Genomic DNA, 71,861 nt, shown 5'->3' on the forward strand with positions numbered 1-71,861 from the left:
CATTCTGAGGCAGTGTGGGTTAGGACTTCAACATATGAATGGGGGGTTGTGGGGGAGACTCCAATACATAACAAGCATCTGTAGTATCTACAGCAGAAGCATTGGTTGTTTTTATCACCAGAGTCCTTGTGAGCTTTGACATGCTGCCCCAGGCCATCTTGAGTTGCTGTGGTTCTGATTTTCTGCAAAGGGGACAGCAGAGTCTTTCTCGCCTGAGCTGCCACCGTGACATTCCTGTCTGTCTCCCAAGGCTCTATCCCAGAGGGCTGGAAGTGCCCACAGTCTCTGGAGTGCTGGCCAGCCTCTACCCCACAGGGCCACACCTGTTTAGGTCCTCCTCTGTCCCGACAGTGAGAGTTTGACAATTCTATTATATTCGTTTATTTAGCAATCACTTCTATTATGCTTACTATGTGCCAGGCATCTTACAAACATGAACTCGTTTAATCCTCCTAACAACCCTACGAGGCAGGTGCTGTTATTCTTCCTAGATGAGGAAACCAAGGCACCAAGAAGTTGAAGAACTTGTCTGAGATTTCATGACTAGCAAGTAGTAGAGCTGGGATTTGAACCCAGACAGAGCTTTGTTTTGAGCAACTGCACTATGAGGGGGAAGTAATGTGGGAGGGACACAGGCTTTGGAGTCAGAGGAACGTGGATTCCAGCTAATGAGCAGAACTAGAAATTTCCAGCACAGTCTACTCCACCGATCACTTTCCCAAGGAGAACAGGTGCATCCCCAGTTCTCTTGATTGTATTCCAGCACATTCTCCCTCTCCACCTGAGATGACATCTTTGCTGAGCTCTCTTGTCCCTTGCCACCCTTGTCCTGTTTCCCTCTCCCCCTTTCTATTAAGGGATTGCTTTAATACGTCACTTGCCCAAGAATCCCCAACTCAAGGGCAAGATGGGTTTCCAAGGAACAAAGACAAATGACCTTGACTCTTAACCAATGCTCCCTTTGAGACTCCATAGGATTTGGTCTCGTGTTTCCCATCCTAGGGTTCTGAGTAATCTATCTCCTTACCGGCATGCCCTCTTTGATTGAGTTAGCTTGAGGTCTTTCTGTTTCTTGCAGCTCAGCATGTCCAAATTGTGTGAACCGAGTCAACTTACTCAACCATTCTCAGTTCCACTCCATCTGGAAAATGGTGCTCACTGCTCTCCTAACCTCAGTGCTCGCTTCAGTGACTTAATCAGAGATTGCCTGTGACAGTGTCTAGCATTGTGATTGGCGTAGAGCGGGCACTCTCTTAATGACTTCTAGTATCTTTTACAGAATTCCCTTCCCCCCTGGCTCACGTCAGTTCAGGCTGGGGAAGCAGAAAGAGAGAATGTATGAGAGGGCTGTGTGACTTTCAAAGGGCCACGGAAATGGGGGCATTCAAAGAGACCTGAGTTTAGAGTCCCAGAGATCCAAGTTCACCTCTCTAGCTCATCACTTCTCAAATTGAATGATCGTATATCTTACCTGGGGATCTTGTTAACATGCAGACTCTGATTCGGGAGGCCCGGGTGGAGCCCAAGATGCTGCCTTTGCAGCAAAGCCCCAGGCGCGCTGTCTTCTGCTGGTCCTCCGAGCAGCCGAATTTGCAGTCGCAAAGCTCCAGTCTGTCTTTTGTTCCAGAGCGGTTTTTCCCTCCCCCAACAGCCCACCTGAACGGAAGGCTCTTCCCTTTCTGTTTCGTTTTCCACATCCAGCAAGGCAGGGATCCTGCTAATAAGGAGATCAGGGAAGCCGTAGTAGAAAAGCGTGTGGCATAAGTAGTGCTAATTGGAGGAGATATGGGCAGCTGGCGTGGGCACTGGCTCCTGCAGAGGAAGTCAGGGAAGGCTCCTTGGAGGAGATGGGCTGTCAGTCTGTTGCTCTGCATGGATGTCTCCTGATTCCTAACCCCCTGCTCCTTGTAGCGAGGCCCACACACTGGAACCCCAGGATTGCTGTGCCATCTCCTGTTCTCTGGACTCTGGTCTGGCTGGGGCCCTCGCTTCTGGACCAAACTGTCCACACCAGAGCCCACCATGTTCCTTTGGCCATGGCCTTGGGCCTCCCAGCTCCCTATCTATTAGAGGCCCCAGCCTACCTCTCCCTGATCCAGGGCCTGTTTTGACAGTAACTATAAAGGGAAATTCAGGTCGTTCCAGATAGGGGGGGAAAAAACCTGACTGTGGTCTTTCCATAACATTCAGTGCATTTTCTCCTTTAATTATACCCCTGGCCAAGCCCTCATAGACAGTCTCCTCTCCAAACTGAGGCTGGTTTTCCTTATTCTCAGCTGCCAGTGGCTGGGCTGGGTTTCCTCCATCTGCTTGTTTTCTCCTTTGCTCTTCGCCTTCTTTGTCCCTTTCCTTCCCCTGGGGCTCACGGAGTGGAGGCATTACCCCAGAAAGGGCTCCTGCTCATTGCCGAACCCTCCTCTGTTGTCACGTCTAGGAGTTTGCATGTGCAGCTTGGAAGTAAGTGGACAGAGATCAGGCCCGTGATTGGTTGATTTGTCCTTCCCTTCACCAGTGCTGAGAATCCAGGTGTGCCAGGTGTGCCAGGTTGTATCCAGGTTCCTGGATGCAACAGTGAACAAACGTGGTTCCTAGCCAGTCCAGCTGGGTGTGTTGCACTTTCCTTGTCAATGGGGCACCTGCCACACACACACACACATTCTGCGCTTCAACCTCCTGAGTGACCCAGCCTCACTGTCTTCAGGGGAATGTTCTTTATCACAAGCCTAGGGAAACCTACAAGAAATTCCTAAGAACATACCTCACACCTGTTAGAATGTCTTTTTATCAAAAAGAAGAAATAACAGGTGTTGACAAGGATGTGGAAAAAATGGGAATCCTTGTGTGCTGTTGGTGGGAATGTAAATTAGTGCAACCATTATGGAAAAAAGTGTGGAGGCTCCTCAAAAAGTTAAAAAAAATTAAGGATAGAACTACCATATGATCCAGCAATTCTACTTCTGCCACAGATGCCACGGCACTGAAATCAGGATCGGGAGGGGAGAGCTGCACTCCCAGGCTTGTGGTGTCATTATTCCCAAGAGCCAGGACATGGAAATGACCTATGTGTGTGTCCGCGGGTGAATGGATGAAGAAGGTGTGGTGTGTACATACAATGGAATATTATTCAGCCTTGAAAAAGAAGGCAGTCCTGCCATTGATAACAACAGGGATGAACCTGCAGGACATTATGCTAAGTGAAATAAGCCAGGCAGAGAAAGGCAGCTACTGCATGATCTCACTTATATGTGGAATCTGAAATAGCTAAACTCAGAAGCTACACTCAGAGTAGAGTGGCGGTTGCCGAGGGCTAGGTTGGGGGGAAATGGCGAGACAGCCAAAGGGTGCAAAGTTTCGCTATGCAAGATGACCGAGTTCTGGAGAGCTGGTACTATATACCAATATGACCGTAGCTAGCAATACTGTATTGTATACTTGACTTTTGTTTAGCGGGTAGGTAAGTGTTCTCACTACAAAAAAGAAAAAAGAAGAAAATGTGAGGTATGGACATGTTAATTAGCTTGATGTGGTGATCATCTCACACTGTACACATATATCAAGACATCAAGTTGTACACCTTAAATGTATATACCTCAATAAAACTGTTAAAAAATTAGAGCTAACATACTTTAGTCATTTTTATTACTAAACAGAGGCAAATGGAATGGGAAGCACAGGAAAGGTTTAGTGCCATTGACCAAAACCCCCCAGGATGCTGGGGACTTGTTTGATAAGGAAGAGGGGACAAGTGTCCTCTGGAGGGTCTGGCCCCTCAAGGGAGGAGGGCCACCCTTGATCGGTGACGCTAATGACATATCCGGGCAGTGCACGCTTAGAGGCAGAACTCCACGGAGCGAGAGGAGGCGCTTACCTGGAGACTGATGGCACAGACCGACAGAGCTGCAGTCCCTGTGGGAAACGACTGCAGTGGCTCCCCAAACTCCCGGTCTCCATATTTATATCTGCCGTTACCCAGTGAGTACCTGATTAAGGCATGCAGCTGCCAGATGAATGCATTTGTCGCTCACCAAATAGCTCCACAAAGCCAGCGATGACGGGGCTTATTAACAACCTCCTTTCACTCAGTGAGAAATCCCCCACGTGTCCCAGCTAGTCTCAGTATCACAGCTAATGAAATGGGTAACCAATACGCAAAGAGATGTATTCAAGAACAAATTAACTGCCGCAAGAATATGCATCATAAAGATTGCAGCATGGAAAATAAATAGACAGTGTATTGGGCAAATTGGCCTCGTGTTTTAAGTGTTGATGAGTTGGAAATAATCGGTTTAGCTTCTTGAGAGAAGCAGGCAGTAGGGTCCGTGGAAGGCAGACATCAGCAATGAAAAATCAATGCGAGGACCCTCTCTTTTGCTAGAACTGAGAATGGGGTGAGAAGGAGTGAGAAAACATTTACTGAGCCATTCCTAAGTGCCAGGCCCGGTGCCAGCCTTGTATGGATGTTGCCACTGAGTCCTTCCATCACCCAAAGAGGTCAGACCTCTATATTTTTGGCCTTACCTACTGGTGAGCACATAACGAGATTACACAAAGATTTTTGTTTGTTTGTCTGTCTGAACTTTTAGTGCACAGCTCATAGCAGTTTCTTTAAAAACAATGAACGTCTCTTAAACAGCCCCAGGATGTTTCTGAGCCCTTGAACCATTGCCCTGGAACTCAAAACAAAACAAAAACCAAAACCAACCATTTCTCTTTGTTTCTTCTGCTTCAAATTTTTGTCACGCTGTCTCGCTCTCTACCTGCCTTTACTGTTCTCTGCGCACCTTCCAGACCGAAGGGAGGCAGCATGCTGCTGGGTGAACAGCCATCCCTGCTGTGGCTCCTTCTCTGAGACCCAAGCTGTGGTCTTCACGCTCTCCCCTCCTGGTTCCAGGCTGTAGACACATGCACACACGTACAGCTTGAGGTGCTGGCAATAGTGATGGGTTCTAGCCACGTGGATTTGGGACATGTGGTCTCGGACAGGTTACTTAACTCTCCGGAGTCCCAGCTGCCCTCTGGGAGAGTGAAGATGATATTGTCTCCCTCACCGGCCAGCCAAGGAGGAATTGATAAAGTAATGTGCAGAAGGTTTCTGGAATGAAGATTCCCAAGCACCAGTCCCTCCTGGGTCCTGATCTGTTCCATGGTTTTCATAGGCCTCCCTTCTTTCGAAAAGATCCAGTGAAGGGGCTCATTGCGAGGCACTGGGGCGGTGGGCCCGGCCCTCTGCAGAGGGACTGCATGAGAGGGCGCCACGTGCAGCAAGACCGCAGCAGACAAAAAGCAGCAGCCCCCGTGCCGGAACACACCCCCGCTGCCCTCGCTCAGGCAGTGTTTTCACGGTCATGTTTGTTGTTCCATGAATTCCCTATTTTATATGAATATGTTCGATGTAATAGAATCGTTCTGTTTCATCTCAGTCTGATTATGAGAGCGATTATTTTTAAAGGAAAACTGATGCATTGTTTGGGCTTATCCCCCAACCCATTCCAGGACAGTTGATGGTAAATTTCCATTTGAAGTAAACAGACTCCGAAGGACTCTAAGGGCTGTGCACCCCGTTTATTTATGGGTGCATGCCTCAGACTGGGCTCCCTCAGAGGCAGACGAGGGTGTGAACGCCAGTGGTTTCCCTGGGAGGCAATCTGAGGGAGTAATGGTAGGGGAGGGGGGCCAGGGAGGGGAAAGTTGAGGGTGCCTTATTGAGCAGGTTATTGCTTTTGGTCCCTGGGCAGCTTCTGGTAGGCCGCGTAGAACAAGCATCATGGCTACCCCTCCTGAGAGAGAGGGAAAGGGGGAATATATCCACCAATTTTGGTTAGTTGTTGGTTGAAGCCTGGGGACATTTACACCCTAGCGTTTCTAGCCTGCACACAGGGACACTCCAGTGAGAGCGGTGGGCGCTGAGAGTAGGAAGCCAACACCTTGCACAGGAATGATGAGCGCCAAGGGGATGTGAGTCAGGCACAGACAGTATCCACACAAATTTAGAACCCTGGGATCTACAGAATATCCCACGTTTGCAATGATGTGCTTCCGCACTTGTCTTTCTCTGCAGACTAGGTGCGCTCTGAGGGCAGGACCATGTGCAGCACAAATCTGGACAGAACAACCTCTCAGCAAACACCTGCTGATGGACTGACCAGACAACAGAGGGAATAAGTGATTGAAGATGTGAAAATGCGCAGGACAGAGATTGCAAACTCAAATGCCTGCAAGAGCCAGGGGGAGGGTAAAGTGAGTAACATGGTTCAGAAAGAAGAAAAATAGGGGGGTGGAGGTTGTGGGGACCTGGAGGACACATGTCCCATCTACGTGGACAGCCGCTTAGTCCTGAATGACTGTCCTCTTGTAGGAATTGGACCGTGATGGCTGGACCTCTTGACTTTTTTTAAAAGAAAAGCCAGGATTCCAGATTTTTACATAAAATTCGTTGATTTTTAAATGTGGCAAGGGCATAAAATATTTTTGAAAACACGAGACAAGGCCCTCAGACCCATGTGAGTGGTGTAACTCATTGCCAGGCCCAAGCGGTCATCTAGTCACTTGGAGCAGGACACAGCACAGAGTGCTTCTAGGGAGGCAGGGGCTTCCTAGGACGCTGGAGATGCCCACAGGGATGTGTCCTTGAATGCTCATGGGTTAGGAACATGTAGTCTGGTAGGGTCAAGTTGTTCCTTAGGCAGGAGACGTGGGTCCTAGTGCTGGTTGAGTGTGTGTGTGGGGAAATCCCTCTATTTCCCTATCTGTGAAGTAGGTGCATAAGGCCTGACCTCTTTTGTGTCAAGGGTTAATACATTGAATGAGACAGTCCGAGCAGGCGCGGTGCCCTTCCCAGAACTCTCCCTGTTCCGACTGGAGGCTGTTTCCTTGGCTTAGGGTTCTTCTAGGTTCTCTTTCCTTCCCTACGCTAAGCCCGCTGGTTCTGCTGTGGTGGTCAGACTCCTGTCTGGTGGCCTTTGTCATGATCTGCCTGTCTTTGCCAGGTGCCTGGCACCTTGGTGAGTCGATGCTCAGTTGTGACCTCTACATCTGGCATACCGCCTCTGGACCACTCACCCTGGGTTTGCAGCTTGAAGTTTGTGAGTCTGAGAAGCAAATGTGAAGTCAGTTCCCACTTTTGAGGCGCTTACCACCTCAGGGAGGCAGACCCTGCTCCATGACAACATGACAAATGCTAAGTGTCAGTGGCCTTCCTTTGTTTGCCAAGCCCTATTCCTTTTTTTTCTTTCAGGGCATGCAGCTAAGACTACATTTCCCAGACCCCCTTGCGGTTAGGTGAGATCACATGACTGAGTTCTGAACAATCGAATGTGGGCAGAAGCAATGTAGACCAATTATCATATCTAGCAAGACCCGTCTAAAACTCCCGTGCAATTCTCAACACTCTCTCTTTCACCATCCACTGGAGAAAAGGACAGAACTCCGGACACTGAGATAGGGGATAGACCTTGGGTCTCTGAATGACTGCAGAGAGTAGAAGTTTCCACATGTCCAGTGACCTCTGTTGGACTGTGATGTGAAAAACAATATTCCACAGCTGGGGTTTTGGGGTTGTTTCTTAAATCAGTTCACCTACTCTGTCTGACCCAGTGCCCTAAGGAGAAGCGTCCTGCAGAACACCTTGGGAGCCCCTGGGCCTCCGCAGAGGAAGGCTCTGCAGGGAGAAGGGCTGGACTCTGACTCAGAGCTCAGTAGGAAGTGGTAGGCTGTCTACCAGGGCAAGGCGAGTGTGGAGCTGGGGATTTGGGCAGGTCTGCTTCCACATATGTTACATTAAATGCAGTTAAATGGATTCTGCAATGCCCCCTGGGATGGATAGAAAGAACTTCAGGCAAGAATAATTGTCTCAAGTTGTGGGTGAGAGTTCCTCTTTTCGTCCTCCAGGAATTCTCAGTGTGGTCCATCTCAGTAGTGCGGGTGACTCTACTCCTTCAGGGATAGCTAAGGACCGGGAGTTGCTCTTGGCAAATGGTTTACTTCTGAGAGTTACTTTTCTTGCTCACTGTGTGAGCAGTTGACAGTAGGGCTGAACGTCACAAGGCAGGCAGAGATCCCTGGAGCCTGAAGCTCCACTAGCAACTTCCATCCTGCCCGTAGGGACCTGGGTTAGAGCGTGTGTATCCTCCACTCGGTGTACATCTGCTGCAGGAGAAAAGGGAAAGTAGTTTGGCCCCACATCACTTGAGACAAATGTGTTTAAGGAGCCAGCCTTTTTGCTGGATGTTTATACCGTCTGCATGTTCCCCAAGGATTGGATTACCAGGCCCAGAAACCAGCTCCGGCTCTGGGAGCCCTCCAAACAGAGCACAGCTGGAGAACAGGGTGCAAGAACCAAGGTAGCTCCTGAGGGTAGGAAGAGGAACAGTAGGCAGGAAGTGGGAGGGGACGGACCACCCCGTCCCCCATTTTGGCAGTTTCTGTGTCCCTCTGTTCAAGACTTAACTTTGAGTGAGGGAAGCCAATAATACAAATCATGAGACACTGCAGGGCATTCCCGAAGAGATACAGGTTTAGACACTCCAGTTTTGCTGATGCCACTGCTGGACGAGAGAAGCCAGCCTTTGTCATTCTCTTTGGGGTTGTTATTCTCTCTGGGTGCCCCTTTCCCCCAACTGTTCTGGACGCTCTGTCAACTAACCAGTAAAATACAGCTGCATTGCCCTGCTGTGCAGGGACTGTGACCCTGGGAAGACTCAGAGGTGAATTTCTAGATGTAGCATCACCCGGCAGGTCCAGGCCTCAAAGCTGCCTGAGGTCTGTTCCTGGGGTGGGAGTTGACTTAGTCCTGTTTGCTTCTTTCTTCCCCCTACCCCCCACCCCCCCATCCATCAGGGCGATTTTGTTACAGATTGTGACAACTCCTTGGCCAGGTGCCTCAGTGTCTCTTAAAATTAACAAGTCATCCCAAGGCAGTGTTTGAGCCTAGATGTGCGAGAGTGGTGTGGGCCACGATTGCTCCCGCTCGTGCTGGGAAGAGGGGGTGTTTACAGGAAAACGGGTGACCAGATGGTTCTGAGAGGGAGCCCCATTTCTGAGATCTTCAGGTACGGTAGTTCCACCCTTATCTGTGGTTTTGCTTTCTGTGGTTTCATGTACCCATGGACAACTGTGGTCTGAAAATAGGAAATGGAAAATTTCAGAAACAATTAAGTTTTAAAGGGTGTGCCATTCTGAGGAGCGTGATGAAGTCTGGAGTTGTCCCACTCCGTCCTGTCCAGGACGTGCAGCACCCCTTTGTCCAGCATCTCCACACTGCGCATGCTCCCTGCCCACTGGTCACTCCGTAGGCATCTCAGTTATCAGATCAACTGTCAGGGTATCACGGGTCTTGTGTTCAAGTGACCCTTATTTTACTCATTAATGGCCCCACAGCACCAGAGGAGTGATGCTGGCATTTTGGATATGATAAAGAAAAGCATTAAAGTGCTTCCTTTAAGTGGAAAGGTATGTATGCCTAGGAAGAAACATAGTGTATCTAGGTCCTTGGTACTATCCATGGTTTCGGGCATTTGCTGGGGGTCTTGGAATGCATCGCCTGTAGATGAAGGGGGAATACTGTAAAGAAAACAATTTCAGAAGAGCCGCATAAAACAAATTCTCTGGACAAACAGGCACTGGATTAGCATGTTGAGTGCATCAAAAACCAAACTCTCCAGACCTTAATGTTTCATCAGGGCAGATAACACGCCACCCTTTGTTCTCCTGGGCTGTGGCTTCGGGAGGCAGGTGCCTCTCTGTAAACACACTAATTTCTGCGTTTGGGTAAGAATGGATCTTTCAGAAGACAGAAAATCAAATCAGAACAAAGATCATCCTAGGAGGGAGAAGGAGAAGGTTCTTAAAAGGGCATCCTTGGTAATGTTTTATTCCCTCTTTAAATGTTCATTAGGGTGATATCCAGTGGTTTTGTTTATCTCTGAAGGCATTTGTAGAGGTTTTTCAATGTGTGAGGCACTGGGAGGGACGAATGCAAATACCAATAAGGTATGAGCCCTGCTCTCAAAGGAGTTACAAACTAGGGATAATGATAATAGGTCATATTTACAGGGTGTTTACCGGTTTGCAAGGCACCTTTTGTGAATATCACAATGCTTTTGATCACGATGTTACTCATTCGGTACTGTTTTTGTGGCATGTCCTGAGTGCATCAGGAAATGGAAGCTCAGAGAGGTTAAGTAACTCGTTCAAGTTTACACAGCTTGTCAGCGAAGAGACTAAACTTGAAGTTGGATCTTCTGTCTAAACTTCTTGCTTACATGCCAGGGAGACAGATACATAACATATGTAAGAGACATGACGGGTTGTAGGAATATGAGAGCAGAGAAAGGAGGAGGATACTAGTTGTGAACTAACCACGGAGCACTGAGAATAAGGTGTGAAGAGAGTGCACTCCTTTACCTCTCCATCCTTCCTCTAATCCTTCACACTGTTGCAGAAATTAGCTTATTACAATATAAATCTGATTGGATCACTTCCAAGCTTCAAGTCCTCCACTGGTTTCTCTTTGCCTCCGTGGTAAAGTTGGGGTCGGACACTGAAGATTTCCATGCTGTTGCTGTGTGGTTTTGTCCATCAGTGTTTCCCCAGTGACAGCCTGGAGGAGGAGGATGGTTGATTCATTCAGGGTTGGGCGATGGCCAATAGGTGTGGCAGCAAGATGGAGGGGCGGGGCCTATAGTGATGATAGATCATAGGATCCAAGTGACAAAGGGAGGAGGGGGAAGGCAGTAAGAGAAGCGGTGGAGGGACTGGCTCCTGAGGTTGCATAATGGCTGCAGTGGACCCTTGGGCATGCACGCTGGCTGGAGAGGAGGTTGCAGGGAAAAAGTGCTGATTAGTGGTTTTCCAACAGGCAGGTTCAGCTGCTACTCAGGCTCAGGGAGTGACTCTCTCAGTGGGCGACTGGTAGAATAATGACTCCTCCCCCAAAGATGTCCATGTTCTAATCCTTCGACCTTGGCAGGGAGAGAGGGAGAACGAACACATTGCTGCTTTGAAAATGGAGAAAGGGGCCATAAGCCAAGGAATGCTGGTAACTTCCAGAAGCTAGAAAAGGGAAGGAAACAGATTCTTTCCTAGAGCCCCCAGAAGGAACAGAGCCACTCTGGACCTCTGACCTCTAGCACTGTAGAACAACATTTGTGTCACTTTATAAGTCACTAAATTTGTTTCAGCAGCAGTTGGAAACTAACAAAGTGACTGAGAGAATGGAGAAAGAAGCATTTGGATGACTGTTCACTTCTTGGGTTCTCTGTTTCCTTGTAAATCCTCACCAATGCCCACTGGAGTTTCCAGAAGTAGGACTTGAGTTTTTCCAGCCAGTTCACTCCTCCACCATCCACAGCAACTACTCAAAGCTCTCCTCCCTCTCATCACAACTCTTACCTCTTCCTCCTACCTGGCTATCAGCAGTTGACCTGCCTCCTGAAGTCATTCAGGATGAAGTCAGTAGCTGGGACTGAAGACTTCATTGAATGAGGCATAGTTTCCAGGAGGTTACAAAAAGATGGAGAGGGGAAGGTATAATTTGTCTGCATCTCAAAGATGCAGGAGATTTTTGGTTTTTAGAGAGAGGGGAAGGGAGAGAGAAATAGAGGGAGAGAAACAGATGTGAGAGAGAAACATGGACCGGCTGCCTTCCGCACATGCCCTGACTGGGAATCGAACACACAACCTTTCAGCTCACAGGATGATGCCCAACCAACTGAGCCACACTGGTCAGCACAAGATGCAGGAGATTTTAAAGACAGATTGGGATCCTTGTGCAATGAAAAAATGATGGCTAAGCTGCTCTATGTTGGAAGATGAGAAACATTATTTTTTGGATCTTTGAGGAGGAAAAGAACAGGCAGGAAGAGAAGGCAGAGGAGGAGGAGGAGGAGAGAAGAGCCTTCAAGATGGCGGAAGGCTGGGGACAAATTGGGGTGAGAGGGTGGCTGAAATGATCTTAAGAGCAGCTATGCTGACATGCAGTTTAAAATCACTTGTCATTTTGTAACATATGTCTTCAGGCCATGGCTTTCCAACATCTTTGGTAAAATGTTCTGTATTATTTTTTTCCATACATTTGCTTTTATTGGTGGGTTTTTGGAAACCAGAGATGGGATTGGTTTTTGCCGGGGATCAACTTGGTGTGGAACAAAGATGGAATGTATGGAGGCAGGAGTCCAGAGGCTGAGGTGGACATCTGTCCATCCATCCATCCATCCATCCATCCATCCATCCATCCATCCATTATCCATGTAGCATCCATTATTCATTTATTCACTCGTTCACTCATCTACCCATTCGCTAATTTATTCACTCAACGAGTATTCATTGAGCATCTGTCAGGTTCTTGGCTCGGTTCTGGGTCCTGGGGATATTGCAATCCACCTTGCAGACAGAGACCCTGCTTTCAGAAACATCCAGTCGGTGTGAAAGGGAGAACCTAGTACAGTAACTGAATAGATTACCGAGGTAATTTCAGACTGTGATAAACACTCTGAAGGCAGTAGAGAGCAGTGGCTCCCCAAGTGTTCCTGTATGGGTAGCATTGGTACAGCCTGGGAACAGATGAGAAATCTTAATTCTCAGGATCACCTAGGCCTATCGAATTAGAAACTTGGGTGGGGCCCAGCGATCTGTATTTTAAGCCTGCCAGGTAAACCTGATGCACATTCAACTTGAGATCCACTGTTGTGGGGAGTGACAGTTTGGTTAACTGAGGTAGTCAGAGAAGGCCTCTCAGAGGAGGTGACATTTGAGTTTAAATCTCAGTGGTAAGAGAAATCTAGCTGTGTAAGCATAGAGATGTGTGTTGCAGGCAGAGGGCATAGCGAGGGAAAAGGCCCTGAGATAGGAACAAAGTTGGGGACTTCAGGGACTGAAAGTAAGAGGCCAGTGTGGCTGGAGTGTGGTATACAATTGTGCAAATTAATGATAGAAGACAGTGCTGGGAACCTTCCAGTTGATCTTCAGACATTCATTCTCATTATAGGGATGCAGTCTTTGCCCAATGGCACTGAAAAATGTATATTGGGATTCTTTCTAAAAGTGAAATAATTAAATTAATTTAAATCATAAAAGTGATATATACAAGTTTTTCTTCTAAATGGATTTCTTGGCCTCTTAGGAGGCCACTTGCTGTCTTGGAAAGAACACTGGGCTAGGGGGCAAGAACTAATCCCATCATGGACTTGGGAACTAATCCCATCATGGTGTGGTCACTGCTCCTCTCTGGTGTCACCTCCCCCTCTGTAAGGTTAGAAAGGGGAGGGCGTGGGAGGACTCAGCTGAACTGTCCCGAGTACTTGAGGGGCAGTCTAGTTCCTCTTCCCCTGCCCTTGCTTCCTTTCCCTCTTCCTGATTCCACCTTGGACAGACATGTCTGGGGCAAGGCAGGAGGAAAGAGGCAAATGGGTTCCCTTGGAATCACCACCTATGGCAAATGGTGTTTTGGAAATCTGCTTTGAATATACGGTGATGCTGGGAGCTAAGTCCATGCTCTTAATGGCAGTTTTCTTTATAGTTATTGCCCTGCTGCTGTGCCCAACAGTTTTATTTCTTACAAATGAACGGCTTATGAAAAGAACAGTAAACAGAGCTGCAAAACCATGAGCATGGCATTTGGACTTGACTCTGCAGGGTTGGGGAAGAGGGTGGAGACCAAACCTGGACCTTCTCCTTCAACTTGGGCATGTTGTCAGGCCCCTCTGAACCCCCATTTCCTCATCTGCAAAATGGGACTGACACCCCTGACACTGCATTAAATAAGATGATGGCGCCAAGTGTCTGGCACACAGTAGGGACTCAGCGTTTCATCCCTCCCCTGGGATGGAGAGATGGCTCTTCTTCCTAGGCAGCGGGCAAGCCCCTCTGCCTACTACTCTACTACTCGCTAGGTTTGTTTACTTGTGTAGTAATTAGGCACCAGCAGCTGAGAGTATTCAACCCACAATGTTATCTTTTTCCCAAGCTGCTTCAGTTGATAGAGGGTTGGGTGGTAGATGACAGCTTGTTTATCCAGGGAGGCTGTAAAATATTCTGTCGAGCAAACACACAGAAAAGCTCATTTGTCTTCTCTTTTGTCTCCACAACCACAGAGTTCAGAAGGGATGCTCTCCTCCCATCTTACTGACTTCTCGCTCCTCTGAGTGTTGCTTGCAGACCCCCCTCTACCCACCCCTCACCCCTGACCCCAAGAATGCTGGGGCTGCCCCAGGCCCTCCCTCTCTCCAGGCTCCCCTCAGCAGGAGCATCCGCCATGAAGGCACTATTGACCACTCTCAACTTGACCTGCTCCCCCAAGCTTCACACTGGATACCACCTCCTGGATGTCCACAGGCCCTGCCTGCTCAGCCTGTCTAAGATGGCACCCACCCCCTTCCCTCACTTGCTCCTTCTTTTCTCTGGGTCTCAGCCTGCAGCACCCACTCCCCAAGCCTGAAACCGGGGAGTCCATCGCGGGTCTTGCTCTTCTCCACTTCCACATCCCAACATCCATCAGGTCCTGTCCGTGTTCCCTCTCAAGTCTCTCTCCGGACTGTCCTTCAACTCAGGCCCTGCCTCCACCACCCTGGGAAGGCTCCCCTCCTCCCATGTTGCTGCAGCCAGGGGGACAGTTCTAGAACGTATGTTGGACTGTGCCAGTCTCTGCTCCCAGGCCTGCCACCCCAGAGGCCGAGGTGGGGGTGGGGTGGGGCAGGGCAGGATATGAGCCCAGGTTTTTGAGAAAAACAAATAAAACAAAACACTTGGCCTTCAGTTTTGGTACCACCATGGATGAGCTAGCTGTGTGGCTTCTGACAGGACTTCAAATCTCTTTGGAGCCCAGTTTCTTCATTTCTGGAAAGGAGACGACAGTTCTCACCTCAAACAGTTGCCCAGAAGTTTAGATGAAACTGTACACATGGTAGGTGGTATAAGCTTGATCAGGGTCAGGCTCTTCTCCTTCTCCTTTGCTTTGGAACAGGACTTCGTAGCTCCGAGAACCTTTCTTAGAGCATTTGCACTGACCCATTCACCCCACACGTTTATCACGTGCCTCCCGGGAACTGGGTGTGGAGCATCGCTGGGTGCCGGGCTGGGGTGGAGAGCAAGTCAGACTCAGTCCCAGCACCCACCCCCCCGCCCCGGTTTATGTTTTGGTGGGGGGAGACAGCCAAAAAGCAGGCAACAAGCAAATAATATCATATCCAGGCCCATGAGGCTCCGTGACAGAAAATCAAGCAAGATAGTCAGGGTAGTGACAGAGAAATCCCTGGAGCTTAGACGTCAGCGGCAAAGAGAGTCAATAAAGACGCCAAAGAATAATTAAAAGAATTTACTGATGGTGGTAAGTGATGTGAAGGAAGTAAGCATGGTTATGGGAAACCACAGGCAGGCTGAGAGTTAAATATTAAATGTGTGGGGTGTATCTTATGTGAGGACAAGTGACAGGACCCCCATGGCCCATTCTTTGCCCCAATAGCCCTCTTTCCTGTATCTTTGATTTCTTCCTCTAGTGGGTTCTTCCTGCAGGCATTTACACACGTTCACGTCCCCGTCTGCTTGGGACACACCTCTCTGCCCCAAACCCCCTGCCTTCCTCCACCTGTGACCCTACTTGATCCCCTAGTAATAAAACGTTTCTATAGAATTGTCTGCCCTTCTGATCTCCACTTCCACTCCCCCAGTTCACTCTTCTACTCATTTCAGTTTTATTTCTGCCCCCAGAAAAGTCCCAGAAACTGCTTTCACCAGTGACCTTCACAGTCGGTCACTGAATCCTTCAATGAGTGCTCACATCCTGTCCCTTGGCCACACTCCCCGCCATTCTCTCTCGAATTTCCAACACGCCACCTCTCTGAGTTTGTTTTCCCCACCTGTCTGCCTACTCCTTCTCAGTCCCCTTTGCTGTCTTCTCTTCTGTTGGTTCCCACTGGTGAGCGTCCCAAGATTCCATCCTGGGTCCCCTTCTCTTCTCTCTCTATACATTACCCCTGGGAAATGCCTCAAGTCTCCCTAATTTATATACCCAGCCCGGTTTGCTCACCTGAACTCCTGGCCCCTGTTTTCACTTCATTCTCATCATCTTAAACTCAACAGGTGCAGGCTGCCATCCACCGTCCTCCTCCCCCACCACCCCGTGTGTCCGCGTCTTCCCTTCTCAGTCAGTGCTGTTACTGTGCACCTGTTGCACAAGCCAGAGCTTGGAATTCGCCAGTTCTCCTCGGCTCTCCCTCCCCACCCCTCCCCACCTGCTGGTCATCCACTCCTCTCGACACTCTGGTTGCTCTTAGATTTGCCTGTCTCTCGTCAACTCCTCTGCCCCTCCCTAGTCAAGGCCCGTAACATATTTTTGCCTGGACAATTGCCCAGCCTCCTTCCTGTGTCTCCCTTTGTCTCCATCCCTCTGATCCATCCTGCACCCAGGATTCGGACAGATCATCCTAAAATGCAAATCTGACGGTGTCCACTCTGCTGTTTAAACACTTCCGGGCCCTTCATTGCTGACAGGATAAAAGCCAGACTCCTTTCCGCTGTACCCGGGCCCTGCAGGCTTCATCATGACCTATTTGCCTGCCCCCCTCACCCGTCTGTCACACTAGGCTCAGGCCAGGTCCCTAGACCTGCCAAGCTCTCTCTTGCCTGGGACCTCTCCAATGCCCTTCCTCCCGACGGGTGCTCGCTTCTCATCCTCTTCCCAGATGGCTGAACCGAGGGGTGTGAGCTGCTCCAATGCCTTCTCTTGCAGTTGAGCACCCTAAAGTCCAGAGAGAAAGGGTGACCTGTCGATGGTCCCCCAGCAAGTCCTGTGTGCTTGCCGCCAAACCATTTCCTCAGCCATGATGGGAAGGAAAGGTGGCATCAGCTTGGACCTGTCCCCAAAGATTTGGGCTCTTTTTTGTGCTGAAATCAGAAAATAAGCCAATGGTTAAGTTTTGCCAGGAAAATCTGGAGATAACACAGGTCCCTTTGTTTTAGCCTTGGGTTTCCGAGGCTGAGGCCCTGGTGACACCCCGGCTTGTCCCACCCCTTCTGCAGCCCCCTCACAGTTCTGCCTCAGCTTTTCCCCACCCCACTTCTAACACAGACTGCTGACACTCCTGTCTGCTCCCTCTCACCTGAAATAGCCTGAGCCTATAGCTATTGGCACAACCTGGTGGGGAACAGGTCTGTCTCACACTTGAGAATGGGAGTGCTCAGGCAGGGTGTCAGGTTCTGGTACCCTGAGCTGGGGCTGGTGCCAGGCCAGGATCGGTCAGTGAGCCCTTGGCCACAGGCTGGGCTGTAAACCAGGTCACAGAGCAGCCCCAGGCTGTGCCCTGACTGTGGACTAGACCTGCAGTTGTGGGCTCATGAGCCGACTCAGGGCAAGCCTATCCTCTCAGGGGGGATGGGAGGGCCCGGAATGTATCTTCCTGGGAAAAACAGAACAGGATCAGCCTCTGGTTTTGTGACACTCATGGATTTTGAGAGTCATAGGCTGCAAAAGGGCCAGGCTAAAGGACTGCAGTGAAGTCACGTCCGGCAGAGCTTCCCGGCCTGCTTAGCTCCCAAATCATGGAGAGATTATTCCTGCTGATATCCATCAAGCTGAGACTGAGAGCATTTCAATGAGAAGGTGCTTTAACGACTCTTCAAGGATTTGGGGCCTAATGACGCACACATGAGAGGACGATTTAATCTTTCCCTCCTGAAGCCCTCGCAACAAGGAGCTCAACTTCAGAATTCAAATTCCTCCTGACATAAAAATGTGAGCTGGAGACGGTCCCACATGCCTGGTAACGGTCTGGAGCTAATTGCTGTGGTCCCAGGAGGGCTTAGGAGGAGTTAAAGGACGGTGGGTATGGCAGTTGGCATCCAAGGCCATGTTGGGCTGTCCTCTGTGAGGGCCCTGGAAGGAGCTGACGGTAGTGATGTGGGAGGATAAGACAGAATAAGGTTAAGTGGTGGGGTTGGGGGGAAGTCCTGCTTCCTGTGGCTGGCCCTTTCATCCCTTGCAAAGTGGACCTCCTCCCCAGATCCTTCTCCAAGTGGACCTAGCGGTCAGAGGGTGTCCCAGAGCCACTTGCCTAATGGTGAGCCCTGGAGGTGCCAGGAAGCCCCTGCTGCCAAGCCATAGCTGTAACGATGAGAACCTATGAGAGCCGCCCTGGAGAAAACCAGAAGGAGGCTGCGTCAGAGACGACCCAGGCACGTGAGGGATGGGGCACCGTCCTTAGACCTGGCTCTGCAGCGTGCGGGGGCGGGAGCGGGGCTCCCATCGCAGGCTCCCCTTCGTCCCTTCCACACCTCGCTGCTCGCCGGGGTCTCACACATCTGCAGGCCCAGCCCACCACGAGAGCCCCATCAAATTCCTCTCTCAAACACTGAATCTTGCCCATGTCTTCTGTTGCAAAGATTTTCTTTGGTTGCACAAAGTGATTGATGACATTGGTGGGGGGGTGGGAGGGTGCAGAATTATGGGCTTTGACTTGAACAAATAGAGCCAGTAATTTCAGAAGGTAACATATTTTGTAATAATTAGATGGCAAGAAACTGGAAATGAAGAGAAGAAAACTCAATCAAGCTCTGGTCGGTGTATAATATAATCGTTTATACTGAATTTATGTCCATAATACACTGTGCAGTCCGGGAAGGTAAGCGATAAAGTAATGGGACCCTCTTCCCATTTTTTCTTTCTGTTAAAAGAAGACGACATTCTTCAATAAGACACAGAAGGCTTAAAGAAAAAATCAACATATTTTACTATAGAAAAAAGTTTTTAAAAACTTAAAAAATTTCTATACAGTGTAACACAGGGCCGAAATTAAAGGAAAGCAGAAACTGGGAGGAAATACTGGCAGCCTATACGACAAAGAGCCACGGTACCAAATATCTGAAGAGCTTCTGCAGATCTGTGACAAAAAGACAAAGATGCAGTGGAAGAGCAGGCGAAGGTCATGGCCAGGTGACTTGTAGAAGAGGAAGCGCTGAACCATAGTGGTGGCCGCGGAGATGCATCACTCACGTCTCCCTTCACGGGAGCCTCCTGTGGGGAGAAGAGCTGATCGATAGCCTAAATGAAGCTGGAGCATCTCTGGACCCACCGTGGTGGCCACGCCAGGCCATGCTTCCCCTTGGCTGTCAGTTCCTAGTCAATGACTGAGCACAGTGGGGCCCTTGAACCAGGCCACCCTGGAAACTGCCCGCTGGTCGGGCGGAGGCTTTCTCAGAAACGTGCTGTGGACATAAAACCTATTCAAGCCTTACTCATAACTAAAGAAGTGCAAATTAAAATGTGGCACTATTTACCACACATCAAACCAACAAAGCTTTTTAAAAGGTTATTACTATCTGGCTTAGTGAAGGGGTACAAAATGAATCTGTCCCCCATATTGTGCCGATGTCAAGAGTATAAAATGCACATATTCATTCACGCAGCATTTCACTTCCAGGAATCTCTTCTATAGAAGGTGCCCGTGTCTGCACAAATGTGTGTGATGTTCAAGGTGCCGTTATTCGTATGAGTAAGGGAAATAACCTAAATGTGCATTATTATAGGGAGCATTCACATCGACCATGGAGCACCCACACAATGTGATTGGCAGCTGTTTACATGAAAAAAGGCCAAGCTATATGACATGAAAAGATGTTCGTGATGCGAAGTTCAGTTTAAAAAAAAAGTGAAACTGTAGACTGTATTGTATCATGCCCTCTTTTAAATTATTTTTTAAATATATTTATTGATTATGCTATTACAGTTGTCTCATTTCCCACCCCCACTCCACTCCATCCTGCCCACCCCCTCCCTCCCACATTCCCCCCCTATAGTTCATGTCCATGGGTCATACTTGTAAGTTCTTTGGCTTCTACATTTCCTACACTATTCTTATCCTCCCCCTGTCTATTTTCCACCTATCATCTATGCTACTTATTCTCTGTACCTTTCCCCCCCTCTCCCCCTGCCACTCCCCTGTTGACAACCCTCCATGTGATCTCCATCTCTGTGGTTCTGTTCCTGTTCTAGTTGTTTGCCTAGTTTGCTCTTGTTTTTGTTTTAGGTGTGGTCGTTAATAACTGAGTTTGCTGTCATTTTTACTGTTCCTATTTTTTTATCTTCTTTTTCTTAGGTTAAGTCCTTTTAACATTTCATATAATAAGGGCTTGGTGATGATGAACTTCTTTAACTTGACCTTATCTGAGAAGCACTTTATCTTCCCTTCCATTCTAAATGATAGCTTTGCTGGATACAGTAATCTTGGATGTAGGTCCTTGCGTTTAATCTTGGGTAATGTAATTATGATGTGCCTTGGTGTGTTCCTCCTTGGGTCCAGCTTCTTTGGGACTCTCTGAGCTTCCTGAACTTCCTGGACATCTATTTCTTTTGCCAGATTAGGGAAGTTCTCCTTCATTATTTGTTCAAATAAGTTTTCAATTTTTTGTTCTTCCTCTTCTCCTTCTGGCACCCCTATAATTCGGATGTTGGAACATTTCAAGATGTCCTGGAGGTTCCTAAGCCTCTCCTCATTTTTCCAAGTTCTTGTTTCTTCATTCTTTTCTGGTTGGATGTTTCTTTCTTCCTTCTGGTCCACCCCATTGATTTGAGTCCCAGTTTCCTTCGCATCACTATTGGTTCCCTGTACATTTTCCTTTGTTTCTCTTAGCATAGGCTTCATTTTTTCATGTGGTTTTCGAACAGATTCAACCAATTCTGTGAGCATCTTGATAACCAGTGTTTTGAACTGTGCATCCGATAGGTTGGCTATCTCTTCGTCGCTTAGTTGTATTTTTTCTGGAGCTTTGAAGTGTTCTGTCATTTGGGCCATTTTTTTTTTTTAAGTCTTGGTGTGTCTGTTACTTTAAGGGGTGGAGCCTTAGGTGTTCACAGGGGCGGGGTATCGCTGGTGGCTGCACTGTGACACTGTACGTGGGGGAGGGGCCGAGAGGGAGCAATGGCGCCCACTCTACTCTCCACCAGATTTCAGTCTTTCACTCCGCTACCCACAATCAAACTGGGCCCCTCTGGTGCTGGTTCCCGAGTGGGTGGGCCTGTGCACACCCCATGCCCCTGTGGGTCTCTCCAACGACCTCTCCTGTGAGGCTGGGAGTCTCTCCTGCTGCCGCCCCAACCCCCACGGGCGTTTTCAATCAGAGGTTTGAGGCTTTATTTCCCCGAGCTGGAGCCCTGGGTTGCGCAGTCTACTTCGCTCCCCACCGTTCACCCGGTTTATCTGTGGGCGAATGTGGTGCGCAGGGTGCTACCCGCCACTCTGCCTGCCCCCTTCTCCACCACTCTGAGTCCGGCCCTCTGGGTTTATCTGTGCAAATGTGGGGCCGCAGGGTCTGCTAGTGGTCAGACCGCCTGCCCCGTTTGTCCCACACTCCGCCAGTCTCAGTCCCGCCACGGTCACGCGAGTCCTCTCCACCCCGGCTGCCCGTCTCCGCCCCTCCTACCGGTCTGGATGAATGTCTATTTTTTATTTCCTTGGTGTTGGACTTCCTTGCCATTTGATATTCTGTCAGTTCTGGTTGTGCGAGGAGGCGCAGTGTGTCTACCTACGCCGCCATTTTGGTTCTCTCTTGTATGATGCCCTTCCAGTAGGAAAACCCTTCACTAATGCACTTCCATGCATACAAATGGGTGAGCGAGTGTGAACCTCTAGAAGGACGGGAGCTGAGTTGCTCAGATTGTCCTCTGGGAGAAGAGTGAGACTGAGGGCAGCTGTTCAAGGGAGCCCTCAGTTTTTGCTTAATTTCTTCGTTTATTATGGGGATGATTCGCAGTGAGCATGGATTATAATTTTTAGTTAAAATGAGCAATACATAAGAAGAAAGAAAAGACTCTGGGACATAACCGCCAAAATAACTGTTGACCCCTTCAGGAGGTCGTGTCCACAGCCCAGTCAGTCTGTCCGCAGTGTTCGGACTCCTTGGCAATGGCCTTCAGTGGCAGTTAATAGCATGAGAAACTGGCTCTCACTCTTGTCTTTACCCTGTGGAGTTACTTTGACAAAAATGTTAACAGGAAGTGGCATTGCCCACCTTGGTCCTCACCTAATTAATTGTATCTGACTCTAAGTATCTTCATTATTTCAAAAACTCACCCCCGTGCCAATCCCCTGTCCCGAAGGCCAACATGCTGTCACTGAAGGTAGTGTAGGGACACATCAAGCTCTTTGGCCTCAGTTTCCTCTCATGTGTGGGAAGGGGTAGCATGAAATGGCCTTGATGTCTGGTAGATGGTTTAGGGTTCCGAGGCCGCTGGCATACAGCTGCCATTCTCAGCACATCTGCACAGCTGAGGCCTCAGAGAAACCGAAACCCACCCACGGTCCTCCGCCTGGCCTTCAGCTGGGTCTTCCTGCTCTCCCTCCAGTACCCCGTGGTCCATGCGAGTCCCTAAGCTGGGTGAATGTGACCCTGTGTCTATGCCCTCTCCCACCTGTGGGCCCACCCAGCCCTAGCTTTCAGCTTCCATACTGAGTCTTTCCTGATCTCTTCTGATTAACTAGTTTGGGTTCCCTTTGCGTTTTCTCTACCGATTGTATGGTTTGTAGAAGCCAAGTGGCCACTTTACCTGGCTTCCAATATGATCAAGGACTTCACAGACCACCTCAGGGGAAAAAAAGAACACAGAACTGATATAGCTATGGACTCATAAACCCTGCGACCGACCCAAAGTAGCAGGGTCCCCATAATAATAAGTCCTGGAATATTTCCCTTAACTCTAGGCTGCCTAACCAAGACAGTCTTATCCCTGGTCCTTGTAGTGATGGTCTCTGAAGATACCTTTGTGAATATGATAAGCACGTGAGAAAGCTGCTGTTTTCATGCCATGAACAGATTAATGTAAACTCCGAGCTCTTGGTAACTTCGCAATTGTTTTTCTTTAAATAATTGCTGTGTTTTGCATTTGGTGAGCTAATCCTTCGGAAATCTGACACCCTTGCACTCTTTGCAAGTGAAATTTTCTTTTCCTTTCTAAATACTTCTGTTTCCTAGTCTGCCTTTGACAGATGGGATCACTTAATACTAATTTGTGTTGTGTTCTCTCATTCCCTGTTCTCAGGTAAGAGCATTTGTCTAAGGGGAGACATGTTGTGGGAGAAAGATAAGCCGTCTGAAGAGGGATCTCCTTGCTGGATTTGTTTTTGTGAAAACCTAGGTTCACTGGGTGTGGGGGGAGTATTGCAAAGTGGGGGAGAGAGGGGAGGTGGTGGGGGGAGGAGAGAGAGAGAGAGAGAAAGAGAATGAATGAATTCACAACAACCAGGAGGGACATGCTGATGGAGTTCCATCAGGAGAAGGGAATTTCTGGAGGTATCAGGGCCCAGAGACAACTACGAGGGATTCTAAGGAGGCTGTGTGTCCAGCGTTGGGGCTCCCAGTTTGGGCAGTTTCCTGAGCCCACCTTGGCATGGAGGCAGCATTGCCATCTGCCAGCAAGGATCCCCAAGGGCTTTAAAAAGGCAGCCAGTGTGGACCTACAGCCACTGGACATCCACAAATTGTCTCTATGTAAGACATTTAGGACCTTCACTGGATCCTGGGGGACAAGAAGGGACCCCAAGTGTGAATTGCCTGCTAGCTCAGTAAGCTGAGCCTGGGATAAATTCATAGGAAATGAAATTATTGTGACAATTCTTGCCTTTCTGAGCTTAACACTCACTACGATTTCTTCCGGTATTTAGCACCATCTGTCTTATATTGCCCCCTGACCTGTGCTCTGCCCTCCCTCACCCTCCTGCCCTCTTCACACCCTGCCACCCTTCAAGACACACTTATATGTGTTTGTCTGTCCTTCTCTTGATGGTAACACCCATCTTCATATTCCAGTTGTCTACCACACTGCCTTGTACCCCATAGGTGCTTTAAAAGTGTTGGTTGAAGTGAACTTAGCTGGCACTGAACTGGAACCCACCCGCAGGCCCCCAGTCCTAGCACCATGCTCTGTGTCCGGTTGAATTCAATACACGTTTGCAGATGGAGGAAGGTGAGTGGCATATTCCAAGGCGACCACTTGGAGGAGACAAGACGAACCTGAAAGCGAAAGTTCAGGGGTGTCTGTTCGAAAACACATTAGTGACCTGGTTTAATCACAGGAGACTGGCGAGCAGGGGGCCTGTGCATCTGCGAAACTAGCCATTTTATGCCAACATTCGCATAGGAGCCGGTGCTGCTTGATCAATTAACCCCACGCCCTTGTCTTCCATCTGCGCTTGGATCAAGATGCGTGGCTCTGCTGTGAGCGCAGAAGGTAATATCCATCCTTCGAATGGGCCTCATGCGCACGGGTAATTGATGGGTTCCTGGGATCGCAGAGAGAGAGATCCGAAATCAATCGCTCGCTGTCTGCACACTGCGGCCGACCCTCCCCAAGGCTTGGGAGGACCGGAGGCGTCAGCTGCAGCCTCTCGCTAGGGTCACCAGCCGGCCAGACCGATTGGGGCTGCCAAGGGCTGTTGGGAGGGCTTGTCCTCTATCCTCAGCCATGTCTCTCCCTCCTGGCAAAGAAATAAGTCCTGATTTGTGCCTGGGGCCACCAGGACACCTGTCGAGTGGTAAAAACAAGCTGTTTTAAAAGATGATATCTGGCCAGTGTGAGTATGCTAGCTTCCAACTGAATTATTTTTTAAACTTGTTTTCAAAGTAAATGAGGCTATTGGCTACTCGAGTCTGTCTACCAGGACATTTCACCAGGCAGCATTAAGGGCAGGCTCTGGGCTCACACAGGCCGGGTTCAAACCCTGGCTTCTCCACTTGTCAACTGTGAGCTCTCGGGCTTACTTAGCTTTTCTGGGACTCGGTTTTTCCATATGTAAGCTGGGAGATATATTACTACTCAACTCATAGACCCTGGTGGAGGGTTAACTGAGATCGTTTTGGGGATGATGCTCAGCCCTGCCTGGATGCTCTGGTACAGCTGCGGTGGGAGTGTCAGTGTGTTGGATGGCTGGGTGTGCAGGTGCTTGGTCTGACTGTTTCGAGTCTGTCTCCTTTGCCGGGCTAACCGCTCTGTGTCGGCTGTGGCTGTGTTGTTCACTGCTGGGCCCTCCGAATTTGGCACTGGGCTGGGCTCAGAGAAGGCGCACAATAAGTATCTGTTCCAGGAAGAAGAGAGGAAAGGCGATGTGGGCCTGAGCCAGGGGCCCAGAGAGGGCTGGGGCAGCGCTGGAGGTTTGGGGTGGTAGGAATTAGGTCAAGGTGTCCAGCCAGGGCCACACTGGAGTGAAACCTCAGAGCAGGGGCCCAAGGGGCCCATCACAGACACTGTGTATGGGCAGCGGCCCCAGGCCAGCGGCCCCAGGCCAGCTCAGCATGAGCATCTCTTTGGCTGGGTCAGAGTGTCCGCATGGCTGGACATCACTGTGGGCAGCTGGGCATGTCTGTGGCAAGCAGGGAGCAGCATCAGCTACAGGACGAACCAACTACTAAGATGACCAGCAAGGGCGTCTGGGAGCTCACACCAGCTCCAGAGTCACATATAGGGGTACAGACCCCATTCTGTCCCTTGTGACCTAAGTAAATTATTTAACTCCTAGACCCGGTCTCCCCATCTATAAAAGGGGAACTGTAACACCAACCTCGCAAGATGTGTGATCGAACTGACACATTTACATAAATATCTAGCGCAGTACATAGTAGATGCTTAATAAACACTGCTTCTCTACTACCCTCCCTTTGGCAATCATTGAAAAGGCAATAACTCATTTTTCTTTGTTCTACTTGAAAGAAGCAAAGTACTTTGCAGATGGCTTTATTAGGGTGTGGTGAGTGATCGACACGCAAATCACAGTGGGGAGCCAGTGATTATTGTGGAATATGTGGGGTGTTTAGGTTTCTGTAGCTTCCTCAGGTAGGAAGTGAAGACAGCACCGGCCCTGACAGTCCCCGTAATTACCTTTCAGTGAATCAAGCTGAGATTTGTCTTTGTGCCCAAGGTTGGTGTGGGCTGCGCTGCCCCTCACCCTCCACACTCACATTTGAAGGTAGCAGCTAATTATGATTTACGGCGCTGTCTGGTGGAAGCTGGACGGCGTGCTTGAGGTAGGGCAGTGTAGGAGGCCCCGTCTCTGTCAGATAGCAGATGGGGATTTAAGGATGGCATGGCCCCCTCGATCAAAGGGCCTAGAAGCTTTATTATTAAAAATAAGCAAAGTCTAGGGATACGCACTAATGCTGGGCAGCTGACAGCCTATAATTCTCATGGCAGAGGCAAGATGTATTTTTCTTTTAGAGTTTTGTTAAAAGTGATTTTCAAGGGGTGCGTGCTGTGTATTAATGATGTCCTTTCTACTCTGTGGTCAGAGGAAGGAGCCCAGGCATGTTCTACGACTGATGGGGCTGTATGTGTACTGAGGTTGTTAACCCAACCAACCGGGGGTTCTAAATATCAACTCTCTGACCTCCGAGAGAGTCCGTCCGTCCATCCATCCATCCATCCATCCATCCATCCATCCATCCACTCATCCATCCATTGATCCATCTATCCATCTATCCATCCATTCATTGATCCATCTGTCCTTCTATCCATCCATCCACCCATTCATCCATCCATCCATCCATCCATCCATCCTCCATGATTCCAACAAGTATTTATCAGACACCTTTCTCAAGACTCTGGAGCTAGTAACAACAACAGCAGCAATGATGACAAAAACCTCAGAGCTAATGCATACAGAGGTGGATAATAATTACACCTACTATAGGTTCTGGGTTAAGCACTTTACACACTTCATTTGATCCTCACAACAACTCTGAGTTAGGAACTATTACTATTTCATCCTCATTTTGCAGATGAGGAAATAGAGGCTCATAGAGGTTAAGTGACTTACCTGACATTTCAGTCTGATGTGGCAGATGCAGGAGTTGAATCGAGTCAAGTTTATTTCAGAGCCCATGCTCTTACCCCCAAACTCCACCACCTTCTAGTTCACCTGGCCCAGGTGCTCAGCGAATGTATTGAATGAATAAATTTAAACATGAAACCCATCCTCAAAAAGTTAAATATAGAATTGTCATGTGACTCAGAAATTCTATTTCTGTGTATATACCCAAAAGAATTGAAAGCAGGGTCTCAAAGAGATATTTGCCTGGGGAAGGCATGTTGTCTGGGCCTCAGGTGAAACAGAGGAGAAGGTCAAGTGTGGGAGTCAAACCAACAGAATGGACTGTGGTGAACTTTTCCACCACCTTCAAGCTGATGGCGAGTGATGACTCTCACACAGCAGGGAGAGCTAAAGGAATGGAGATTGCCAAGCCTGATCAAGAGAAGACTTGGAGGGGAGTATTCGAAGGGCAGGGGGGCCATCTGAAGAGGGGGCCATGGAAGGGGAGTATGGGGTCAGGGTCACAGTGGGCACTTGGGAAGCTCACAGACATGGATTTAACCTCTGGCCCCGCCACTGAGTACCTGCCACATCTTGGGCATTTTTACCTCTCTGAGTATCAATTTCCCCTTTGGTGAAATGGAGGTCATTACAGACTTGTAGGGTTATTGAAAGAATCAAATAATCTGTAAAATATATGTGATTCCCCTCTTCTATGTGCTTGCTGAAGGCAAAGCTGTCACTGTCCATTTATAAGGTATTTGTTAAATCCATATGGAAAGACAGGCCTTTGTTAGACACAGGGCGGCCATATGGAAGAAGATGGAGAGAACCACCTATTTGACGCGGCAGATGGATGAGTGACTACGACACAAGGTGAGACTTGCTGCTTTGTTGGGCGCATTAAAAGGGACTAAGAGGCCACTGAGAAAGCCGTGGATGGCCCTGGAAATCAAAGGGACATTCTCTCTCAGTAGATCACTCCCGCTCAGTCCTTTAAGGGTGAATAAGAGTTCAAAGGGGAAGGGAAGCACAAATATTGTGGGGGAGAGACTAGCACAGAGGCGTGAAAACAGTGCTTTTAGGGGATGGCCGGTGGTTTGGAGAGGTGGAAAACTGGGGCCAGTAGTGGTGGGAAATAGGGTTGGGAGGTGAGTCAGATTAGATAGGAAAGAGGCTCAAGTGTTAGGCCTGGGAGCATGGCCTTTACCTCTCTTGGGAAAGTCTTAAAAGACTTTCTGGGAATAAGAGTTGGCAGAACTCTGGGGACCATGATGAAGGAAGTGGCAGTGGAGGCCCGGAAACCAAATCGGAGGCTACTTCGCAGTCAGGGGACAAGAGGAGACTGGGTTCATGGTGGACATACTTACGGAACCCAACAGGGGGGCTTGGAGAAGGCTCAGGACAGATGTGTGGGACACGGACGTGCCAAGGATGGCTTTTCCAGGAACCGCCAGGTTGATGATGAGAGAGGTGGGACCGGACCCTTGGAGCTCCCTCTCCTGAATGGAAGAGTGGGGTCAGAGAGACTCGGGTCTAAATCGCAGCCCCGGCACTGGCCACTGGCCGGCGACTCGGGGCGGGCCTCTCCTCCTCTCTGAGCCCAGCTTCCTTATTCCCAAAGCATGAATGATACTATCCACTCCGTCGAATGAAGGTTGACTAAGACGCTTCAATGCAGAATTTGCAAACTGGAGCCTGCTTGTCTGTTAGCATCCGTGTGACATTTAGCTTTTGGGAAGATTTTTGAACACTGTTCTAGGTGTCGTGGGTATATCTGAGACCAAAACAGACAAAAAAATCTCGAAGTGTTTCAAAACTGAATTGCCAATTTTTAAAAACCAGCTTTCACCAAAAGTCTGAATGTCTGGTTTTTTAAAACATTTTCTCTAAAGAACTGAAAGCTCTGGCCTTTCTGAGTCGACTGTTCCCGTGGGAATCAGTGGGCTGTGGGTGAGTCGTGACTGTTCCCTTTACTCAGAGCACTTGCTTTCCACTTCGCCACAGTCCTCACTGCTCCCTGCTTCTTCACACGTTTACGTCGTGCGGGCACCTGAGTTTGTGACGCCTGGTTTGGTCCAAATGTCGGTGCGTGGTACAGTGCTGGGTTTCAGAGGCTGGCCGCATGGACACCTAATGGGCTATCATTCAATAACCCAAGGGCGTGGCCTCAGGTTGAGTCCCTGGGGATGAAGAGAAAAGGATACATAAGAGGGAGTTACCAATCATGAAAAGTCATCATCAGGAAACCAGATGGACCCAAGGGATAACAGGATGAGTCCAGAATCATCTCCGCTTTCCATCCTGGAGAGGGAGAGTGATGGGGTGGCAGTGCGGCAGGCATCAGGCATCGGAAGGCAGGGAAACGGAAGGATGTGAGAAACCATGGCGTCGGGGCCCAATCCTAACCCCTTACCCGCCCCTAAGAAAACCCCCTCCAAGGCCGCCTTAGCTTTGTTCATTTCCCAGAGCTGTGCAGACATGCTCAAGAGAATTCCTTTGCATTCTCCTCAGATGTCCCAGACCTCTGCAACCGCTCTGGTTGCCCGGGGCGATGCCAGGAATCTGGGACTTTTCCATAGCGTCGATTGTCCTGTTGTGACTGCAGACAAGCCAGTGCCTTTTGCATTTCTTCTCTGCCATGTCCTCCTGGGCAGATGCCAAGGGGCTCGGGCAAGGCCTGGGGGCTGAGTTCTGGCACCTGTCCTGGGCACCAGCCACTGCGGTTTTCCTGCCAGCACTTCACTCACCATCCTCAGGAGCTGGGCCCCTCCCTGCTCACAGTTGAGGGAATTTTCCTTTTGTTATTTCCTTCATTATTGCTTCTCCTCCATCTGTTCTGTTCAGTCCTTCTAGAACTCCAAATGGGAGCTTGCTGAGCCTCCAGGATGGGCCTCCATTGCCCCTCTCCCATCCCACTGTATTCATCCTTCCTCCCTTTCCTCTGAGTTTGGGGAAACTGCTCAAACAGAACTTCCCAGTGACTCTTTGGGGTTTTGGCGATTCAGTCCGTTGTTCGGCCTCTGCCACGTTAGACATTTTCAGGATCACTTCTGCTTTTCTTACTGAAAGCGTTTTCTGCTTTCAGAGCTTCTCTTGTGTAGATGCAATGTTCATTTGGTTTTGTTTAGTCTCGCCCTGTTTTTTATGTTTAGCGTGGAACAATAGAATAGATATTACAGGGAGTTCCCATAACCTCCTTCCCGACTGCCCAGTGTCCGCCACTGGCAGGGCGTTTTTGGGCCTTGTTGCAGGTACGGAGGGGAGACTTCCCGGGGTGGGGGGTCTCACCTGTAGGTGCGGGAACACGTCTGCAGGGACTCTGCTGCACGGGCTCTGTTGTTGCTGCCAAGCCTTCTCTTCCGGTAGGCCATTTTGGTTTAATTTTTTATTCTTTTAGAGATCATGTTTGCCTAAGACTGAGATGGGGTGTGCCCAATATTGTAAGGGTCTCTCCCCAGCATTCCCCAAAGAGAGAGGAAGAGAGTCTAGTTGTGTGTGTGTTTTAGGGTAGGGGCGTTTAGAGGGGGCCCTCCATGTGGGTGGACCCTTTCCCATGTTCATAGTAGTTCGACTTTAGCTGAGACAGCAGCTGCCATCCCTTATGGGTTCTGTGGCCCACTCTAGGACCCCACTGTGGCAATGACCCCACTTTATCAGACCCACCACCCACACCTTCAGAAGGTCTGGGGTTAACTCCCTGTTTGAGTTTGAGTTTCCGCAGATCCCGAGCTGAAAGTAGTTTATCTGAGAGGGCATGGCAGGGCCCACGTGACGTGGGGAGTGAGGAAGTGAGGTGGGGAACACAGGCATCCAGGACAGGTGCATCATCAAGCTGGTTACCACAAGGGACACCCGGAGCTCATCCCAACCGAGGGCCTCTGGGAACCAGTGGAGTGCTCACCAGAGAGGCGAGGGAGCGGATGCATTTACATGCCTGCATCCGGGGCCTGGTACTTCCTGTTTACCTCACACAGACGGAGCTAGCTCTGGGGTCAGAGAGAGGCCTTAGGCGAAATGTTGTAGGTGCTGGCAGTTGGAAGTCAGGCCGGCAAGCAGGGACATAAGTAAGTGCTGAGATGACATGGGTGGGGCCCTGCCAGCACCCGTGTCCAGTGTCCTGTGCTTCCTCTACACTTGTGGCTGCCTCCACACCTCTACGGGGCTAACGTCTGCCCTTTGCCAAGCGTATCCCCCATCTCCTCCTTTTCTCCAACGCCTGACACTCTTAGCCGGTCTCCTTTAGGCTTGGGGAAAAGGCAGGGACTCGGGTCCCGCCAGAGACCTACCGTGCCTACTTTCAGGACGGGCATTTTTGTCTCCTTATTTAGGATTGTGAGTGGGCTGGCATTCCCCTCCGTCTGGTGCCACCTCCCTCCTGGACGCCCACAAGGACTCTTCCACCGAGAGCGCCCACCCTCATCTTCTAACATGGAGACAGATTGTTCCCTTTTATCAATTTCAGATTTCTCTGTTTACTTCTATTGGTAGGTCTGAGGAAAGGGATTTTACTGTCTCAAAATGCAAATATGACTTATTCCCCCAAAGGGATTCTCAATGTATCACCTCGGGGGAGGGGGGCATTTGAACTCATGTGTATTTAATTTAATAACAGTTATTAAAAATAGCAGGAAGAAGCAGCTGCATTATTCACTCAGTTCAAAGATCATTTGTGTTTCCCCAACATTAACTTCCTGCACTTAAACTGACAAACCCTGGATAAGTGCAATCATTTCTTCACATTTCACCAGTGATGAGCTCTTTACTTCTAACAGCAGCGATTGTATTTCTCATTAACTTGTCCACTGCTGATCCTGGGAGTGTTTGGATCTGAGAGGAAATTTTGGAAGGAACTGTCACGGCTCCGGTAAGAGACAGAAGAATAAAGAAACAAGCTATTGTACTTTCCTCCTGGAGGTAAGGATGCTGCTTGGGCCTCGAGCCAGAATCACATCATTTCTTCCTCCTCTGCTGTGGGTGGTGAACCTCGCGTGTGCTGTTTGTGGTTGGGGCCGCTGGGCCACGTGATGGGTGGCGTCGGGGAGGCTTTCGTGGGAAGCTTAAGAGAAGTTCGGGGGGCTTCAGCAGGCTACAGTGCAAAGAGGGAAGCGGGGATTTTAAACCAAGAGTTCTTAACTGACTTCGTGTGACTTTAGCATCACTGGCTGAGTTAAGGTCAGAGGGAGATCCCCCCGTGTTACCCTAGTTTCATCGTGGAAAGTTGCAGCTTCTTGAAAATCACAGACAGTGTCGGGCTCTTCGAAAGAAGGGCGCATAGCTGGATTGCGTTTCCCATGCTCGCTGTGAGGTGTGGTTATGTAGCTCGATCTAGCCTACGGCATGTGAGTAAAGTGATGGGTACTGCTTCTGAGACAGACCCATACAAGCCTCCCATCCGTGTCCTCCATACTCATTGCATCTATTCCAGGGAGGTCTTGGAAGCTTCACGGTACGACAGCTTCTATCCACAAGAGAAAAGGGGCCTGGGTCCCTGAATCACCACCTGGAGGAGAGCTATCTGCTGATCCCAAACACCTCTTTCACTTTATGTGAAGAGAAGTAAATTTATAGTGGGTTTGAAATACAATGTATAAATCTCATATGCCAGCTAATATTATCTTGACTAGCATACCCAGGGTCCGGTGGCAGACCAGAAAGCATCAGCATTGGAGCCTACACGCTTATCTCTACCTCAGAGCCGGCTTCTCGAGGCTCCCGGACTGGAGCAGTTGGTACGAGGAGTGGGCTGGGGAAGCAGGTGCTAAGATGGGAGTTTGGAGGTGGATCATTTGCTACCTGGCTGGCAAGGGGTCACATTCCTGGTGGTGGCTGAGGCACAGGGAGCCCATGATATAAAAAAAAGCCACCACCAGCGTGAGCTGGGACAGTCATCTAAGGGAGGGGAAGCACCAGGTGACACAATGATCAGGAATTTGAGAAATGGAGGCAGATGTTATCTGTAAACTCAGGGGAATCGGATGGCTTTTGCTAAGCTCAGCTGACACATTGGAAAAAGATAAGGAAAGACTTTGAGTGATTAATAGGCAATTAAAAGCAAAGTGTGAAAAACCAGAGGGCCTCTTTGCTACCAAGGAAAGAACTCTCATTTCCTCAAACTTGAAGGCAGAGAGAGCTGAGGCCCAGGCCAAGGCCTTCATCATGAGAGAAACGGAAGATAGATTTCCAACTTAACCCTGTCTTCTGTGCCACGGGGAGAGTCCCTGTTTGGAAAGAATGGGACAGTGACACATGAGACAGAGACAACTGAGTTGCTGCACCGCCATGTCTCGAATCCCCAGATGTCCCTAACCCGTGTGAGCCTGCAGAAATGGCCCGAAGATGATGCAGAAGCTTCTGTCCTGCAAAGCCGTTAGGCTCCTGTTAGGCTCTGCACCCAGCCCCCTCCCAGCCAGAAGCCACAGCGAGGGTTCAGTCTCAACATAACCCAGCGGGGGAGCCCGGCGAGTGTGTGTGGGGCTGAGTCCTGCACGTGCTGGGTCGAGAGACAGATCCAGAGCCAAATAACTGAGTCTGTGCATTTGGGTGCACCCTCCTGGGGCATGATGGGGTGAACAGTGTGAGATTAGCAGGGATTCTGGAGGCATGAATAAAAAGCCACGTGGACAGGGGGGCTGCTCTGCCATGCTCCCCAGTCCCCATGCAGGACTGAAGGACTTACTCCCTGGGCTGTTGGGGGTGCTGCTGGCTCTGAGCCCTCAGCCCTTGGTCTTCTGTAGGAGGATTCTGTAGGAAGAGAGTCTCCTGCCTCTAGGTCATGTCCCCTGCCCAGGGCAGCCTGTATTGACACGCATATATGGAAGCCCAGCCCCCTTCCCCAACTTAGGACAACTCTGCAGCACCAAGCTCACAGAGTGCCCAGGAGCCCACTGAGGCTTTTGTCACTGTCCAGCTTCTCTGTCTGCCCAGTCCCGCTGCCGTCCCCAGAGAGAGGCCCCAGGAGCACTGGCCAGTCTGACTCAGCACTCTGCATTCTGGACAACCCAGTGTGCTACAACCTTGCAGGGAGGTTTCTCGGTGGAGACTGGCGTGATGGCTGTGGGCAGGTCCATCACAGCCTCTCTTCCTCCAGTGCTGGAATAGGTCACTGGTTCAAGGGCCTCGTATGAAAAAACACGCATCTGCAAACCCTGGACTCCTCATCAATGCAGAGAGATGCCCACACTGCGAAAGGCTCAAAGGGACCAAGACCAGCCAAAGGAAAGGCGAATTCACACGCCCAGCTCATGCCCACTCTGGAACCTGTGCTCACTGCGAGGTTGTCTGAAGTCATGCTGAAGCTGATCACAGACACGGTGGTCATCTCTCCATGCAGCCACCGCCCACCCACAAGTCTCTTCATTCTAAGCACACTTACTGATGCTTACTGTGTGCAGGGCTCAGTGCTCGGCATGGGGGTTATGACATGAATAGGGCTCAGAGCCTGTCTCGAAGGATCTCACAGCGTAGGGGAGGGGACAGACACATTGCCAGGCTCAGGGCAGTGTCATAAGTGACTCAGGGAGCAACATGAGTTTGGACGACTGAGGGACCAGCTGCCTGTGTCTTCCCAGAGGAGGGGATGGCTGAGTCTGGCCTTGAAGGGAAAAGAGGGGTCAGTGGTGCATCTGCCAGAGGAAATGACACCTTCAAAGCCAAGGAAGAGAGATGGATTTGCCTGCATGAGGTGAGGACACACTAAGGCAGAGAGAGAGAGAGAGAGAGGGAGAGAGACAGAGGGGAGCTGGGAGGATGGGCAGGAGAATGTCACACTAAGCCGTTTGGACTTTATCCTGTGCGTGGTTGGGGCCAGAGGCGACCTTCAGGGGGGGGTAGGACAAGGGAATTAAACACAATATGAAGAGTGGACAATAACAAGCGGAGGGCATGCTGGGGGAGCCCTCAGGAGACTGCTGGACACATTTGGAGTAAAATAGAGATGGGCTGGAAAGAGAGGGCGGGCACTGCAGGTGTTTCAGTTATACCGGTTATGGAAGGTGAGGGAGAAGGGCAAGGCCGGGGTGTTTTCGGTGTTCTTCTCTTGGGAGCCTGAGGACAAGGTGGTGCCAGCAATGGAGAAGGGGATCAAAGGAGGCCCAGGCTCATCTGAGGGAGAAAGTAAGGGGCCAACCCCTCTGGAAAGATTCTAGTTGGCTCCTCTGAGCGGGGAGTGCGGGGCTGTAGCCACAGGACTGCACCACACTTGTGCCTGCCTGGTCCTAGCACTGTGCTTGTGTGCCCCAATGTAAAACCGGGCACGCTGGGCATTCAAGTCCACCGTGGGTCCACTTGATTGCCACATGTCACCTGTTTGATACACGAACAATTTTTAAACCGATTGTTGTTTGTTCAGATGTTGTTTTCCTCTGAATTCCATTGTTAGATTTGGCCTACCACCTCAACTCGGCAAGATTCCTGAAACCTGACTCTGTTATTCCACGAGAGTGGGAGAAAATTAATCCTCACAGTTTAAGGCTGAATCCCAGGATTTCGAGCAACTCTTCAGCCCCTTTTAGAATGGTTTGACTGCTCAAGGTCAGGGTTAGTGGGAAGCCCATAGGAAGCCATTGAGGTAAATGCCTTGTTCTGTAATGATTTTGTGGAAAGCTGAGACCGTGTGTGTGTGTGTGTGTGTGTGTGTGTGTGAGAGAGAGAGAGAGAGAGAGAGAGAGAGAGAGAGAGAGAGAGAGAGAGAGAGATACAGAACTAAAGCCCAAGAAGAAGCAGAAGAAGAGAGTGAGAAATTAAGCAGGTAAAATACCCAGCCTCCCATCATTTGTCTCAAGATTCAGGTCAGTTGGTATTTTCAAGGCCAGTCCCCTCACCTCAGACTCAGTGACCAGTGGGGACTGAGCCAACGCTGCTGCTTCCACCTCAGGGGCTGTGCCTTGGCCTTGGCACTGAAGACCCACCGCCTGCCCTCTGCCTTCCCTCTGCCTGCCCTCTCAGGGCTCCCGGGCTGGTGGGAGAGGTGCCTGACGGCTCTCCCAGAGCTCTCCTTGACCCTGACACCCTCTGTGCTATGGGAGCCCAGCCAGGTTCAGGGACAAGCTGGACAAAGCAGGCATTGACTTCCTGTCTGGCTCTTGTTCTTTGAGCCTCGGCATCACCAGCAGTGAAATGAAAGTAGTAATCTGTGCTTCACATCTGCACGAGGCTTAAATGATATATTTGAGCTAAACAGGGGAGCACCTGAGTTACAATGTGTTCAGGGAACAGGGGTATTGGGACGGGGACAGGCCTGCCAGGATTCTATCAACACAAGGATCCCAGGGGCCCCTGGAGAGGGTGTTCTAGATCCACAGGTTTGGCTGGAGATGGTGGATCACACCAGAGAGTGATGCCTGCCACCGAGCAAGCCCCTGGCTTCGCTCGCGGGCCACTCCTAAGCTTTCGGGAAAGGCAGCTGTTTAAGGCTACCAGGAAATCCTACGGGCTGGGGCACCAGGAGTCAGCAGCTTCCATACCAACAGCTTCTACAGCAGAGGAGATACTGCTGTCTGTGCAGACGCAGCCCCCACCTCCCCCACATCAGATGCCTCTCAGAGCCTGGTGCAGCCCTGGAAGCTCTTGGCAGGTGCAGGGGCCAAGGCTGCAGCCAGCCTGGTACCAGAAGATGGGCTTGGCAGACAGCGCAGGGCAGCAGAGGACACTGGCCAGGGATGCTCAGAAATGTTCAGGAGAGCTGTGAGGTGGCTGGGGCTCCTGGGGGCGTGATGCAGGCGGGGAGTCAGAGCACGATGGGAGAGTTGAGGTTCTTTTGTGATCTATTCTTTTACTGTGGTAAAATACACGTACCGTAAACTTGGTCATTTTAACCATTTTAAAGTATACGGGTCGGTGGCATTAAGTACATTCACAGTGTTCGACAACTATCACCACTAGTTCCAAAACGTCTCATCGCTCCAAATGGCAACCTTAGTCAGTCACTTCCTGTCCCCGCCACTCCCCCCCACCCCAGCCCCGCCCCGCCCAGCCCCTGACAACCACTAATCTGCTTTCTGTCTCCAGGGATTCGCCTCTCCTGGACAGGTCATATAAATGGATTCCTACGTAGATGGCCTTTTGTGTTTGACTTCTTTCATTTAGCATGACATTTTGGAGGCCTGTCCCTGTTGGTGCATGGACCAGTACTTCATTCCTTTTAAATCCCATGCTGCCTAGAGCCTGCTACACCACACGCGCAGATAAACATCAGTCTCCACAGTGCCCCTTCACTGTCGACTTCCACCTGGGGGAGCTCCAGGGTCCTCTGCCAGTGAAGGGAAGAAGTGCGTGCGCATGGGGGTTGGTGGGGCGCGTGGGAGTTGGTGGGGCGGGCGCACATCAGGTGCCCGGGAGTTGTGCGGGTTTGTTTCACTTAGAGAGCATATGACGTTTTGGGCTCCGGGCCGGCACTAACCCCGAGCGCGGCCAGGGGGCAGCACGTCCCCGCTGAGCCTGTGCGCCCTGGCTGGAGCCGGTGTTTACCACGCCGCTGCACCTCCGGCTCTGGCGCCCGGTGCACTGCCTTTCCATCACGCGTGTTTCAGAGGTTCGCCCCAGACAAACAAATGGTCCTGGCTTAATTTCGGAGAAATCGTTGTCAAGAACCGCTGAACCAGTTTAATTCTAAAGCACGTATTTATACGGAGCTCCAAAACTCACATCCCAGAGCGCAATTACAAATGGAAGGGAGAGAGTTTAATCAGGAACAAGATTAGGTCTTCATGGGAGGGTGGGGAAGGCGGTGTATTTGGAGAACTCCACTACCGAGCAGGGGCTGGGCATCGGGACTTCTCTAGAGCTCAGACCCACGAACAAGCTGGTTTTAAACATGATGACTGACGTGTGAGAAGAGTGGGTGGCTGTGTGTCTCATGGGACACACACTTCGGGGTAAAGTGGCCTGTTGAGTCTCTAGAGACTGGCCCTACGTCTGGGAGGAGCCAGCTGCTACCACCCCTCCTGCCATCCAATGAGGGAGACTCTGCTCCTGTCTCCCCTGCCCTATCCAGGTGCCTGCCTTCAGCTCAGGTTGAAAGGGGGTTGGGTAAGGCTGATTACTTGGCTAGAAACAGTTGGAGTCTCTATCTCAGAAGAAAGAAGGCAGGGCGATTCTTGCGGATGGAGGTCCCCCACCCCTACTCACTGCCCCATTCTGCTGGCTCATCTTCCTCAGGTCTGTGCAAGCACCACTTTCCCAGGGAGGCGCTCACACACCCTGTAGTGTGACCCCGGGGAGACAGAGCCGCTCTGCCCCCAATTCGTGATGGAGGGTCTAAGACAAAGGGGAGGAAGCCTTGGGCGTAGAGACAGCAGAGCATCTAGCCAGACTCATTCCCTGATCTTGGCAAGTCCCGACCCCTTCCTGGGCCTCAGTGTTCTCATCTGTAAGATGAGAGTGTGGGACCCATTCAGATTCAAAAACAAACATAACCGAGCAGCTTTTACATACCAGACCCTGTGCGAAGATCTTGCACTTCCTCTCTGTTGCTGTTGTTTAACTCTCAAAACAGATACTTGAGGGAGTATTATGACTTGCATTTTCCCCATGAGAAACTGGGGGCTTAGAGAGGGAGGTCCCAGGGGTGGCAGGGACTGCAGGAGACCCCGAGCACGCGTCCTGCTTGGGAACCACAGGGAGGCAGGTTTGATCCCTGGAGACTCATGGTCAGCATTACTTAAAATGTTCATCTTGGAAAGAAATCTTCACTTCGAAAGTCAGCTTCACTCACAGTACCCATACAAAGTTATCAAACTTTTAAGGAAAAGAAAGCATATCTATGTTTTATATTCTTTGACACATGAGGCAGTATGGTTCTATCAACATAGGCTTTTGGATTGAGAGAGGCCTCTGTTCAAATCTCAGCTCTGCCACTTTGTAACATTGGGGGATGATAACCATGATTTAACTACTTTATAGAATTTGGTGAGATTGTCCTAATAAACTAGCTTTAATGCACATACATCGTTGAATGAGAAGCCTGAAGTTTATACCTAATGTCAACTGAAATCTGCAACACACATTAAAACCTAAGTCACTGGTAACAGTCTATTTGAAGGCAAGAACGACAGAAAATGCTGGGGATGGGTAGGCCTGGAGTTTGGGAGTACGTAATTCATCCAGACTTTTCAAGGCATTGGCCATAGGAATGAAGAGTGGGCTTCCTTGTCCCGCTCAGCAACCTTCAACTTTATTTATTAAACCCTGCTTTGTGTTTAGTCTTTTTGTGCGTGTGTGGCGACACAGCAGAACACTGTAATTTTCTCATATTATCCAGTGCCAACATCTCGGAGGATTTTAGGGCAGATCCTAATAGCCAGCAATCTCGGCATCCTGACAGGCAGATGCAAGGCTCTCTGAAAGGCGTGCAACTTTCTAGAGCTGAGAACTGAAGCAGCTTTTCTCTAAACATTTATTACAAATACAAACATTATTTGTATTCAGCACAGACTGAAGAAAGACTAAGCAGTTGGTCCTTTTTATTGCATTTGAAATCTGGCCCAATCTGGCAACCCTTTTTAGAATCACACGCTATATATAAATAAAGTTCCCAAGATGTGTGGGGAGGTGCGACAGTTTCTGTTTGCAGCATGGGGTGGTTGGGTGTGGGGGTGTCTGCTTGTGTGGGCTAGGCACGTGGCTCTCCAGGGAGCCAGCAGGCTGCAGGCTTACCTCACTCTGGGGTGATGATGAAGGTGAGGTTGGGAATAAGTGCCCCATGAATGTTTATTTCTCACTAAATTAAGAGGTCTTCAAGGTCAAATATAGTAGTGAGAAACTCAGTTCCCATCAGCTTAAATAAAAAAGAGAATTTATGGGTTATTGGGGCTAAGACGTCCATAATGGCTTCAGGTATGGCTTGATCTAGGTGCATTTTAGGCTGTATTCCCTAAAAGCAGAGCTTGCAAATGGAGATGCTTGTGCAAGTGATTTGTTGAGGGAGAGATCTCAGAAGAAACTACAAGGGAGTGAATCTGTAAGTAAGATAAGGCAGGAGAAGGAGCCAATAAAGAATGTGTTTTCAGCTGGAGTCTAGTGTCAGCCTGATCCCACTAGGAGCTCTAGATTATGAATAATATCATAAAGCTGTCTCACTCTAAGGCAAAAGGCCTGGCCATTTGTCCTCCCATATTAGTCAGGCATTGGCTATGGGCTGCTTCTGGAATGGGGGGCATAGCCTCCTGGGAATCCCTTTGGCCAAGAGCAATGCTCTAAGAAGAGTTTAAGTGTGAACTGTTAGCCATCAACAGCCCTGGTGAACACTTCCAGATGAGCGCATCGATCCGGTGGAGGGTGTCTGGGCGAGGCAACAACGTTATCTCCAGTAACATCCAGGAGCTCCAGCAATGACTCCGGGTTTCCTCTCGGACCCCTTTTCTGAGGGCTGCTTCTTGGCTCCATGCTCAAATAGAGTGGGCACAAGATGATCACTGAAGGCCATTTATAAAGAGAAGAGGCTTGATCTTTCCTGGTGTCCAAGTATTAAGTTTCCTGGGTTAGTCCAGCACAATGTTATGCCCACCTCACTGGTGGAGATGGTGATGGGGTTGATTCTAAATAAATCTCATGTATAAGATTCCCCAGAACAGGCTGATATTTCTAAAAGAGGGAGAGATACTAAATAGGCAAAAAACCAAAAGGGCATTCTGGGTTTTTTTAAAGAAATGTTGAGTGACGGAGCCTGAGGGCCTTCAGTAACCAGCTTAATCCAGCCCTCTCAAGCCACAGATGGAGAAATCGAGGCCCACTGAGGGGAAGTGCGGAAGGGTGTTCTGGATGGAGGGAACAGCACGTGCACAGCTGTAGGGTGCCGAATAGTGCCATACACTGAGGGAGCAGCAGTGGGCTCGGTGAACAGGAGGAGGTGCTTTATGAGGAAGTAAAGCACTTCTCAATGGGGTGAGAATGAGGAAGGTCAGCTCATGGAAGGCCCGATGGACCAACGAAGGAATTCAAACTTGATCCTGAAAAGCGTGGGTTTGACCTGAGGTTCTTCTGAGTTCATGCTGCACTTGCCTCACATACCAAGGGTCTGGTATCCCCCAAGGACCTGATGCCCCCCAAGAGTCTGGCGTCCCCTAAGGGTCTGGTGTCCCCCAAGGGTCTGGTGTCAGGCCACCAGGAAGGCTAGAGACTGTGGGCTCAAACCCAGCCAGTGCCAATATCAAAAGGACCCATTCTAGGGGCAGAATTCGGCAGCAGGGTTGCTGGGCAGTGGTCACATGAATTGGAGGGCAGGTGGGCATCACCTCTGGTGTTTGAGTTCCCAGCGCACTTTGTTTAGGCCTCAGTGCAGACCTGGGATGGCAGGATGTTGGCCAAACCAGAGCAGGCGGTTCCAAGTGGATTGGGATCCAGCAGTCCAGTTTTGAGGGGAATCTGTTGTTCTCTTCAGGGAACTCGAAGCAGGAACCTAGTCGTGAGGGCCAGGCCAGCACACAACAAGAAGTGGAAGATTACCGCTCTCCTCAAGTGTGATTTCAGTCCTCCCTCTGTGGGGAGCTGAAGGTGCCAGAGGTCAGAAAGAGATATATTCATTCAGGTTATTATTGCTGTCATAACCAATAACCCTTGTTGTTTTAGTAACCTCATAAAAGTTTTTCCTCCTTGTGGATACCCAGGTTCCTTCTGTCTTATGGCTCCACCATTGTCCAGGGTCAGCATCCAGGCAGAAGAACAGGGAGAGTGGGGAGACAGCATATCCACTTTATTGCCCAGGAGAATGCCAAATCACTTCTGCTCATATTTGATAGGTGAGAACTAGTCACATGACCTCACTGAGATGCAAGGGCGTCTGGGAAATGTAGTTCCTAGCTGGGCTGTGCTCCTCAGAGAGAACTCCATATCACAGAAGGTTGTGGGGGTGTGGGGGTGGTGGTGGCATGCATTTTGTTGGACAGCAGGCCAGCCCTGCCACAGGGGCTGTCCCAGCAGACACTCCATCAGAGAGAGGCCTCAGTGAGTGCAGCTGAGAGTGGGATCACGTCTTTGCTCTGCCCACAATCACTCTCCCTGATACAACTCAGGCTTTGAAGTGGTCTGAATGGGTTCGAGCTGTTTCCAATCCCACAACTCAACAGCCTGTGGCCTTGGGTGGAGGAGATAAGGACTCAGTGAAACGCAGTACACAGCGTTTGAGATAAATCCGGTTTCCCTCCTGCGGCCTCTGTTTGTGCTCGATCTGTGTTTGATCAGCTCCATTCCCGTTTGGAACCAAGGACCTTCTCCCACCCGTTTATTCCTGGCCGTCTCCCGGATGCGCAGGAAGGTGTGTAAGGCTAAACTCCTAGCCTGAGGACATTCTCTTAGCAGCTCCTTGTAATGATCTAAATATAGACGCCTCACCCCTGGTGCAGAGCGAGGGCGAGAGAGGCTGCTGTGCAGATGCCTTGCTGCGGCATCCTGGGTCTGGGCTCGAGCCTTGGCCTCTCCGCTTAGTCTGTGTGACCTTGACGAGTTTTACCACATTCAGTGGTGTTCCTCCATCTATAAAATGGGAGCAGCTGTGGTTGCCATGACAGAAACAGAGGAATCCAAAGGAGTTTTGTAAACTGTGACAACATTAGGGATCACGAACAAGGACCACAGCAGTTTAAAGCACAGGGCCTGGAGCCAGGCTGTCTGAATCCCCATCCTGGTTTTGCTACTCTCTAACTCTGTGATTTGGGCAAATTACTGCAAATGTCTGCTCCTCATGTCCTCCTTCCTAAGGTGGGATAATGATAGTACCTCCCACACGAGGGTGTTGTGGGGTCAGGAAAGCTAATGTATGTGAAGAGCTTAGCACAATGTCTGGCCTGTCGTTCCTGCCTGGGAAACACTGGTGGCCGTTACTGTTCCTCACACACCCCTGATTTTCCATCCACTGTAGCTTTGTTCCTTTTGTTTCATCTGGCTGCCTGTCTGTTTCCAATATTCACCCCTTTGAGGGGCAGCAGGGATGCCTGCTCCGCTGGGGATCCTGCCCTGATGCCAGAGGGGCAGGCCCTACAAACCCAGGGAGGGCCAGAGCCTCCTGCTGTCCTGCAGCATGACGGAACTGCCTGGTGTCCCTGTGAGAAATTGTACTCTAGCGTCTGACATTGTTTGTGTAAATCATCCCTCTGCTAGGATGCTTGGGGACACATCTCCTTTCTCCTCTGAGTCAGGGAGGTCTTCAAGGGCAGGGAAGGCTAGTGTGGATTATGCTTGCTGCTATAACAAATAAGTCCCCATAGTTTAGTAGTTTAACACATTACAAGTTTCTTATCCCAGGCCAGCACTGGGCATCTGGTAGGAGTACCACATAATTTTGAATGAATGAAATAATGAAAAAAAAAAAAAAAAGAAATGTTCCAAGCTTCCCTTAGGAGAGAAGAGCTTTTTGGAACCTTACAACACCTGAGGGAGAAATCTTTACTGAGGAGCTCCCATGAACTCAGAGTCAGGGGAAGGCAGGAGTGAGGGCAGAGGGACCAGGCTCCCAATCTTGCTGGGTGAGAGGGAGGAGAGAGGGGGCCTCCATGGTCAGCTGTGTCACATGGCTCAGCTTATGTCATTCACTCTGCAGTTTGCTGCAGCCGACACTTTGGTGCCTGGGTCACATCCCTTCAGCACCCGCCTCAGCCGTGGAATCGCTCAGTGTGCACACGGCTGCAGTTCTGAGTACAGGGACTTCACACCCCCAGGGGACTCCCGGCCAGTGGGGACTGGAAACTGAAAGGTAAATGCCCTGACCTTCTTCCTGCAAGGGACAATTCTCGAAGGCATCCCGCACCCTTCTCAGAGTCCCTTGCAGAGCTGAGGCTTGTGGTGGCTGGCTCTGACCCGGAAACACACCCCGATGGGCTTCCCCGTCTCCATGTCTTGCTTTCCTGCTCCACAGGTCACCTCTCCAGTCCTTGTGTCAGGCCCAATTTCAGGGGACCCAGATGTGGTTCCTGCATTCCCCAGGTGAGGAGACCAAGCCTCTGAGAGATTGGTTATCCAGGGCTACAAGGCCGGCAAGAGGGTGAGCCAGGATCCAAATCCAGGTGAGTCTGATCCAATTCGGGGAAGGGATAGAGAGAAAGAAGGAGAAGGAGAAGGAAAAGAAAAGGAGGAGTGGGGAGCGAGGGAGAGAAGATGAAGAAATCATGAGAGAAGGAGAGTCAGTGAGCCGTCTGGTCCTTTCACAAACCTCCCTCACCACTCCTATTCTTTATTTTTGAAGCAGATAAAACTAAACGCAAGTAAGACAAGCAGTTACGTCAGTAGGTCTGTTATGTCGGTTTCCTCCTACTTTTCTTAAGTACATTTGATTCTAGAGATGTTTCCACACTTTTATGAGTTGGGGATACAAAAATGGAATTGATTATTCTCTGAGTTGGGGTTATGTGTCATTATTGCCTCTTTAGAAAACTTTTTGTTATGGAAAAGTTTATAACAGAACATGAAACTAATAGTACAGTAAACCCCCATCGACCTGTTACCTTCACAATTACAGAACAGATAACCGCCTCAATCATCTCAATAACCGTACCCTATGGGTACCATTATTACCCCATTCTGCAGATGAGGAAACTGGCCGGGGAGATTAAGCAACTTGCTTAGTCATCCAGGCAGCTGGACTCTAGAGTCCACGGTTTCTACTGCCATGTGTCCTGGGGCCGGCCCTTGAGACCTGGGAGTATTGTGCCATCTACATTCCTGGGAGTACTGTTGATTGTATATGTGACATATTTGTGCCTTTGCTCAAACTATAATCTAGACACTGATACTCGAAGTATGACCTACAGGCCGGTAGTGTCAGCCTCTCCTGGGACAAATGCTGAATCTCAGGCCCTAGCCCAGACTTCCTGAGTCAGAATTTGTTGGGGCTGTCCACCTGGAGAAAGAAGATACCTGCCAAGAAGGGTTTCTCATGGGTAACTGGGCTCAAATTTAAAAACACAGCAGCTATCTCTAAATGTAAACTGTGCTTTTGAGAAGCCTATCTTAAGCTGCCTGTTGCCCGCACTGAACTGCCCTCTTGCACTGTACTTCTGCCATCTGAGCCAATCCTTATAAAGGAGTTTCTGGAATCATATTTTAGCCAATAGAACTGGCTAAATAGAGACTTTCCCCATCCAATCAGAGCTGCATAGCTATAGATAGCTCTATTAGCATCTTCACCAACCAATCAGAGTGGCTCCATTCTGACCAATCAAGACAGTGCTTTTGGTCCAATCAACTGTGAGGTTTTGGAGTCTTCATTTGCATGAAGATGGACCAATCAGGGACTGGGGTAGGGCATTCTCTCTATATAAGTCAGCTCCTCTCTGGCTCAGGAAGTCACTTTTCCTTTCCATTGAAGACTAGGTCCTGTAGGCAGGCCTCTTGGCAGACTGGAGCTGAGCAGAACTGTCTATGCAGAGAGGCCACCTTCCCTAAGGGCCCCCCTGCCTAAGGGCCATCAAGGTCCTCACAGCCCAGCTGTTCCGCATCCGTGCTCCATCACAGTTGAGCAACACAACACTATTGAGCTGTTCTACAGCTGCGCTACATTGTAATTGAGCTGTTTGCTCTGAATAAAGTTTTCTTCTCCACACCCCAAATTGGGGGCTCCTGTTGGTGTCGAATTGGCACCAATGACCATCAGTTGACAGGGTGGAGCCCAGCAGTTTGTTTCGACAAGTTCTCCAGGTGATTCTGCTGTAAAGCCCAGGTCTCCAAGGCTTTGCTGCTTTCCCGAGTGCTCTGCATATGCCTGCTCTGCGCAGACCTGCTCTGCGTGCCGTCCTGGGAATGGCTTCTCTCTCTCCCTCCTGCCTCTGAGACACGCTCCACGTGTGTTTAGACACCTGGTGTCCTGCAGACGGCACTGATCCTCCAAAGCACCACCTTTCCGGCTGCGCAATAGCTGCTCCCAGAGCAGCAAAGTCTCCGCAACCCAGTGGATTCTGCCCTTGTGTACTGCAGGCTTCCGAGGCTGTGACTATGGTCAGTCTTGTACACCGGGCTTCCAGGTCTTCCGGTGGCCGTCTCACACCACTGACTTACCTATGCAGGTGTGAGGGGCAGCGCCTGTTAGAAATACGCGCCAGACGGGTTTTACTTTGGTGCCATAAAAATGGATAATTCTGCCACCCACAAAGGCTTATTTATTACTAAGAGTTCAGAATATATGCATGGAAGGCCAACTCATTTAACTCCCTGGCAATACCTTCCTGCCCGAAGCTGAACTCAGGTAATTCAGGTTTAGGTGGGGGCAGCTAAGATGGGCTTGCAGCCAGGTGCTAAGGGCCTGGCAGTACAAGGCTGGGTTTCAGTCCTGGCCTGGCGTGGCTAGTGCTGTGACTCCGGGCAAGTCTGGCCTCTCTCAGCCTCGGTTTCTTACCTGTAAAATGGGGATAATCATAGTTACTGCCTAAAATTATTGCGGCAATTAAAATGCTACCATATTTCATCAAACCAAAGCCACTGACCACTAACTGCAAGACGCCGTGTATTTTATGCATCACCAAGAAAGAAAACAATGTTGCCAACTAAACTACATTCCATGCTTTTTATCATTTATTTAGAATGTTTATTTTATGCTTATTGAAAGAGGTCTTTTAAATTCATTTAGACATAGATTCTATTATATTCACATTTGCATACTAAAAGGAAAATATAAGCAAAATAAATGGGTGAAGGTACTCCTAAAACTTTTCCGTATTTGAAGTTCAGTTTCTCTGAATCACTTCGTGACTCAGTCCTTGGTTGGCATCTGTAGTTTTCCACATCACCTTGTCCTTGGTGCTACCCAGTGGGTTTGTGACGCAGCGATTCTTGGAAGAGCGCTCTCGACTCTAGTCTCAGAAGCTGTTTCCCAACCTGCCCATTCTGCAAATTTTGATGCTGGAATTAAAAGAAAATATTCATTATTCTTTTTTAACTTTATTGTTTACACATTACAATTGTCCCCCCCTCCCCTTTGCCCACCTCCACCCCACCCTTGCCCTCCGCCTTCCCTGAGGCCTTCCCCACACTGTGTCCGTAGGTCATGCATACATGTTCTTTGGCTGATCCTTTCACCTTCGTTCAAACAGTCCCTCCTCCCTCCTGTCCTCTGAGAGCTGTCAGTCTGTGCCGTGTATCCATGCCTCTGATTCTATTTTGTTTGTTTTGTTCATTAGATTCCACATATAAGTGAGATCACTTGGTGTTTGTCTTTCACTGACTGGCTTACTTCACTTTGGTGCTGGAAGTTTTAGAATTTACCTGGAGGCATCAAGGGAAAGTTTGTAGGCAGTGACTGGGACTCGTGCTCCATTCTCAAATGGCTGCGATGCTCACGGGCTTGTAGGCCAAGGGGTCCCACAGCCTGCCCTTTGCAGGCTGCAGACCCAGGACTTCTGTCCGGGTCCAGAGGCCTGAGAATCAAGGGGCTGATGGTCTAAGCCCAATCCAAGTCTCAAGGTGGGAGCACCAGGGCGGGAGCCAAGGGCTAGAGATCATGGTCGTCTTTACTCAAGCAGAGAGCTAGTTCACCTACCTCCCTTCCTTGTTCTGTCCAGGCCCTCCACTGATCGGGTGATGCCCACCTGCATCGGTGAGGGCCCTCTTCTCTTCTCAGTCTACTGATCGACATGCTCATCGCCACTGGAGACTCCGTCACAGACACACTCAGGAATAAAATTTGACCTTCTCTCTGGGCTTCCCTTCACCCAGTCCAGTGGACACATATCATTAACCGGCACAGTCTGTGAGTGGTGTGTTGACAGACATGTGGGGCTGACCTGGTGCACCAGGAAGCCCAGCAAGCTGGAGCCTGTGCAGGCCCCACCGCGTCACCGAGCCTGCCTGGCCAGCGGCCAGCGGCTGCCAGCTACAGCCCCATTTCAGAGACGTTAAAATGAAAAAGAAGGGGCATCTATAATTAGCCAAATGTGATTAATGTAAATTGCTTGGCAGAGAGTCTGGTGTTCAAGAATGGAGAGGAAGTTAACATTGTGCCCTCTGCGGACCAGCTGGATTAGTTAGCTTGGGCTTCCAGCCCCGAATACCACACACTGAGGGGCCTAAGCCACAGAAGCTTATTTTCTCACAGTTCTGGAGGCTAGAAGTCGGAGATCCAGGTGGCCACAGGGTTGGGTCCTCTCGAGGCCTCTCTTTTTGATTCGTTGGTGGCTGTCTTCTCCCTGCATCTTCACAGGGTCTTGCCTGTACGTGCTTGTGTCCTGATCTCTTCTTATAAGGCCCCAGCCAGGTTGAGTTAGGGTGCATTCTGATGACTGCGTTTTAACTTCATCGCCTCTTTAAAGTCCTTACCTCCAAATCCAGTCACGGGCTGAAGTGCTGGGGGTTAGGACTTCAACATAGGAATTTGGGGGAACGCAGTTCAGCCCCTAACCCAGGCTCCATGCGGAAGCTTTGCAAACAGCCTCACCTTCCTGCCGTGTGGTGATCCCATTAGGTAGCTGGTTTTATCTGCATTTTACTGAGCAAGAAACTGAGGCTCTGAGGGTTTATCTCTCACAGAGTGCACAGCTAGTAGGGGGGAGGAGCTGACTTTCAAATCCAGGGGAGGCCTGTGCTGTGCTCTTCCTGATTTCTCATGTCAAGCTGTGCTTTATGGAGCCTGAGGGGGTGTCAGGCAAGCCTTCCTCTCTCCTAGTGCTCCCAACTCCCAGGCTGCAGGGCCATGGGGAGGAGGAGGCCCCATTTCCTGTTCACCCCTCTCCCTCCCACATTAATTAGAGTCCTTCCAATATCTTATTGGGCTCCCTCGTACATTGTTTTTTTGAAAAGGGGGTGGCTGAATTGAGATGTTTGAACATGTCTGTACTACTACATAGGTATTAGTTTCTGAGTAGCTTAAAACAATAGAAATTCATTGGCTCACAGTTCTGGCGGCTGAAAGGCTGAAATCAAGGTGTGAGCAGAGCCATGCCCCTGGCGCACCTCTGCGGGGGACCCTTCCTTGCCTCTTCCTAGCTTCCCGGGGCTGCCAGCAACCCTTGGCTGGTCAAGGCATCGCTCCAGTCGCGCGCTCTGTTGCCACGTGGCCTCCTCCCTCTGTGCACGTGCCTGTGTCTTCTCTTCTGAGAAGGGCACCAGTCATATTGAGTTCAGGGCCCACCTCCATCCAGTATGACCGTATCTTAATGAATTACATCTGTAAAGATCCTATTTCCAAATAAGGCCACGATTCGCGGGAACCTGGGGTTGGTATTTCAGCATATATTTTGTGGAACACAATTCAGACGGCGAGGCATGGCAGACTGAGCAGCAGCATGTATTAGAGTGGAAGCTGATATGCACCAATGGGAGACCTTCAGGCAGAGCCCAGTACGGATGGAGGGAGGCTGAGAGGTCACAGGGGTCAGGGATAATGGAGGAGCATCCAAGGGATAAATTAGCGTGACTTGCTTTTATGGAAGGACGTGTGTAACCTGCATGTGGTGAGACAGCTGGGTCTGAGCAACCTCCTCTCTGTCTGTGCTTGTGTCTCTGTGCCGCTCACTCGTTCTAAACCCCTACAGCCTAACAGTGCACAGGGAGAAGGCGGGGGATGGTGGTCGGTGAACGCCAGCACCACGCTCTCACTCTGCTCCTTACTGAGGAGGCAGGAGTCTTTGAAGACAGCAGCAGGACCTGCTTGGAATCTGAGGCACCACAGAGTTTAATTCTTGTATAATCCTTTGTGGAGGGCTTCCAAAAATACCTTTTCCTTAAGCAAATTTCATTATGGATGCTAGTTGCTCAAACCTTGACTAATTCAGGCTAACTTAGATCCCAGGGGAGTTTTTCTCCTTTTTTCTCCTGGCTCCCTCTGAGGTCAGGCCAAACAAAAGCCCACACGGAGGATGCGCGCCCCACACTCTCCCAGCATTATGTCGGAAGGGCCCCGGGAGTGCATTAACAGCCTGGAGTCACGGTACAAATGGTTATTTATATGTGTAGGTGATGGCTGAAGTGCACCCTCCAGTAATTACTCACAATTAACAAGCACTTCAATAAATGAACAAGATCTGCTCTCAGTACACTGAGGCTGCAGTTCTTTATCTGGAACTCCTGTACCCGAAACTTCTGGTTGCCCAGCCCTCCCACACAGATCCAGAACAAAGCTAATGAGAGATTATAATCATGACCTTCAGGCTCCTTCCAGAGCCGGAAGGGTACTTGAGTCGTCAGTAAAACATAATGTGTTCCGTAGGGTTTCAGTTGACAAGCATAACGGAGCTGAAAATGTGCGGTCTGTGTGTAACTGTTAACTCTCTGTTAACTAGATGAACGACTGGCAGCCCTCCTGCCGTGAGCGCTTACCTGTGCCAGGTGGTGCTAGGAATTTTACAGGTTTTATCTCCTTCAGTCCTCCCAACCTCCTCCTCTGCGAATGGAGGTTCCAGCTTCGGGGAATCCCAGTGTGTCCTTAGGTGAATGGTGGGAACCAGGCTCTGCTCTTCTGCTTGTCCATTGTAAGTTGAACTTGACTCAGGTCTCCATGTTAATGCGTTTACGGAGAGTCTGGGGTGCTGGACCTGGAGTAGACCTCCAAGGGATTCCTGTTAAGTTCGTGCATTTTATGTGAGGAGGCTGAGCCCTGGGAGGTTGAGCGATGAGGTTAAGTTCTCCCAGAGCCCTGCCTCCTAGACCTGTGCTCTCTCCGTTACACCAGAGTGTATTTGACATAAGTCAGATGCTGTTTGATCATCTCTGGGCATCTGTGGGTTTCATTTTATGGCCAAAGACAGGAACCAGAAGACAGATCCTGTCTTTTTCATGACGAAGAAAACTAGTTAAAACTTTGTGTTGACCGTATGTGTTAAAAAGTGTTGGCTGAGTCTGGATCCTTGAGAATAAGTGTGAGATGCATGGAGTTCTGTTACTCTTGCCTTCCCTCATCCCCCGTATCCAATCTGTTAGCAGTCCCGCCAGAGTTAATTTTAAAAAGTATCAAAAGTCTGACTGCTTCGGATGATTCCACACCTGCTGCTCTGGTCCCAGCAGCTGTCTCCCCTCACCTGGATGAGTTCTACCACCTCCCTACTAGAAAACCTGCTTCCATGCCTCTCATCGCACACAGGATGCAACACAGATTCCTTACCGGGGCCTCAAGGCCTGGGAGGACTTGGCTTCTGCCAACCTCACTGACCTCATATCCTGTCACTTGATACCCTCGTGCTCTGTTTTGGTCACCCTGGCCTTGCCCTGCCTGACATCTGCCGCAGTCATTCCTGCCACAGGACCTTTGCACAGGCTGTTTTCTTCGTCCGGAATGATCTTTGCTTATATGGTTTCTTGGCTCACTCTTCCATTTTATTTCAGTCTGAGAGGCTTTCTCAGCTGCCATGTCTTAAATAAGGCCCCATACTTTCATTTCGTACTGCCTTATGCTGCTTTAGTATTATAAAGAGCATTTAATAGCGCCCTATTATAAATAACAACAGTACTATTTGTAAATATTTATTTGCTTCCCTGTGATTTGCCTGCCGACCTGCCAGAATTCAAGCTCTGCGAGGACCAGAATGAGCTCCTCCCCATTTTTTTTTACGGCAGTGCCTGGCATGTGGTCGGTGCTCAGTGAATAATTGTTGAAAAAAATAAAAAGCTGAAAATTTAGAACTAAGAGAGTTTAGTAAGGTGTCTAGTTAAGAAAATATTCTGGAAAAAGAAAAACTGTAGGAATTTCCATAACCAGAAGGTACAGCACCTGCGTGAAATAAATGGCGACTCTTCACAGAGGCCTGAAAAGGCCGATTTAAATGAATGAAGAGGCATATCATGTTTTTGGATGGGAGAGACTTAATATTGTAAAGAAAACAATTTTCCCCAAATTAGTCCATAAATTGAATGCATTTTCAACTCAATGCTCTTAGGAATTTATTGTGTAACTTGACAAAATTATTCAAAAACTCATGTGGAATGATAAATAGGGGAAAATAGTCAAGGGTGTTTTTTCCACAAAATAAAAATGAGAAGGAGACTTCAATGTCCACATTCTAATGTGTATTATAAAGATACAATGATGAAGATAATGTATTACTGGGGCAGGAATATACTAATTTATCAATGAAATAGAGTAAATCCAGAAAGAGAAAAAATGATACATTAGAAATCATTGTAAAAATTGGCTTATAATTCATGAAATAAAATAAATATTAATGAGTCTATACAGATACAAATAATTATATTTATTGGGGGAGAAAGGATAGCTCTTCTTGCAGAGGAGTTTCAATTAATAAATGTAGAAGGAATGATGGAAAGAGAAAGTCGTATCAGGCAAGCCCTGGGATGATAATTATTGCAGGCAAGTACCATCGACCGATGCTAAAATTAGTGGGTGAACGAGGGATGAGAAACAGGATGTTTGCATGATCCTGAAGGATTTCCCTACAAAATGCTTATTAATTACGAGGAGAGAAATAGTTGCGTTGCGGTGAAGAAATCTGGCAGCTGCCACTTTCACCCAAGTGATCAAAGGCAACATCACATGTAATGAGACGCATCACAATCGTGTACTGCCTGATCTGATGGATTGAGAAGGACACAGCATCACTTCCATGACATTCTTGCTAAAAACAGACAACCTCAATCCAATCATGAAAAAATACCAAGCAACCCAAATTGAGGGACAGGCTACAAAATAGCTGTCAAGTACTCCGGAATGTCAAGGTCACGAAAGATAAAAGACTGAGGAACTGTCAAACAGCAGGAAACTGAGAGGATATGACAACTGAATGCAACATAGGATCCTGGACTGGGGCCTGGACCAGAAAAAGGAAAATGGGTGAAAATTAAGTAAGGTCCACAGATTATGTCATAGTATTGTATCAATGTTAATTTTCTGGTATCAACAATTACACTAGGGTTGTACAAATTCTTAACATTAGGGGAAGCTGGGTGAAGGGTATACAGAAACTCTGAATTCTATTTTTGCAAATTTTCTGAAAGTCTAAAATTATTTCAGATGAAGCACTGAAAAATAGTTTACTGTGAGTAAGAGGGGGGCAATAATGGACTATTCAGTCAATGATGGTGGGACAATGATCTAATCATTTAGACAAACATATAGTATTATATATATTACATATGCTTTATTTGTAAAAACAATTCATACCATGTACCAAAATACCCCTAAGTAACAAAATATAGAAAGTTACATACTCTCTTTAAAGCAAAATAAATTGAGGTTAGATGAAGCAATGTTGGAAAATAAATACCTCATTTATGCTCAAAAATTAGCAGTCAGTTAATACCTAAGCTACTATTTTAATTAACATTTATAGTTTGATATATTAATATTTATGTTAATATTTATATTTTTATTAAAAATGAGCTATAGTCCATAGCCTTCTAATTAGGGACGTACATCCTGGTCAGTTTTCAGGTGAAGGTCAGAGGCCCAGGTTCAGGTTTAGTCTCCATTGCAAACTAGCTGTGACTCTGAGACCATGTTTAGATTACTCTTTGTTGAGTGACCACTATCTGCTAGTCATGGTACCAGGATTCCTATTCTGTTTATGCTTTTAGTCTCAATTAATTCACTTGTAACTAGAGATTCCCGGGTCTGCCTTATAAGACTGTTGAGAGGTAATACGATGACACATTGAAGCCCTTGGGACCAAGCCTGCTATATTGTAGGTGCTCATTCAACATTGCTGCTTCCTGCACCCATCAATTAGACATTATTTCTCTTGCGAGTGACCACACCATGATCACCCGACTTGTAAAAACATCACATTTATGAGCTTAATATGGTGGGTAAGAAAGCACAGACTCTGACCAAGCAAGATGAACCCGAAGAGGCCCACACCAAGACACATCATAATTAAAATGGCAAAGGTCAAAGGCAAAGAGAAGCTTAAAAGCAGAAAGAGAAATGCAGTTATCTACAAGGGAGGTCCCCTTAGACTGCCAGCTGATTTCTCAAGAGAAACATTTCAGGCCAGAAGGAACTGGTGTGAAATATTCAAAGTGATGAAAAGCAAGGACCTCAATCAACATTACTTTACCCAGCAAGGCTATCATTTAAAACTGAAGGAGAATCAAAGAGCTTTCCAGACAAGAAAAGCAGTTCCTTACTACCAAACCAGTGTTACATGTTAAACGTCCTCTTTAAGAAGAAGAAGAAAAAGAAGGAGAGGAGGAGGAGGAGGAGGAGGAGGAGAAGAAAACCAGAGAATATAGTTAAAAGAATAAAATGGCAATAAATACATGCCTATCAATAATCACTTTAAATGTAAATGGGATTAAACAAACAAAACAAAACAAAAAAACCCAACAACAAAAAACCCCCAACTCAGACAGTAGGGTGACTACCAGAGGGAAAGTGGGGTGGGGGAGGTAGAAGAGGGTAAAGGGGGATAAATGGTGATGGACGGAGACTTGACTTGGGGTGGGGAACACACAATACAAAATACACAGGACATATTCATAGAATTGTTCACCTGAGACCTCTATAATTTTATTAACTAATGTCACTCCAATAAATTCAATTAAAAATAAAGCACAGACTCTGGGATCAGGCTAGGTTCAAATTCTACGTCTTCTGCATCCTGGCTATGTGCCCTTGAGCAAGTTCCTTAGGTCTGATACTCAGTGACCCATCTAGAAATTGGAGATAAAAGGAGGATCTATTTCATGAGGTTGCTATGAAGAGTGAATGGGTTAAGATTTGAAATGTATTTTGAATAATACTGGACATATAAGCACTATATAAAGGCTTACTAGATAGAATGTAAATTACATACTTAGCCTTTCAAAATGAATCACGAGAGCTACATCACTTACCCTCTGCGCTGAGGTTAGTAAAAGGTGTTACCATTTTTAGCTCCTGGGAATAGGCCCATGCCTTTTGGCCTGGGCCTAGAGAGTCAAAGCTTCAATCATAAGGAAATTTTCCATGCAAAGCAATGGGCTGGTCAGGGGAGCTGGTGGGGAGGGAGGGCTCCGTAATCACATTAGAATTGTAGCAAATCCAAGGCGAGTGATTTCAGGCAGATTTGCTAATGAATTATTAACCTTAACCCTGTGCCCGTGTATCTACAGAGTAAATCATGTTGGGCTAAATAACCCAATTTACTTAAAACTAAGAAGGAAACAAGAGACTACTCCTCAATTGTGGAAAAACAATTCCCCAGGGACCATGAAGTGTTTCACAAAGATGCTAACAGATTGCTTTCCTGTGGAGGAGAGAAATTGCCCAGCAGCGAGAAAGTACACGGGGAGCTCAGGGACCGCAGGACACACGTGACCCAGACCCAAGGTCGATATTCTGCTGGTTTCTCTGGTTCAGCAAACCTCCTGGCGTCTGTCCTGATTGCTCCTGCCCATGCTGGATTTGCTATTTAATATTTTTAATGGCACTTCTGCTTGGGACCACAGTCACTTGATTATAATAAGGCTGTTTCCATGCACTGGATGATAATTGAAATCCAAGAAACACCATTAGTAAAATGTGTTTGCTTTGTCAGGTTCCCCTCCCAGGGAATCGATTGCCAAGTAACCACCTGGCTTCTGAGTTTTGACCCAAGTGGGTAGACCTACCTCAGCTTTTTTTCTTTCTTCTGTGCACGGTTTATTCACACAAGTCTGCCTGTTTAATTCTGTAAGAACTTAGGATGAACGATGACAGGCCATGTCCTTAAGCAATAAAGATAGTGCCCTGCCTTTCTAAAAATTCTAAATGAGAAAACACTAAACCACACAAAAAGGGCATCATCAAGACTCAGCGTTCGGAGAGTGTAGAGAAGGCGCGTGCACAGTAGAGCTAGCTCTCTTTGTACCATAACTGTGACGGCAAAGTGAGGGATGAGCCAAGAGAACCAGAACTTAAAAGTCCGAGGGTATGAAGAAAGGGCAGGAATACCAAAAACAAACAAACAAACAAACCCCTGAATCTTTGAAGAGCCTGTATTTTATGAACAGAGAGAGTCTGGAAGATGTGTGAGAGATCTAAGGAGTCATCTTCTCAGCTTCCCACAAGACATGTTTAACTAAGAGAGTTTAGTAAAAGGATTGCTTACAAGGGGGTGGGAGCGTTTGGAGGAGCCCATGAGGGGCAGCACAGGGCTCCTGGGCTAGCTGCTGTGGGGAGGAGCCCTTCCCACCTTCAGCGTGGGCCACCCAGACCCCTAGAAATGGATCATAAGTATTTGGTATTTTTAAGCTGCTAATAAATAACATATACTATTTCTTTTCCCTCCTTTCCTACTGGTATTTTCTTTATTTCCCAAATAAATGACTTGCACTTGAATCTTTGACTGAGGTCTGTTTCCTGGGGGAGCCCAAACTAAGAAGATGCACAAAGAAATGTAGCCCTAAAGAGGAAGGGACTTTCAGGAAATCCCGCTTTGGGCTGGGAATGCTTGATTCTGAGTCTGCAGTTCATAGCACCCCTTCCCACTGGGGGTGTCGCTGATCAGGGAACGGGTGACCGGCGGAAAGAGTGCTGGGGGCATCAAGTCAGAGGACCCAGCTTCCAGCTTTTCCTCTGCCAGGGACAGGTGCCAGGTAAAGTACCTAATACTTTAGGGGCTAGCAACTAACTCAAGTGCATGCAGATTAAATGAGTTTAAAGCCAGTAAACAGGGCTTGGGAAACATGTCTTCCCCAAAATGCAAATCATCATTATGGCTCAGGTGGCTACGGGTCCTCAAATCACTAATCACAGGACCGGTCATGTGACCACCAAGGGGCACATGACTTCGGAGCTGCCCCACTGGGCTGCCAGGCTGGATGGCTCCTGAGCAAGTTCTCTCCTCTGCCTGGAATGACTGAGTGCTTCCGGAAAGGAGGCGAGCAAGCAGCAACCCAGCCCACTCCAATGTCAGCCACACTCTCAAACAGAAGCATTGTGTCTCAAGGTCCTTTTAAAATAATCCTATTTTGAGATGTTTATGTACAAACCAGGGAAAGAATGGGGGTATTATGCCCATAATGGAAAGCGCTGGTAAATGAAAAGGTGCCATTTATCGTCCATTTCCAAGGCTGCTCTGCGCGCTGCGGCAGCCGCAGCCGGGCCTGGAAACCGTTTGGCTCACTGGATGGGTTTTTCCTCGGGTTTTGTTGGGCCTTGTCAATCAGGCTTGCTGGGGGAAGGAGTGTACTTCGTGTGGAAGGCTCGGAGTTTGCAGAGTTCCAGGAGATTCTCTGCAGCGCTGCTTGTCTCCTTGTCACGGGGGGCCTGGCTACTTCCAGTCGACAGAAGGCCCACTTCAGGAAAATCACTTTTTCTTTGCAATCAAGGCTTATAACATGTTTCAGTGGATTCTTCACAATCACTTGAGAGCTCGTGGGGGTGGGAGGCGAGGGCGGGGACGGGTTTGAGTGCAGCGGATGAAACACGCACATCACAGGCCCCCTCAGTTACATCCCGCTGGATCTGTCACCACGCACACACCACCTGCAGGCACACCTGTCCAGCCATCCCCGTTGTTGCTGCATGCAGGTACCGGGGAAGACACCTTACAGGGGTGAGGAATGACTATGTAACTGATGGCTGGCGATGTGCTGGGTGCAGTGACGAGAATATCTTCATGGTCTTATTTCATCCCCGCAACAGCCCTGGGGCCAAACAGCCTTGTCGTTTCCATTCTGCAGGTTGGAAAACTGAAGCTCAGGAAGGTGAAGCTAGTTGACCAAGGTCATAGAGCGGGGAAGCACAAGCGCAGGGACTCAGGCCATCGTTCCATGCTGTAAGTGTGCCTCCCGAATGGTTTATTGGTTGTATGACTGGCAAAACTGCTCCTACTGCAGAAACTACTGTTTTCACCCCCTCTTGGCCCCTCCCCAAACATACCAATAACACAGGCAGAATAGACTTAAGTGTGGTCACCATTCAACACTTCCCAAGTCCCCCCGGGAGGCGTGCCCCTCTCTGCCCTAGTGATGCTGGGCTTGGCCATGTGGGCTGACTGGCATGTGGAAAGTATGCAGGAATTGGAACCAATGGAGGCTGAAATGCCATGGATTCAGAGGGGGCTGCTTCCCTCTAGGGAGCGTCAAAGAGCACTGTCTGGGGAGTCCACAGGCCAGGAGGCAATGTAGTGTCATGCCTAAGACCACGGGCTCCGTATCCTACTGCCTGAATTCAGTCCTGGCTTATCAGCTCCGTGACCCTGAGTAAATCCTTTCGTTTTACTGAGTCTCAACTATAAAACAGGCACAACGATGGCACCTACGTCATCTAGCTGGTGAGACAGTCCATGGAAGGTGCTGCGGCACGTGTGCCAGGGCCCTCGTGCTATTCTCTTGGTCACCTGCAGGTTTGCTGGGTGGTACCTGTTTGTGCCGATGGCCTCCTTCCTGCCTCAAGCACCTGCCATTCTCTCTGCCCAAGGGCTTCTCTGGCTGCATGGCAGTGCCACACAGGCATAGAGAAGGCCCAGGAGTTCATGTCTCAGGAGTGACTCTCAGTGGGGGGTGGGAGTTGGTGGATAAACCTCACACTCAGTGGAATAATTCTTAACTGTGTAGCAGTTTCCAAAAGTGTGTCCAGGGAGGACCGAGCCCCAGTGGCCTCCCGAGGTGGCCTACTCATTATAGAATGTTTCATTGGCTTTCCACCCTTCTCTGCCTCTGTTCCTCCCTCTCACTCTGCGACCTGGGGTCACCTCCCAAATAAGCTACCTGCACCCAAATCCACGACGCAGAATCTGCTTTGGGGGAACCCAGCCGAGTCAGGGGCATAGCACAAACCTGGCATTCAGTGAGTACTCAGCAAGCAGTACTTCTCTTGGGACTGTTGCTACTTCTACCACTCCCCTGGCTCCGCAGCACCCCCGTGACAGCAGGGGACGTCCTGTTCTCTCTTGTGGTCTGGGCCCAGCTCTGGAGAGCAGGAGCTCTGGCTGGGAGCTGGAGGGTGGCTGGCCAAGAGCATCACCCCTTTCTGAGTTTGGCTTCAGCACCTAACCACCAAATAGTTCCCGAAATCTCAGGGAGCTCAGCCAGCATTGGCAAGAGTGTGTCTTTCCTGCTGGGCACAGCGCAGGCCTGGGAGTAAGAGAGCCTGATAGCTGCATGGCCTGGGAAGTGGCTATGCCTCAGTTTCCCCCTCGGAACAATGGGGGGGATTAAGAGCCTTGGGCTGTTGTCTTAGTTCACTCAGGTTGCTGTAACTTACCCCCACAGACTGGGTGTCTGATGAATGATGGACACTTATTTCTCACAGTTCTGGTGGCTGGAAGTCCAAGGTCAGGATGCCAGCATGGTCGGGTTCTGGTGAGGGCCCTCTTGGGGGCCGTGGGGTGCAGACTTTTCGCTGTGTCCTCACGCAGTGGCAGGGTAATGGATCTCTGTGGGCTGTCTCATAAGGGCGCTGACCCCGTGCACGAGGGCTCCCCCCCATGACCTACAGGCTCCCAAAGGCCCCACGTCCTAATCCCTTCCCCTTGAGGATTAAGCTTCAACCTATGAATTGGGGGGAGGGGGCATAAACATTCAGACCACAGCATTTGTTGAGATGATTAAAGGAGGCAATGCTTAAGAAATGTTTGAGACAGTGCCTGGCCCAGAGGGAGGACACGAAAATGGTGGCCAGAGATTTCCTCTGGACCAACCTTCCACTGCGTGCCCAGAACCCCGAGGCTCAGAGAGGGACTTGCTAGAATGTAGGAACGTGCGGACCCCCTGCTACGGGCTGCAGAGGCAGGTGGACAGGAAGGGTTGGGGAAGGGCCCTAATGACAGCCAGCCTCCTTGTAAACCTTCTGGAAGCAGCAGCATCCACTGAGCAAATGTTTATCGGATCCAACAGTGTGCCCACCATGCTGTGCAAGGAGGTCAGGACACCCAACTGGCCCCCAGGCAACTCACAGCCAGGTACCGGGCAAGTGACAATGAAATATGAAAGGCATTTCAGAAATGTGGGAGGAGCTGCTTTGGGATGCTTGGGTTAAGGGTCTCTGTCTCCTCTTTTTGACAGCTGAATAATCACACTGACCAGTAGCATGCATTGATGCTTACTCTGAGGCAGGTAGGTTTTAAGCAGGTGACATGAATGAACCCAGTTGATCCCATGCTGGTTTGGTTCCTGTGAGTATAAACTATTATTATCCTCCCCGTTTTACAGGTAAGAAACCGAGTCCCAGAGAGGTCATGCAGCTGGCCCAGACTCACACAGCTGGTAAGTGGGGTACTGGGATTTGAACCCTGCCAGTCTGGACTTAGAGTCTTTGCTTTTAACTACCACCTCGCACTCACATAACATGGGGGACCAGTTCTTCCAGGGGACCCTCTGGGGGATTTTTGTGCAACTTTGGTTAATGATGCTTTGGTTAATTTTGGCCTTGTGGCTCCTTCCTGCACTCCAATAAGTTGGCACATCTGGGTTTGGGTTGAATTTGCTGGGCAAAGAGAGTCGGATGTGCAAGGACAATTGGGCGGAGCTCTGTCCTGGTCCCAGGGGGCCCGTCCTAGCTCCTGGGTGTGAGGGATTTATCATGGTTTTCAAACCTACACATGGACCGTTTCGAACGTTTTCGGGGTCACAGATTGTGGTAGACCCTGTTTGGGAGGCCTGTCAAGGTTCCTTTACTTACTTGCCTCCTGGCTGCTGTGAGTGTTGGCTGCTAGCGTCTCACAGCTGCCCCCTTTTAGGGTTGGCATATTTAGCAAATGAAAATAATCTATTTTACCTGGCAACTCCACCTCTCCTCCAGTGCACTGTCTTTGATTGAGGGGAGCAGCATGTGGCCAAGGTTGGGCAGATAGGAGGGTCCAAAAGGCTTAGCCCTTGCCACAGGACGTGGCCACTCTGTGGTGCAGTGTGTGCCCCAGCGCCCCCTGTGGATCAGGCTTGGGCGCTGCACGACCTGCGATCGCATCCCTGCTGGGTGGGCTCTTTCCCCTCCTTTCTCCTGACGGTGTTTCCCGGAGAGCTCACATGATCCCAGAGCCCTGGAGAACAGGGTAGACACACTCCCTGTGCAGCACAGATGCATTTGCACACCAACGCTGGCACAGATGTGGGGGACTAACCCGAGGGAACCCCTCACATCACCCTGTGTGCCCCAGACTTTGTCTTACCTTCTCAGAGAGGGTAGCCAGTGACTGGCAGCCACTGGGATAGGATGAGGGTTAGCATGAAGTCAGCCCTGCAAATTGTGAGCAGGATTTTTTAGCCCATGCAATTGCCGTTATTTGCGGAAAGTCTATGGGGAAATCAAAACATGCCCAGTGAGCCGGGGTTGCCAGCTGCATGTCATAAGGAATCGTAGTTGAAAGGACACAAAAGCAATACAAGTTCGATCAAGTCCTGTCCCTCTTTAAAACCATTGAAAGGCTTCCCACTACTCTTCCTATAAAGACCAAAGACCTTGGCAGTGTCTCAAGGCCCTCTGCGGGTGGGTCCCCCCACCATGCCACCTCCATTAAAAACCACTCTCCCTTTTGATCTCTACGCTGCAGCCACACTGGTTTCTTTCTGTCTTCCTCACTTGTTATGTCCTTTCCTGCCTCAGGGCCTTTGCACATGTCACTTCTGTTTTCTGGGTGACTCTCCTGGTCTCCTTGCTCCCCTGTTACTCAACTGCTTCCTTCGAGAAGCCTCTCCCGACCTCCCAGACTGCATCAGGTGCACTCTGCTTCACGCTATGCAGCACCTTGTATTTCTCCTTTAGGTTAGTTCCCTGTCACTGTCTAACAAGTCACCCCAAGTTTAGTAGCTGAAATTAGAAACATCTGCTGTCTCGCAGTTTCTGTGGGTCAGGCGCATGGGAGTGGCTTGGCTGAGTGGGTCTGGCTCAGGGGTCTTTCATGAGGTTGTAGTCAGGCTATTGGCCAGGCCTGCAGCCATCCGAAGGCTCGGCTAGGGAAGGAGACTCTGCTTCTAAGACGCTCACACAGTTGCTGGAAAGCTGCAGCTTTTTGCTCAGTAGCCCTCGTCTCCCCCCTTCCCTCACCCCCCCATCCATCAGCTGCCTGAGCAGCCTCACAGCATGGCAGCTGGCTTCCCACTGGGCAGGGATGGGGGAGAGGGAATATGCACCTAAAATGAGCGCCCTAGTCTTTTTTTTCCTTCTTTTTAATGTAGTGAATTTATCAGGGGTGACACTGGTTAATAAAATTATATAGATTTCAGGGGTCCAATCATATAATACATCATTTGTATATTGTGTTGTGTGTTCACCACCCCAAGTTAAGTCTTCTTCCTTCACCATTACCCCCCTTTACCCTCTCTGACCTCCTCCCATCCCCCTTTCTCTCTGGTAATCATACTCTTGTCTGTCTATGAGGGTTTTGTCTGTTTGTTTGTTTGTTTTGGCTTAATCCCTTCGCCTGGCCCCAGTCTTTTTATAACCTAATCTTGGAGATGACATCCTATCACTTCCATTCGTTGGAACTGAGTCACTAAGTCCAGCCCACACTCCCAGGATGGGGAAGTAAGCTCCACCTCCTGAGAGGAGGAGCTTCACAGAATTTGTGGGTGCATCGCTTATCACAGCTGGAGTTTCACCTTTAATTTGGGAGAGTACTTGGCTAACATCTGCCTAGGCTGCACTACTCAAAGAAGAAAAGTACCTCCCCCACCCTTTCTTATCATTGTATCATTGTATGAGTATTTAACACATAGTTACCACTGAATCAATATTTATTTAATAAGTGAATGACTTGATTATTATTTTTGTCTGTATAGTTCAAGAAAAATCTTTGGCAAAGAAGCCATGGTCGATTTTTGATAGAACGTCATTGAAACTCGGGGTACACACGAAAATTCGAGCAGCTGGCTTTTCAATTTCAGGTAGAGGGTGAGGCGTAGAGTACAGGGCCCATAATTTTTCCTGCATTTGGCAAACATTTACTGAGCATTTACCATGTGCTAGAAAGAGTTCCGGGTAGCGAGGATGCAGAGAGTAATGGCTTTATAAATGAAGACATCCGCGTGTTAATGTAAGAAGCAGCCCAAGAGCTTTTGAATGATCATCAAACATGCCAGACCATAGTCATGTGTGTTAGAAACAGGGTTTGCAGAAGCTGTTTTGTCAGCCCAGCAAGCTACTCAAGTGAAGTGGCTCATTTACCTTTCATTCCAATGTGGTTGTGCCAACACCTGTCCTCCGGTTTTCATACTGCTGGTCACTCGTGCAAATGTGTAAAAGGTTTTGTCTGAGGAGCTGGATAAAGATGGGAGGAGAATGGCATCAGGCATGTCTAGGGGAGAGCTCAGAGGGGTTGATGCGGAGAAGCTGTCAGCGAGGGTCGAAGGGCCTTCCTGGGCAGTGAGGATAATGTGAAGGAACAGAGCCAGGAAACAGGGAATGGCGGCAAAAAGAGGCTCAGGCTGGGACGCCTGCAGCGTGGTGAGAGGCCTGGTCTGCGGCCCAGGAGACGTTGGTTCTGGTCCCGCTCAGTTCCACGGAGCCTTTCCTGGGCCTCTGTGCATCAAATCAGGCCAGAAGTTTCCGACTTTCTTTGTTGGCATATCTCTTTGCTGTAACCCAACTCCCGGACCTGCAGAACAGGTAGATAGAAGCTTTGCTCAGAGGAGTGAGTATGGGGATGCAGCCCATGCTACTGGCGCCTCCATGTTCCCTTGCTCTTAAAATTTCAGTTCATCCCACTGAATTCCAATTGCTAGCACATGCTTTGCAATGTGCTAGCAATTCCCTACCCTCCCAAACTTTTCTTTGGCTGCCAGAACCCCCCCTATGCAGCAGGTCCTGGGGAATTAACATCCCCACAAGCAGCCCTCACCCATGACTGATGGCGGCTGGGGAGTTTGCTTGTCAGGCCCCTTGGGCCTCTGGTGGGCAGTGCGATCTAGACCGGCTCCCAGAGTTCCCCTGGAGGCACTAGCCTGGGTGCCCAGGGCGGTGACTGCATTGCTAATACTGGTTTTCTTCCCTTCCCTTTCTCACACCTTCGCTCCCCTACTGGTAATTCCTGGAATCGCCACTTACATATAGACTTGGATTAAAATCCTTGCCTCAGAGTCAACTTCTGGGGGGAACCAAACTAAGACAGGGGCTCAGAGCAGAAAAAACTCTCCCTCCCCACTTCCTTGCCTCCCGGGATGCCTCTGCAGAGCTCCCAGGCCCCAGAGTGGTTTGCAAACCACTGGACTTTGAAAAACAAAACCAAACCCTGTTTTGCCTTGGCTGGTGTGGCTCAGTTTGTTGGAACATCGTCCTGTGGACAGAAAGGTCACTGGTTCTATTCCCAGTCAGGGCACTTACCTAGGTTTTGGGTTCGATCCCTGTTTGGGCATGTACGAGAAGGCAGCCAATCGATGTTTCTCTTTCACACTGATGCTTCTCTCTCCCTCTCTCTCCCCTCCCCTCTCTCTAAAAGCAATGAAACAAAATGTCCTTGGGTGAGGATAAAAAAAAATAATAAAAAGTTTAAAAACCTGTGTTTCTTATGGTTGTGGTACTGAAAAATGTACATATCTCTGCTTTAGTAGAGATATGTGGGATATATATGTATGTGTGTGTGTGTGTATAGAGAGAGTAAGAGAGACAGAGAGAAAGACAGAGAGATCTCCCCTCACTGTAGAGAGGAAGGAGGTGGGGGGGAGAGAGAGAAAGAGAAACATTGATGTGGGAGAGAAACAGTGACAATTGCTTCCTGTGTGAGCCCCGACCGGGGATCGAAACTGCAACCCTTAGGTGTACGGGATGAGGCTCCAACCATCTGAGCCACCGGCCAGGACGAGTGTGGTATATTAAAAAAGCAACTTTATGCCCGCATTTTTAGGTGAAAAGAACCAGGAGATTCTTTACATACCCGAAGTCAAGTTAAACTCCAACTTTGTGGCAGGATTACTATGAACTTGCTTTCTCTTTTGCGCGCTTGCTCGATGGAGAGAAGGAATGAATCTGTGCCAATTGGCAGGTGCATGGGCCTGACTCGGTTATGAAGCTTGAATGGTTTCTGGATTGATAGCCACCCCCTTCTTTCTGATTGGCGATTCCCTTTCTGACTCTCCCTCCAACCTTCACATGGAAGAGAAAGGAAGAAGATCAGAGCCTCAGAGATGTTGCTCCCCCGCAGCCGGGGAGGGAGGATAAGAAGCACAAAGCGCACTGTGGCCACCTGTTCAGAGTCCCCGTCCTGACCACTGCCGGGCACACAGGCCTGACTGCCAACGGTCTCACCTGCATTTCCTTACCTGCTGGCACTTGGCTGCCTCCTAGGGAATTCAGTCCCGGAGCAGCCCCCACGCAAAGACTGATGGGTGTTGGGGTACAAAACTCCCAGCTACTGTGTCCCTGGGGTAGCCAAGCTCAGAGCCCCCTGGAGTCAGGCTCCTGTTGCCCACAGTGGCTGCTCCCCTTCCCCACTCCTCTACTCATATTCCCTGCACCTCCCCGATAAATGCCAGCTGCTCAAATACTTGTCTCATAATCTGCTTCTGGAAAAACTCAGGGTACGAGCAGGGCTTCCCTGACGAACGTTGGGTAGTTTCTGCTTCTCCTCTCTGTGTCCCTGGGAGCTGTCTGTTCTCCACGGCCACCTCCTCATGGGTCAGACCTGTTCTTCCTGCTTAGATCCTACCCCTTAGGTGCCTCCAATGGCTCCCAGGTTGTCTGTGGTTGCTGCCCCCCATTTCCATCCTTCCCTTCATGCTCCAGTAATAAAAGACTACTCAGGATTTCTCCACACTCCATTTCCCCAGCCCTTTCTGACTGCTGACTTTGGTTTATTCTCCCTCTGCCTATATTGCCATTCTATACCTTCCCCTCAACAAAATCCTGTTCATCGTTTAAGATGCAGTCCAAGGGTCACCTCCTCCAGGAAGCCTTCCTTGCCTCCTTCAGAGGAAGAAAGAGCCCTTAGCCTCACTGTCTGTCATGCCTTCCCATGACTCCCCAGCACCTCTCTCCTATAGCACCTTCACACTCTGTACTGAAGTTGTCAGAGCAGGTCTGTCTCCCCGCAGACGGTGAGCTCCTTGCAAACCCAGGCTGGGTCTTCTTCAGAGGTCCTGGGTGCTGCAGGTGTTGGACAGAAGCTGGGTTCCCCGGAAGCAGACCCGAGATGGGCATTGTTTGGAGGCGATTTATGAAGGAACTGCCTGCAGGAGAAACCAGCAAGGGGGCGGGAGGAGAGCGCCAGGGAGATTCCAACACCCGGATGTGTGAATGCATGTGAAAAGGGCTTCAGGAGTCCAAAGCCAGGCTCCCAGAGGGTCACAGAGGTGGATTGTCAGAGGTGAAGGCTTCGGGGCGATCCCCCACAGGCTCCCAAGCAGAGTGTCACCGACAAGGAAACGGGGCTCTGAGGGGATCAGGCTGATCACCGAGAGTGTCCACTAGAGGGCCCCCCACGTACCGGATGACTGGACTGAAACGTGGCTTGGAGGGCGCACTCCCTGAGTCACTCTCATCCTGTGGCCCACAGGCCACCACCCCGCCCTACTCTCATCCTTCCTGTGTCCTCTGGTGCTTGGCTTCAAACATCTTCTGCATCTAGGGTCACCTTTGACCTCAGCTCCTGTCACAAATTCACCCCATTCTTTCAATTCTTTCAAAGTCATTCCCTTTATTCCATTTTTAGTACCTTGCTGTTGCATCCTCAGAGTCTAGTGTATTGCACTTGTATATATATTAATTGAATAAGTGAATAAATGAATGAGTGATGAACCAGCGTGCAGGAAGCCGTCCAACCTCCCAAGCCTGGTGCGCGGTTTTCCCAGGAGCTGAGCCCACCCTCGCTTCTCGAGCTTATGAACTCCTAAATGCACATTCTACGAACGACAAAACAAACCACTCATTCTTCTGCAGCCAGCTCATGCCTTCTGGCTCTCTCACCTGGGCTCTGCTCTTCTTTGCTCCTAAAAACTCTAATGTATCATCTCTACCTGTAGAAATCCTGCTCGTTTTCTAAGGCTCAGCTCCCAGCCTTCTTTGAACTGGTGACAGGTACCGTATTTTGCCGTGTATAACATGACCCACGTTTTCATGCAAGTTAGACATGGGATTCTGCCCATTACTATAGCCATGATATGTGATCACTCTACCCATGTATAACACACACCTCATTTTTCCCTCAAAAATTTGGGCAAAGAGTGCACATTATACACAGCAAAATATATTAGTTTGTCCCCCCTTCTGGGGACCTGCTAAAAATTTTTTTTTTGGCATTGCCATCTTTAAAAGACAGGGAAGTTCTCCATGTTAGGAGGTGTATGTGTGGTTGGCATTGGCTGTTCACCAAATACAGTATGGGGCAAAAGTAGGCTCACAGTCGTTAGTATGGTAAATAAATAACAATACAAGCTTAAACTTTGTGTTTTGCGGACATACAGCTCTCAGCCTACGTTTGCCCCACCCTGCGTTTTGAGCGGCCCCTCTTGTGTGCACACAGTAGGACTGTGTTTTCTTCTCTCCATCTCTCCCATTTCACTCCCTTCCTCTTTCCTTCCCCCCTTTCATTCTTTTATACTTAATTCTATTTTTTTTGTCTGTTGAGCATGAAAAGCTTGTATGAGAAGCAGGAAGAAGCCAGCCACATAGTTTTTAATTTCTTTAAGGTATGAATAAAGAACAGAAGACCTTGCCATAAGAAAAATAAATCTGTGTTTTGAAAACATTAATCTTTTGGCCAGCAGAGGCAGTTTTGATCAGATCTCTTATTCTTCAATTTCTCATCCTCTATATCTCAAATTTCACCCCAAAAGCAAAAGGGATAAGCTTTTTTAATGACAAAATAAATCTAATATTAAATCTTTGTGTCTTGCTTGTCTCACTTTCTGGGGTTATTTCCTACCAGAATGGTCCAGGATCTTTGTAATGTCTTTAAAGAAAAAAAAATTTTTCATCAGTGCCTGCAACGAATGAATCATACAGACAATTTGCTACAATGGGCTTTTCTTTTTGTGCAAAGGCAAGAAATCCTGAGTGAGGAAGCTCAGACTTCACCAACCTCCTGGTTCTGAAATTACTCATCCAGACGCAAAACAAAATTGAAAAATCAGAGAGATCTCGTTTGAAAGAAGGAGAATGGTGGATGGCCTGGGAACCAAGAAAGAACTCATTTTGTTTGTGTGCCATTGGATGAAGACGCTGGACCAAAAGAGGACTTGGGAATGTCGTGGAATTGACAGGCAGGGCAAAAAGACGCCGGCAAAGTGTTTATCACACACGAAAAAGCGTGCCTGCGGAGCGTCAGCGGCCACACTCAGCCCGGAGAGCCTCCTCACTCCCTCTTGCCATAACAAGCTCATTGACAAGAACTGCCATTGACTCTGCTTTATCTGCCGTGTGCTGGTAAGAGGGCGCATTCCGAGTGCACCCCACGTAAATTGAGGTTTGCTTCCTGACCTGGGAGAGCAATCCGCTGTCAAAGAGAGCTGGCTGATGGATCGCCGTGTGACTACCCCTGCATGGGAAACCACATCAAATACCTTCTCAAACACACTTTGGAATTACACGCCGGACCGCCAAACAGGAGGCTATAGATGAGCCCACGCAGCTCGTCAAGCTGCATGTCTCCCTGAGCTGATGAAAGGAAGCTGGTGCTCCGTGGTCTGGGGCTGTTCTCCTGGCCAGAGGCGGCAGAGTGTCGGGTTAAGAGCACAACTTTGGGAGCTCAGTGGCTGGGGTTGAGCCAGATCTGCTGCTTTCCAGCTCTGTGATTTTGGGAGAGTTACTCAACCTCTCTGTTTCGGGTGTACTGCCTACCAAATAAGGGTAATAATATGGTACCTCGCTGCCTCCCAGGGCTGTCTCTTAATCTGGATCCCTCTGGAACAGACCCTGAGACATGGATTTACGATCAAGCAGTTGATTAGGAGGTAGAGGCAGATGAAGGGTAAGTGGACACAAGAAAGAGAATGGCCAATCAACACTGAGTTACTGAGCAAGCCACCACTGTGGGCGACTGGCACTTAATCCCATGGGGGAGCCCGGGAGATGGTGAAATGTGCCCCATAGAGTCAAACGCACACCCAGGGGGTGATGGGCTGTGGGGTTCGTCCACCACCTCCCGTTCGTCCTTCACCGAGGGCTTCTCTTGTGTGTGCACACGTGTGTGCAGTGTGTGCATGTGTGTGTGTGTGTGTGCACACACATGCGGGGGGGGGGGGGAAGTGTCAATCCCCTGACCCTTCTGGTTCGCCCTGCCACCTGTAAAGTGGGCTCCGTCAGGAAGAGAGAACCCCTCGGGCAAAGCAGCGTGCGGGCTGGCAGCTGGCTGGCCGTCTCTCAGTGTGCCCTGAAGAAGCGAGGTGAGGGGTGTGTGCAGCGTGACGACAGACCATTCTGAAGATCAGAGGAGTTCCTTCTGGTGAAACACTGAGCCGAGTCCCCGGCAGAGAGTGAGCACCCCTCCATTGGGACGAGCTTGGTAGAGTAGCAGTGGCCAAATGCGTGGCAGGTTTTCCGGGGATGACTGCAGATGTGAAGTGGGTTTACTGATGAGCAGTCTCCATCAGAGGGAATATCGTCAGGGCATGGTGACATGTGCGTGACAAACACCTGCCTATCTGTTAGAGGAGCTGGCACGTGATCAGCACCTCCTTCAATGCGGGAGGTCCCAACCTAGCTGTCCTCTGCTGCAGTAACACATCAACCCGGAATCTTAGTGGCTCGATAGGAATTAACACCAGTCTAATCTCTTCCCTCCAGTTGGCTGCCACTGTGCACTCACTGAAGACAGGCACTGGGCTGGAGCTCAGTCCCCACTGTGTCCTTAGCACCTGGTACAGGACCCAGCGCAAAGAGGGGACCAGGAAAAGTGGGTGGGTGGACGAATCAGCAAGTGGATCCCATAAGAATCGCGCATGCAGGTTTACCTTCAGTTGAAAGGTTGGCTTCTTCCCAGTTAACTTCCGCTCAGCTCCTTGAAGCTGTTCTTGCTCTCCCAGGTCGGAAAGAACTCACCTCCTTTGACTTGTTGGCTGCTGTGTTTCTCTCCAGGGCCTCGCACCCGGCCTTGCAGTGTGGTAATTGGGATGCATGTCGGGCCTGCCACTCTTCTTTCGGGTCCCTCTAGGGGCCTCCACGCACGTTCAGGACACGCTCCATGTCCCGATCTGGCCCACGAGACTCCATGTGTGCTCTAACCCCCAAGTCTCTCCCTGGGCATCTCGCCTTCCACCTTCTCTCCGACTCCTCTAGCCATGTAGCTGTTCCTTGCATGGTCCTGCCTCAGGTCCTTTGTACCTGCTGTCCCCTGTGACTTCAACCCACTTTCTGCCTCCAGATCACTTGTTTGCTTGACTCAGGTCCCTGCTCAAATGTCATCACCTCGGAAAGGCCTTCCCTGCTGCCTGTCTCTTAGAAAGCACACACACTACAACACCACTCTGCTTTGTATGTTCCCATTTCACACATTCACTTGGTTGTTCTGACTGCCCGTCTACTCTCAAAATGCAAACTCTGTGAGGGCAGGGATCTTGTTTTACTTAGTGTGGTGTCCTCAGCTCCCACAGCCGTGACTGGCACTTAGTAGGACCGCAGTAAGTATTTGCTGTGTAGATACACAAAGATTATTGTCCCACTTTAGACATGGAGTGACTGAATCGCCAGGACTGAGGATAAAGTAACAACATAGCTATTTATCATTTATATCCCGTCAACGACATGCAGACACTTTAATCTTGAGAACGATGCGTATTTTACATATCGGGGAAACTGAGACATGGGGGACTTGTGTGACGCAGCCAGGGAGCAGGCAGAGCCGGGATTCAAACCAGATAGCCCCGCTCAGGGTTCGTGCTCTCAGCCGCTGTGCTGACCTAGGGGGCAGCCAAACAGCAACACAGGGGGTGGCTGGAGGAACCACCGAGAGAACAGACTGGAAGGTCTTTGTCCGCTGCCTCAAGGTTGAAGTTTTCACATGTGAGAAGCATTATGGGATGGCCAGCACTTGAACCTGGACCAAAGTTTGGGGTGAGGGTTGGGAGCTGGGCCGCTCAAGGAGACAGCCCGGTCACTGCGCCTACAGAGGGGCCTTCAGGGAGGCTGGGGGCGTGACGACCATGTCAGTAAAAGTGGACAGTGTCTCTGCTTCTAGAATAGTCTGATATCATCCAAACAGACCTGTCAGGGGGCTACCGTCTGAGCGAGGCATCTTTCCCCTAGCAAACTCCTTGAAGGCAGCACCTGCAGTCTCTGCAGCACCTCGTGTGGGGACGCAAGTACACAGGCGGTGCTCAATAAATGCTCATGAATGGGGGTGACCTTTGCCACCCAAAAGCAGGGGTTTATTTAGGGACACACCCACGTACCTGTCATGTCCACCCCCACACAGGGGTCTGACCTCAGTGTTCTCCCATGCTCACGACCTTTCCCTGGATTTCCGCTGTGCCCGGACAATTCCCAGTGGCGTCTCTGCTTTAAAAAGTCCTGTATTGCTACAGTGTCAGTGCCTGACAGAGGCCCAGAGACTGTCTGTGGTGTCCCCTCCATCTTTGCCCCCACGCGTCTCACACAGCACTGATCCAGGAAGGGGAATTAGCCAAGGATGGAGAGGTCAGCAGGGAGACAGGCCTGGAATCCAGGTCTCTGAGGGCTGAGTCCGGGGGTCCGTCCTCGGTGAGCACTGCAGGGCCCCAAAATGTAGCTGCCAAGTCACAGGGAGCAAGCAGCCTTCTGTTTGGAGGAGGCTGAATTCTTCACCGCCCCCCGGCCCCCGCCCCCACCATGGTAACCATTTTGATACAGTTTTATCCCTCTTTGGCCTCTGATCCTGGGGCTAGATAATTAATCAGGCTTTTGAATAATTAAAGTTATTAAAAAATGCCTTCGTGTCTGTGAAAATTGCTCCAGCAATTACTGCGTTATCAAGAGACTGATTCTGCAGACTGGAATCTTTTCCAACAGCTCAGACGTATTTTCACTTGAGGCTTCAGGATCAGGAGTTGGAGGAGTGTTTGTTATGTCAGTCAGGGCTTTTGAAGATGAATAGCACCAACTCTTGACTCCACAATTTCCACAGAACCTCCTCTCATTCGTAGATTTCCTAAAGAGATACAGCACGTCTCATGCTTCGCTTTCAGAGCCTGCTGCAAAGTGTGATCATTAATTAAGATTGATTGTTCAAACAAGAGTCTGCGCTTGGGCCTTGCTGAGCCTGGTATCCAAATTTGACATCCATCCATCCATCCATTCACTATTTATTTATTTATTTATCACTGATTTTATTTATTTATTTTCAGAGAGAGGGGGAGGGAGAAAGAGAGAGAAATATCAATGTGAGAGAGAAACATTGATCGGTTGCTTCT

The sequence above is a fragment of the Desmodus rotundus genome, chromosome 6 (assembly GCF_022682495.2).
Source record: "Desmodus rotundus isolate HL8 chromosome 6, HLdesRot8A.1, whole genome shotgun sequence".
Lineage (NCBI taxonomy): Eukaryota > Metazoa > Chordata > Mammalia > Chiroptera > Phyllostomidae > Desmodus > Desmodus rotundus.